Below are 70,663 nucleotides of genomic sequence, written 5' to 3' on the forward strand. Positions count from 1 at the left end.
TTATTATGAAACGCGAGTCCTCCGAATGGTTAGAGTCCTCTATCCGAGAGTGACTTAGGTATGTGATTTGCAATATGGAGTATTGACTTAGCCTTTCACTATTTTGCTTTCTTCAAACACTCTTTCTAGTGAATGAAGAAATTATTAAAAAGAGTATCTTACTTGCTTATTTTCGTGATTCTGGAAAACGAAACTTTTATATTCGTGATCAGTGATCCCCTATTTTTTCCGTTCGTGAACCGTGCCAGAGACCTCTCCCTGTACGACCCTCCTCACAGGAATGTGGATGTTTTCTGCATATAACTGTGCACAATGAAACCAACTCAAGAAAGCCACAGGTCAAAATTAGGTTTGCGTTTTCCGAACGCAAAAACATTACGGTAACGTAACGAAACCTACCCTTAGTCGCTTGCCAATGGCAGCTTGTAGCGATAATTATAACTTGCCATTTTCCGTAATTTTCCTAAACTTTAGGAAGGATTTCACCTATTTCCGCGCGAAAAGCAGGTGCGCCACAGTAACTGACAAATAACCTGAGAATACCTCTGTTGAAAACATCAGTAACATAGCGAAACCTACCCTTGTTCGTTTGCCAGTGGCGGTCCTTAGCCATAGCTTGCCATCTTCCGTAATTTTCTTGAACTTTTCGAAGGACTTCTCTCTCCATCTTATCACAGAATGTTACTGAGTGTGATATCAGTCGATGATGTTCTTGTATTCTGAGTTCCACGTGGATTAGTGCGATACAACACACAACAGACAACAGCAGGCCTGACACGGAACACAAGTGGTTCATTGTCTGTCTTCCCTTTGCCTGCTTCTCTTCTCTATTTTGCTGTTTCATCGTGTTAGATGCCACCAGGAAACTGCGAAATTGCACTGTTGATGGAAACGTGTTCTTTACGCTTTGATCTGTTCCTTCACCGTGGATTTATTCCGTTTGAAAATGTAGCACACTTCAGTGATGCTTTGAACGTGACTGAGAAACTAGTGTATCCTGAAGCTTAAAGTTAACCGACATGTGGTAAAAATAGAATGAATTGTCTGTGCTTGTTATGGCGATTCAGTATCACAGGAAGTTATTATTATCTTGCTTGGGTCAATCTGGGTCAATGTATTTGCCATTGCACGGGAGGGAAGTGGAGGTTTTAATGTTATCCGAAACAACAGTGAGCTAAAGTTGTTTTAAAGAACAGTTGAATGCGTTTAGACTTTTTTGTGGGCAGCAATTTTGAAAGAGAATTATTGTTACTGATTAATCTGCGAGAAGAACTAATTCAAGTTCATTGGCCTTTGGGGGATGTAGATTTCACGAATAGGTAATTTGATGCGAGAACTTTGTTAGCTGTTAGATCCTGTTAGCCGCCGGTTGTGACGTCGTTTGAACTTCCAGTCTCCTATCAAATAGGACGTTCACCCCCGAAATGTTCCCAGTTACAGATTTTTTTTTTAAACTTTCCATGCGGTAAGGTAAAGATCAACTTTTGCCATAAATGGGTTGGCGCGACACTCGTCTGACAGGAATTGAAATGAACTTTCGGACTGTGATATCCCGGGGTATGAAATACAAATCTCTATTATTCAGCTAATTCGAACCTAGCCGTAAACTTGAGAGTGGTAAGGTTGAAGTGTACGAGACTTGATCCCTCATGCATATGGGCCTTATTCGTAGGGTGATCACCTCATAAGTTAGCTAGTAGCAGTTTCCAGCAGTTTCCAGTATAATGGAACGCTGTCTTACGGTCACCTCGTTAATATGGTCACCTCGTTAACACGGCCACTTTTTTTTGGGGAAACGCCCATACATTTTCTTATAAGTAAGCCCCGTTAATGGGGCCATCCGGTAATACGGCCAACGGCCGCATTCTGAAATTCCAACCTGAATCATTGCGTTCGAGAGAACGCAGTTCTAATCTGGTAAGGCAGAAAAATTCGAGATTTGTGTATGTATATTTCTGTGGACACCAATTTGCCCTCCCCTCCCCCAAAAAAATCTTAAGGGGCGAATGACGTCATCTCCATGTTCGTCCATGTGCTTTCTTTTCGAGTGTTATGCAAAATTGCGGACTTTTGGGTGTCGGGGCAGCTTATTGCGGACTGTAGCGGATAAGTTGTTTATAGTAAAGTTCGAAGTCAGTGTTAATGGCATGTCTTCACGAAATGTGTACGACTTTTCGTACGAACGGAAAGCTGTAGATTGGCTGCGTGTTGTGTACCCTCTTCTCTTCGACCCGAAAACTAACGCTGCTTTCTGCTGAATAAATCAAAGGAGGAAATGTGTAGTTTCACTTCGCTGGCCTAGATTTCTGTGCACAAAATATGTAACATACACCCAACGAAAGTGTTTACATAGGAAAAGAGTCCAACTCCCACAGGATTGCTTTGGTACACCAACATGTCCTCAGTTTCATTGTTTCTGAAGTGAAAATGCCCCGTAGCTGTTCCCCCAAAGCCAAGGCGATTCAAGGTCGTGTTCGTAAACAAAATAATTATCCTAGTTTTGGTAATAGAAGCACGTCGTCTCGCTTACCGAAGAGAGGCCAATTTCAAGCCTACCTAACAGCTCAGGCACAAAATGCTGTCCCTAGAAGTTTAACTTTTTTAACTTACCAAACCTATCAAAACTCGAACACATTCTTTTGTCTACGTTTACTAATAGTCCAACATAATTTTACCCCGTTTATACGGCCACTCAAACCACTTACGTTCCTCTTTCCAGTGTTAATATTGTATGGACTGATCCATTTGAAGTTTCAATTATGTTTGCATTCCGCATGCGTATTAAAGAACAGTTGTTTGGATGTGCAATTGTGATATATCTGTTATGACGTCACTCGTGTAATTTAGACCAGTTTTAAATTTTATCCCCCCGTTGGTGACCGTCTAAGCGGGGTTCCACTGTTGTTATACTTTGAAGGATTACTACTGCCACTCTTTATCAAGTGATGTTACAATTATGGTATCAAACAAATGCTGAATCAGTGATCATTTCATCTTCATGGCAAAATAGGTTACTATAGCACGTCCCAACGTGTTAAAAACACCCTATATTGTTAGCTTTACAGTGGTTGTAATTCAAAAACGGCTCAGTGAGACCCGCTCTTAATTATCGATATGAGATAAGCATGTCAAGATACAACTTTTTTTATTGGAGAAGAAGGAAGAAAAGGGAGTTTTAAATTTTGCAAAATTTAAGGTGTTCTCGTAATCTCATAATGCCGTCATTTTGGTGTGCATTGCTTTCGTTGAGCTGTGGGACCGTTCCAATGTATTTTGCATGTTCAGTGTACTCAAGCATGTAGCGGGCATACAGGTTTTTTTTTTTCTGTGGAAATTTATTACCGAGTGAATGTAAGGCGGACGGTAGTGTGTGGATTGGCTAGTCAGGGATCAATGAAAGTTAACTTGTGTGGAGAGGTTTGCGGGTTATTTATGATATATCAGATATCAAGAAATGTAGTGGATCCGTTTCAGACTGAATGATAGCTAGACTTCGGAATGACTCGAATTATTCGTACAAATGGTTGACTGATTTTACTACACTGAGGAAACTGCATTATTAACTACTTATTAGCCGAGAATGATGTCTTTACGGGATCTCAAACCCGGACCTTACCGATTTTGACCCAGCGATAGCGAGGTCAATACGGTAAGGCCGAGGTTTGAGATTTTCCCTTAAAGACCGAACGTTCGAGGTTAATAAGTTGTTTATTATATGACTCTTTGCTTTGGTTTTGCGGGCCCGTAATCGGCCCGCGGACCTTACGGGAGAATAATGCCCTTGAATTAACCAATCAGAGCGTGCGTTATATTGACCACAAATACAAGACTTAAAATAAGTTCGGATAACGAAAAACGATTTACGGATAACCAACAGAGAGAATACTTTATGGTTTTTGTTTTACTGTATACGTAGTTTGATCCAGGCGTTCGGTCAGTCGAGGAGAAGCACGAAAACGGTGAGAGAAAGCAAACGTGTAGAGGGGTGTATCGAGCGGTGTTCTCTCGCTTTTCCGCGAAGCACTTTTCCACGAAGCACTTTTCACTCACTCTTTTCAGTCTGCATACGAGCCTAGCGGTCCATCTGGCCGTAGCTTATCCCGGTTTCTGTAGCATGAAGCGACTAGGAGTATTTCTACTCTCCCATGGATGGGATGCTAGTCCATCGCAGGGTTACCTCTAGCATTAAATAGTGGTGGAGAGAGGCACTGTGAGAGTAAAGTGTCTTGCCCAAGACCACGACACACAGCCACCCGAACTCGGACCGCTCAGTCCAGAGTCGAGCGCACTAGCCTTGAGGCCACCTTGCTCAGAACAGGCCACTGATTATATGGATTGCGAAATTGGTTTGACAATTCATGTCGTGGGTGTTTGAATTCACTGGTCAACCCAGGTATGTGCAAAACTACAAAGCTATAAATTGCTGCACCGACTGAAGTCTGAAATTCAACTAAATTACAAGCAGAACACCTCCTAATTTATTTCTTCATGTGTGATTGTGTAACCTACAGTTGTTTCCGAAGCTATAACTTCATGTTTATCACTAAGTGGTACAGACGTCTTACGCTTCCAAAGCTATAGCTACGAAGAGAAAACAACAATTCAGTCATTTAGTATCCTCGCTTGCCACCATGCTACTATTAAAAAAGTGGGTTTTGCGATCTATCGTACTCTTGAATTTCGAAAACAAAAAATAATCAAGATCCCTCCAAATAGTAAGGATGTCATAACTGCATTTTGTTATGAAAGGTATTGTTACCATTGATTGCTATTTTTAGAATACTAAAAGTATGTTTGAATGTTATGCTATGCCATAGCACTTAAGTTTTCCCAATGTGTGGTAGCCTTGCTCGCCGCTATCGCCTATATCTCCAAACCTGAGCTGTTTAACTGGTAGATGTGTCTTGTCAGTGAGGAAACCGCTGTCTTCACGCCATACATTGTCATTCTTGTCACAGTTGCAACCACGACTCGAGTCTGCACATGAGTTGGTCATCCCGCATGCGCACTTACCACTGCCAGGTGATGCCCCACCCCAATACGTCATTTTAGTAGAGTCAAGTGACACCCACCAGGCATAATTAGCGCTGCCACTGACGAACAATGAATTATAACACTCATACTTGATAAACTGCTCACAGTGCGAGGAAACTTTGGTGAGACTCGCCAGCTGAGACAGGCTCACTCCTCTGTAATGAATGCCACGTGAATAACAACCGACAGGTTCACATCCCTTCACGTGCGTTCTGCTCTCACTGTCGTGACTAATTGCCGTCACGCCAGTTCCATTCTTGTCACTCATGTCACAGTAAACTGTAAATGGTGCCACTCCTCCCGTGCCATCTGGATCAATGACGTAATTTCCGCTTACACTGCTGACGTGTTTTCTTATCACAGAACAGGAAGTCGCAGTCACTGGGGAATTGATTTTGACTTGAGCTTCTATTGCTCTTAGAGCATTAGTCACTATGCAGGTGTAAGATCCTTCGTGTGATTTCTTGATATTCGTAATCAACAGCGTCCCATTCTGTAGAACATTGGATTCTACAGGAAGTGAGGTCTTCCCATCCTTGGTCCAAGCGATTGTCGGTTTCAGGTCACTCTTAGCTACACACGGCAGATGGACACTAAAGCCGAACACAGGAGTCACCTCTTGAGGAGGACGGATTTCGAACCGCAAACGAGAAAATATCACGAGCTGAGCTGTGTCTGTTACTGGTCCCAGGATATTCTCCGCTTTACAGATGTATGTTCCACCGTCATTTTTAGCCACACCGTGGATTGTCAGGTTTCCATTGATCACTTCAGTTCTGTCTTCAGGCATATTACCAACGGACTTGGACCACGTGATACTAGGGAGCGGCTGACCAGTAGCAGTACAGGCGATACTGATGTTTTGTTTCTCTTCAGCCATCAATCGATTGGTTGACAACAAGAGTTTAGAAGCGACTGCCGAGAAAAACAATACATTACATTTGCTTGGGCAAACTTGGGGAGTGCACTGTATTGACTTTTCCTGAACGCATAGTTTATTATGAAAGCGATCATAAATGTTATTTCACTTTTCATTGATCTTATTAAACTGATCCAAGCGAGCATCTTGAGCAGGTGGGACCTGACTTAAGGTTACAGTAGACCTTCAGGTCGGCCATTTTTCTTCAAATTTGGATTTTTGGGTCAAAGTAGTGGTGGAAGAATAATCTCTAATTTCTGAAAATATTTTTGAAAAAGACTCAATATTGGCGGAGAAATGGCGGTTTTACGTTTTCGCCGGAAGTAAAAGTTTACCTCTTGATTGACAGCCCTATGGCGTGTATGCAATCAACGGAGACGATTTTCGAGGGAATTACCTATACGGATGTCACGAATTGACTACTCAGTTGATCAGAATTGTTGTTCTGACTACTAAGCATTTTTGGAATAAGGTTTAATTCTATTAAGTTATAAGTAAACATAGAACACGTTAAAAACATTGACCAGTTCGAAAAAGCGAAAACAGCGAAGAACGAATGAAAATACATCAATGAATGAAGAAGCGAAAGTTCGCCACGCGGATGAAGCTATAGCTTTTGTATAGGGCGAGCAAAAAAATCGAGGTAAGAGAAAAGAAAGGTTCTGTAAAAATTTGGGAACTTAACAGCAATAACAGAGATGTTAGAAATTCCGATTAATCCGATATCGACGAATCGTTGGACTCATTGAGATCCACTGAAATGTTATCCATGCACAGTTGACCATGCACAGTTGACCACGCACAGTTGCTCCGCCGCACTTTCTTTTATTTGTTTCCTTCGCCCAGCCACTCTAGCGGTCGTATCCTTTTTCGTCTTCCCCATTTTGCCAGAGTGAACAGCTTAAAGAAAAACCGAGCTACAGAAAAATTATCTCTCCGCTTTCGGCGCCTTGAGCGCATTGCGAAACACAAGGGTTTTTTGGAAATTCGCGCGTAAATTTCAACAGGAGGTTAACGTTAGTAAACTTTCCCTGCACTGATTGGCTCAGTTATCTGAGAACCTAGTTGAAGGCGTCTGTGGGCGAAGTTTGTTTGCGAAGCAGAAGATTTTTCTTAGCGCTGTTTTCTCGAATAAATGTTTTTGCTTGAAGCAGACACTTCAAAGGGTTTTAACTTAAAGGAAACTGGTTCAATTGTCCTCAAATTTGGACAGTAGCTAGTTTAACATATAAACTACAAAAACATGTCTACAAATTGTTAATTTCGAAATATTTTTTCTTCGAGAGCGATTGTACGATCACTCTACATTTTTTTAATCCTATATACTTCAAAAAAGTTCTGTAACTTTTTACTGCAATTGAATATGGCAAAACGCAGACACGTTTTGTAAGCGCTTTGGGCCCTGAAATCGCGGAAAAAATGAAATTGGCGAAAAACGAAATCCGCTTTGACTTGTAGCTTTCGAAAGGTTATTCGGGCGCTCGCATTTAGTGGTCGTGAAAAATTGGACAATTCATTTTATTTCAAAATTCTTCGTATAGTTTGATAGCCAGCTCTATAAGATTTAATTTGATATAGGGGTTTAGGTATCTACCGCTTAAACTGCACGCGCTAACTCGCGTGCACGTGAGACACCCCTGAAGGTATAAGGTAACCTTAAATTTCAGGAGATTAAGCCTTGTCTAAACTTTGTGAATAATATATTTTTACTACATACGTCATGATAATTATAAAATTATGTTTAGATTAAGTTATGTACCCCTGGGCTCACCGGTACAGCCAATAGATTCTAATGTATTTGCAAAGAACCTGTTTTTATGCTACAATCACGTAACTTACACTGAACAGTTAATTTCGCAGAGGCGTTCACGTGTCCCAACAAATTTTCAGCTCTGCAGCTGTAGACTCCGTCGTCTCCAGGTCTAACGTCCTTCACAATCAGAGTTCTACTGGAATCTACCACGTGACGTCCAACAGGAAGGGATGAATTCAACCTAGTCCACGTGACCTTTGGACTTGGATTACCATCGGCTGTACATTTTAAGATGGCTGTGTGACTTTCATTGACTGTCGTGTCACCAGGACCCTGCAGCAAAGATGGAGCCGAGCGGGACTGGCCCGGCTCACCTTTCATTCCAGGCGGACCCCTAGGTCCCACGGGACCGGGTTCTCCTGGCATTCCAACATCTCCCTTTATGCCCATCTGGCCTTGAACTCCTATTGGTCCATGTTTACCGGGAGGTCCGTCTAAACCGGGTCTCCCAGGGGCACCCGGTCTCCCTCGGGTTCCCGGTTTCCCCCTCCTTCCGGTGTTACCTTTCGGTCCCAATTGGCAGTTTGCGATCTTTAGCACAGACCTGATCTTGCAGAAGACCAAGTTCTTTTCTGATTATTACTTGTACTTCAGAGGCTGTTAGGGTTGCTTTCTGTTGTGAATCAACGGTTGAAGAGCGTTTCGTTCTTGAGATTGCATCCTGCTCAACTGGAATATAAAAGCCATTGATTAAAACATTTTCAATAATAAAGTGTATTATCGTTTGTCTCACGATGTAGTCACTTGAGATGTAGATCGCGACGTTTCGACTGCTTACTGCTAGTTTTCTTCAGGCGAAAAGGTCGACTGATTGCACGGTATCATTTATATCACAAAGGTCGGCTGTGATTGGTGCATTTCGTTCCTCCTATTGTTCCATTGTTCCCGCGAGTAGCTATTCCCTCAGTGGTCCGCTGTTGTACCGTTCTCCTGTTGTTGTGTATTTTGATCGGGGGCATCCATGCTTCAGGAATTTCAATTCCACTATCCCTGTTGATGTTATTAGGGTGAAGTCTTGTCGTGTCGGACTTAAAGACGGTGCGAATGCCTTGTTGTTCTAGGCAGCGAGACTCCTTGGTCATAAGGTAAAACGGGGTGGATTTAAATTCCGCGACGGCCTTTCTTCTTGAGGTTGTTCGTGCCTTTGTGATCTTCTGTAAAAAAGAGGAGGGATATACGTTAGAAACAAGTACAGATGACAGATGTTTCTTCTCTCCAGCGATTACAGATGGTTTGGTCACGAGACGTTTAGCCCGTTCGTACAGACACTTCACAATACCGCACTTTACTGACTGAGGGTGGTGTGAATCATGCTGTTATTCTCGATCTCCATGGCCAAACGGATTGATGGTTGTTGACTGTTTAGGTGTAGCAGGAAGACGCCAACTCTATCCCGATCCAGGATGGTGAAAGTATCATCTACGTAGCGTTTCCAGATCTTAGGCTCGCCTTTCTCGACACGTCGGTGTATAGAGAACCTGATGGCCGCCTTACCACCAGGAAACCAACACATACTGATCAGTACTACTCGCGGGAACAATGGAACAATAGGAGGAACGAAATGCACCAATCACAGCCGACCTTTGTGATATAAATGATACCGTGCAATCAGTCGACCTTTTCGCCTGAAGAAGACTAGCAGTAAGCAGTCGAAACGTCGCGATCTACATCTCAAGTGACTACATCGTGAGACAAACGATAATACACTTTATTATTGCACCTACCACGATGAATAACCACAACCTTTTCCTCGACATTAAAACATTTCTCTTTCCATTTAACTCGGTCTCTGAAATCACTTATGTTAGGGTATCGAAAAATGTCACTGAAAGGGAAATGTCACGCATTCCTGGGCAAAAATTAGGCGCACCACAGTAACTGACAAGTATATCTCTATCGAAACATCAGTAACGTTAATGAAACGTACCTTTGGTTGCTTGCCAGTGGCGACCCTTAACCATAACTTGCCATCTTCCGTAATTTTCTTGAACTTGTCGAAGGATTTCTGTCTCCATCTTATCACAGAATGTCACTGAGTGTGATATCAGTCGATGATGTTCTTGTATTCTGATTTCCACGTGAATTAGTGCGATACAACACACAACAGACAACAACAGACCTGACACAGAACACAAGTCGGTTATTGTCTGTCTTTTCTTCGCCTGCTTCTCTCCTCTATCTTGCTGTTTCATGGCAGCAACCGCAGGCAGAAACTTACGGGAAAGAAGTGCACGCTTTGAACTTAACTCTTTGAGCTGGTTGGAAAACAGTTCACTGTGGATTTACTGAATATAAAAGCGGTGATGCTCCGTATTTCGCTTACGATCTGGTGTAACCTGAATCTTAAAGTTAATCGATATGTGGTAAAAATAGAATGACTTGTCTGTGCTTGTCATGGCGATTCAGTACCACAGGAAGTTATTGTTATCTTACTGGGGACAATTTATTTGCAATAGTTCATGTGGGGAGGGTAGGGGAGTGGTGGAGTTTTTAAAATGTTATCCGAAACAACAATGAGCTAAAGTTGTTTAGTGAACAGTAACATGCGTCTAGTCAATTTCATGGGCAACAATTTTAAGAGAGCTATGGTTGCTGCTTAAACCGCGAGAAGAACTAAACAAGTTCATTGATCGTTTTGAGGTGTAGATTTCACGAGTGAGAGCTTTTTAATCCGTCAGCCAGCATTTGTGGCGTTACACTCGTCTACCAAGAATTCAATTGATCTTTCGTTCCGTGATATCCCCGGGTATGAATTTGAAATCTCGATGATTCAGCTAAATCGAACCTAACCGTAACCTGAGAGGTTGACGTACATGAGACTTGGTCCCTCATGGATATAGGCCTTACTCCTGTGGTAATCCGTCATAAGTAATTAGCTCCAGTGGTTATGGTTTGAGGGATTACTACTGCCACTCTTTATCAAGTGATGTTACAGTTTTGGTATGATACAATTGCCGAATCAGTGATCATTTCATCTTCATGGCAAAATAGGTTACCGTAGCCACGCCCCAACTTGTTAACAACACCCTTTTTATTGTCAGCTTTATAGTGGTTATAATTCAAAAACGGCTCAGTGAGACCCGCTCTTAATTATCGATATGTGATAAGCATGTCAAGATGCAACTTTTTTTATTGGAGGGGAAGGTAGAAAAGGGAGTTTTAAATTTTCCAAAATTTAAGGTGTTCTCGTAATCTCATAATGCCCTCATACTGGTGTGCATTGCTTTTGATGGGCTGTGGAACCGTTCCAATGTATTTTGTATGTTCAGTGTATTCAAGCATGTAGCTGGTATACAGGTTTTTTTTTGTGTGTGGATAATTTATTACCGAGTGAATGTAAAGCGGACGGTAGTGACTGGATTGGCTAGTCAGGGATCAATGAAAGTTAACTTGCGTGGTGAGGTTTGCGGGTTATTTATAATATATAACATATCAAGGAATGTAGTGGATCCGTTTCAGACTGAATGATAGCTAGACTTCGGAATGATTAGAATTATTCGTACAAATGGTTAACTGATTTTACAACACTGAGGTAACCGCATTATGAACTACATATTTACCGAGAATGATGTTTTTACGGGAAAATCTCGAACCTGGACCTTACCGATTTTACGGTATGGCCGAGGTTTGAGATTTTCCCGTAAAGACCGAGCGTTCGAGGTTAATAAGTTGTTTATTATATGCCATTTTGCTTCAGTTTTGTGGGCCCGTAATTGACCCATAGGCATTACGGGAGATTATTATATGGTTGTGTCTCACAAGGACTGGGAACCACGGAATTCACGAATTTGATAGGCTGAAATCGATATTGAAAGCGATCTAGATTTTCCCATCTAGACCGGCATCTAGACCGGTAATGTTTTGCGGTGAAAAAGTCGCAAACTTTAATGCAAAAATACTGGGTATTTTCCGCTAACAATATTTATTTATGGCAGTGCTAAATAGTGTTATAAGAAAAGAAAAGAAAAATAAAGAGAACGAGAACACTTCGGCAGATTTAAGGTTATTCTACTGAATTAGAGTCTGCACTGAGATTTTTGTGAAACTTTGCCTATTGATTGTTTATATTATAGGAACTTAAATTTTGAAATAAAAATGAGAGGTCCCCATGTTCGTTTAAGAGCAACAGCACCTTGTTTATACCCATATCAATTCTTATAATAACACCATGATTGTGGTCACGATTGCTTGCCAAATTCACGTTTTCGACGATTGTTGTTTGTTCTACACTGAGAATTGGTCCATATTTATTTTACACAGAGAAATTTATTGCTCAATTCAAAACAACAGAAAAAAATGATAGGTCACCGTACTCGTTTGTGAAAAAATGACGATTTACCTCTATGGCGAGGTCCAGCCGTAAAGAAAAAGCCGCCATTTTTTAATGCGCGCGCGCTAATCACGCCTTAAATTATGCGCAGTAGGGATGCGCAATGGAATACTGGGGAATGACCTTAAGTTCAGCTCATCGCCTTTCGCAAGCAAAATGTCGGTTACTTAACAAACCAGTTACATTAAATAAACAAGGACAATTCCCTCAGATTTCTATAAATGCTACCGTCGAAGCGTTTAAATTCACCAACATCTAACGCTGAGAGCACACAATAGCGGAGCGTACGGCGACTGAATGGAAAGAGGTCAAAGAGAAATCCAGCGGAAAGACGAGCTCACTTGGCAAAACGGTGGCGGATCTAGGGTGCCCGCCCCCCCCCCCCCCCCCCCCCTTATTCTGAGTGAAAAAGGAAGAAATGGCTGAAGGAAGAAAAGCCGGCAGGGCAAGTAAAACAAAATCGGGCCCCCACCTTAGCTCAAAGTCTGGATCCGCCACTGCAAAATGTCCGCTAGTACAAACCAGTTACATTAAATAACTTAAATTTCTCTCGCTTGTCATATAATAAACATCTTATTTACTGAGCTTACTCGGTCTGTATGGGAGAATCTTGACCTCGGTCGTGTTTCTGTACTCACGACCTCGGTCAATATTCTCCCATACAGACCTCCTGCTCGGTTAATAAGAGCTAAATAATGCCCTAGAATTAGCCAATCAGAGCGTGCGTTATATTCGCTACAAACACAAGACTCAAAATAAGTTCGGATAACGAAAAACGATTTACGGATAGTCAACAGAGAGGATACTTTATGGTTTTAGTTTTACTGGATATGTAGTCTGATCCAGGCGTTCGGTCAGTTGAGGTGCAGCGCGAAAACGGCGAGAGAAAAAGCAAAGGTGTGGTGGTGTGTATCGAGCGGTGTTCTCTCGCTTTTCCGCGAAGCACTTCTCACACATTTTTTCTCTCGCCGTTTTTCACGCTAAGTAGGTAAGGTTAAGTCTGCATACGAGCCTAGAAGCCCATCAGTCCGTAGCTTACCCCGGTTTCCGTAGCATGAAGCGACTAGGAGTACTTCTACTCCCCCCTGGATGGGATGCTAGTCCATCGCAGGGTCACCTCTAACATTAAACAGTGGTGGAGAGAGGCACTGTGAGAGTAGAGTGTCTTGCCCAAGACACAAGACACAGCCACCCGACCTCGGACCGCTCAATCCAGAGTCGAGCGCACTAGCCTTGAGGCAACCTCGCTTAGAACAGGCCACTGATTATATGGATTGCGAAATTGGTTTGACAATTCATGTCGCGGGTGTTTTAAATCACTGGTCAACCCAGGTATGTGCAAAACTACAAAGCTATAAATTGCTGCAATGACAGTGGTCTGAAACTCAACTAAATTACAAGCAGAACACCTCCTATTTTATTTTTTCATGTGTGATTGTGTAACCTACAGTTGTTTCCGAAGCTATAACTTCATGTTTATCACTAAGTGGTACAGACGTCTTACGCTTCCAAAGCTATAGCTACGAAGAGAAAACAACAATTCAGTCATTTAGTATCCTCGCTTGCCACCATGCTACTATTAAAAAAGTGGGTTTTGCGATCTATCGTACCCTTGAATTTCGAAAACAAAAAATAATCAAGATCCCTCCAAATAGTAAGGATGTCATAACTGCATTTTGTTATGAAAGGTATTGTTACCATTGATTGCTATTTTTAGAATACTAAAAGTATGTCTGAATGTTATGCTATGCCATAGCACTTAAGTTTTCCCAATGTGTGGTAGCCTTGCTCGCCGCTATCGCCTATATCTCCAAACCTGAGCTGTTTAACTGGTAGATGTGTCTTGTCAGTGAGGAAACCGCTGTCTTCACGCCATACATTGTCATTCTTGTCACAGTTGCAACCACGACTCGAGTCTGCACATGAGTTGGTCATCCCGCATGCGCACTTACCACTGCCAGGTGATGCCCCACCCCAATACGTCATTTTAGTAGAGTCAAGTGACACCCACCAGGCATAATTAGCGCTGCCACTGACGAACAATGAATTATAACACTCATACTTGATAAACTGCTCACAGTGCAAGGAAACTTTGGTGAGACTCGCCAGCTGAGACAGGCTCACTCCTCTGTAATGAATGTCACGTGAATAACAACCATTAGGCTCACATCCTTGCACGTGTGTTCTGCTTTCACTGTCGTGGCTGATTACTGTCACGCCAGCTCCATTCTTGTCACTCATGTCACAGTAGACTGTAAATGGTGGCGCTCCTCCCACACCATCTGGATCAATAACGTAATTTCCGCTCGCACTGCTGATATATTTTCTAATCACAGAACAAGAGGTGGCAACCGGAGAATTGATTTTAACTTTGATTTCTATTGTTCTCAAAGCATTAGTGGCTCTACAGGTGTAAGATCCTTCGTGTGATTTCTTTATATTCGTAATAAGCAGTGTTTCATTCTGTAGAACTCTGGACTCTACAGGAAGTGAAGACATACCATTCTTTGTCCAAGTAATTTTGGTTCTTAGGTCACTCTCGACTATACACGGCAGATGGACACTGGAACCAATCACAGGAGTCACCTGTTTAGGAGGACGGACTTTAAACCGCAAAGGAGGAAATATCGTGAGCTGAGCTGTGTCTGATGCCGATCCCAGAATATTCTCTGCTTCACAAATGTATACTCCACCGTCATTCTTAGTCACACTGTGGATTGTCAGGGTTCCATTCATCACTTCAGTTCTGTCTTCAGGCAAACTACCAACTGACTTAGACCACGTGATAGAAGGACGCGGCTGACCAGTAGCAGTGCAGGCGATGCGGATGTTTTGTCTCTCTTCAGCCATCAAGCGATTGGTTGACAACAAGAGCTTAGGAGCGACTGTCGAGAAAGAGGAATAATGTTGTATATCTATGGCCATACTTGGGGGAATATATCGCAATTTTAAATTAGCATTCTCTTATAGCGTTATTTATATCAACTATTCAGCTGACTTTTAAGTTCCCAACAGATCGACAACAAGAGTCATTTGGACAGCACAAATATACTTTTGGAGAACGCTTAAAAATCTCTCTCTTTCTTTGCTACGACTTGATAATTATAGAGTTGTGTCTGGATTATTTTATGTGCTCCCTGGCTAACAGGTCAGTCAAAAAGATATATGACAGTATAAAGAACCTGTTTTAATGCATCAATCAATGTTTTCGTCAGAAAATGTCTAATTTCTGTAACTTACACTGAACAGTTAATTTCGCCGAGGCGTTCACGTGTCCCAGCAAATTTTTAGCTCTACAGTTGTAAACTCCGTCGTCTCCAGGTCTAACGTCCTTAATAATCAGAGCGCCACTGGACTCGACCACGTGACGTCCAACAGGAAGGGACGAATTCAGCCTAGTCCACGTGACTTTGGGACTTGGATTACCATCCGCTGTACATTTTAACATGGCTGTATTCCTTTCATTGACTGTCGTGTCAACAGGACCCCACAGCAGAGATGGAGCCGAGAGGGACTGGCCCGGCTCGCCTTTCATTCCCGGCGGGCCTCTAGGTCCCACGGGACCGGGGTCTCCCGGCATTCCAACACCCCCCTTTATGCCCATCGGGCCTTGAGCTCCTGTTGGTCCATGTTTACCAGGAGGTCCGTTTAAACCGGGTCTCCCTGGGGGCCCCGGTCTCCCTCGGGTTCCTTGTTTCCCTCTCCTTCCGGTGTTACCTTTTGGTCCTGATCGGCATAGCGTATTATCTTTAGCACAGACTTGGTGTTGCAGAAGAGCAAGTTCTTGTTTGATTAGCACTTGAACTTCCAAGGCTGTTAGGGTTGATTTCTGTTGTGAATCAACGGGTGAAGAGCGTTTTGTTCTTGAGATGGCATCCTGTTCGCCTGAAGAATTAAAGTTATTTATTGAGACATTTCCCCTTCCTATTGGACTCGCTCTCTACAAACATACCATCAGCCTTGTTACTTCGTACGTAATTGTGTTATGAGAACTGAAAATTTTACTAAAGGGAAAGTCACGCATTATTTCTGGAGGGAGAGGCGCGCCACAGTAACCGATAAAGAGGGGGGACATGGGGATTTGCGGTGTTGATGTTTTTTTAATGCGGTGATGCGGTGAATAAAATCTCAACATGCGGTGTTGCGGTGATCTCAAACCCTACGGTGTGCGGTGTTTGTGTTTTTCACTCTGCGGTGTCCGGTGAAATGAAATTATTTGCGGTGCTAGGGGTTTTTGATTTACCTTTCTCAAACCTTAGCATGTAAACTTCGTTAATCCATGCTAATTTATGACAAACACATACCATTGAGGTTAATAATTTGTAGCAAAATTCAGACCATCACTGTCTAGTCAATCTTCAATATGCTTCGGCCGCCAATCCGAAGCTGTTTTCATTTATACGTAACTTGACAAGTAACTTGACCTCTACCACCCGGAGTTCAGTGTTTGGTAGACACGCGGAGGAGCGAGGACAGAAACAATCCTGGAAATTCTGGAAAAGCCAAGGCCGAATATAATGCATTAATGCATTTTCTTGACCTTCTATTTTTTCAAACGATTATCGATATCGAACGCAAACGCAGCTAGCTCCGGAAAGTAATACTTTCAGTCAAGATAGGACTTCAGTCAGTGGGTTTATACACCAAGAAAAGTGAGCGAAGTAAAAGAAGAGAGGGATCTGGGGTAAAGTCCATCTCTCGAGGCTCCTCTCTTTTTTCTTCGTCCGCTTCCTAGCTTCGTGCAAGGTTTCTTCAGAAGAGCAAGAAAACTGATTTACAGGCATCAGCAGTATCGACATATGCGCAATGTAAAGCGTTGTGATGTGCTTATTTTGTGGAAAATTGTCGAGGTATTAAAGTATTATTTTAGTGTAGATGAACGAATCATGGCGCTAAAAATACGTTTTGCGGTGACGGTGTTTCGTTGACTTTTCTTGCGGTGACGCGGTGTTCGTTAATTTTTTTTTTTTTTGCGGTGTTGCGGTGTTCAGAACACTCCCATGTCCCCCTCGACAAATTATCCGAGAAAGTATAACCGTAAAACAGTACAAAGTGACTTTCATTGGAATCATCAGCAGCAAACCTACCTTTGGCGGTCGTTTGCCAATGGCGACTTGTAGCCATAACTTGCCATTTTCCGTAATTATGTTCAACTTTTCGAAGGATTTCTCTCTCCATCTTATCACAGAATGTCACTGAGTGTGATATCAGTCGATGATGTTCTTGTATTCTGATTTCCACGTGAATTAGTGCGATGCAACACACAACAGACAACAATAGACCTGACACGGAACACAAGCGGTCCAGTGTCTGTCTTTTCTTCGCATGCTTCTCTTCTCTATTTTGTTGTTTCATCGTTGCAGCTGCCACCAGAAAACTGCGAAAATGCACTGATGTTGAAAACGTAATCTTTACTCTTTAATCTGCTCTGTCATTGTGGATTTTTTCCGTTTAAAGACGATGTAGTAGACTGAACTGATGTTTGGAATTTTACTGAGTGACTGAAGTAACGCGATATGTGGTAAAAATAGAATGACTTGTCTGTGCTTGTTGTGGCGATTCAGTATCACAGGAAGCTCTAATTATCTTAATTACTGGGGTCAATTTATTTTCCATAGCGTGGACGGGAAGGGGAGGGGAGGGGGTTCGAAACAATAATGAACCAAAGTGTGTTAAAGAACAGTAAATACGTTTCGACAATTTCACGGGCAACAATGTTAAGAGGGCTATGGTTACTTATTAATCTGCGAGATGATCTAATCAGAGTTCATTGATCAATTCGAGGTATAGATTTCACAAGTAATTGATGTGAGTACTTTGTAACCCGTGAGCTGCCTTTTGTTGCGCGACACTCGTCTGACAGTACAGTAATTCAATTGAACATGCAGTCTCTTATATCCTGGGGTATCAAATCGTCCTCTCTTGTCGAACCATATTCGTTCGATTAAATTCGAGTAAATCCAACAATCAATCGAAGATGAAAAAAAAAGAACAACAACAACAATAACAACAACAACAAACAACTCAGTTTTCTATTTGATAGTAATCACTCTGTCCGATCAAAAAAGACGCAGACAATCCAGTGAACCAATCAAAACTGTAAGCAAATACATGTAGTCAACGCGGAGCGCAGGAAAACGTGTGCGAGCAGGTCGCGATCGGTTTCTTCTGAATGGATGACGTGAATTTTTCATTCCCTATTATTACTCTCTCTACTCTCGAGTCATGGCACACTGCCATGACTAGTGAAGCGGACAATAATTCTAGATCACAACCAGGGCAGTATGTCAATCTCATTTTCCATACATTTGTCTGTAAATTTGGCTAGGTAGACGCCGTTCGCGGGAAACAAAATTACAGACAAATGTATCATGGAAAATGAGACAAATTAATTGAGCGTCTTCTAGCCAAGCTACATCCTTCAAATTTGGTAAATGCAATTTTCTACCTGGTATGTTAACGTTGCGATTCATAAATTGGGTGAAATTCAATTTTGGAAACAGTTAATTGCCATCGGATTCCCATACAAACACTGTAATTTTTTACCACTTTGCCTTCCCGTCGAGATAGTGTCGAAAACCGTGATAAGGTATATTCCATTGACTGCTGGACGTATATAAAAGGTTTTTTTTACATATACAGACGTTGAATTTAGCAAATTAATATTAGTTCTGTATAGTTCAGGAATTTAAAGACAGCTTTTATTCAGAGGTTTTACTTGGTCTTGAGTCGTAGAACGAAAATTACTCATATATAGTTGCTAATAAAACCAAGACGATAACCGACCAGTCAGACCAAACCAATATTTCTACTGGCCGAACGTACTGTGCACAAACTAGGGAGTTTAATTCAGGTCTTTACGATGCGAAAAAGCATCATGTTGAAGTCATGATCTCGTGTAAGTCTCATATTGAACGACGTGGACCGTACCATCACTTGCCTCCAACAGAATAGTGGGTACCAAGTTGGACTCCTCATGTTCATTTGCTGTTTTTGTCTTTTATTTTGGATATCAAAGGTCGACACCTGTCATATCTCATCTCCCGCATCACTGCTCAGTTCTGGAGGCGCTTTGATCTCTTTTATTCGTTGCGTAAGCACTCTCGTTCCCCGAGGCCGCGCTCCTTTTCGTCATCACCAAGAATCGCGACCTCTGGGAAGGTCCAATTTTCTGAGCATGCGCAGAGGAATCGTTTCATATTCTCAGCCAATCAGATTTATCAGACTTGACTCTGAACATGCGCAGAGTGACGGGAAGTCCGTGAATCGCGGACTTCCGGTGTTGGACCCTCCCAGAGGTCGCGATTCTTGGTGCTGACCAAACGAAGCGCGGCTTCTGGGGACAAGGATGTTTCGCAAGGTTCCCATTTTCGAGTTTTTAAATCCAACCTCTTTTCCTCCCTTCCTCTCCTATCCACAAACGGTGATGTTTCACCCATAATGCATTCTCAACACAAGGTTTAGGTTCGTAGAAGTAATTCTTGTGTAGCTTCGTGTAGTCAAACGTGTCATATTCACAATGCTCCGTGTAGTTAGCAACAGCAGGCACCGATTTAGAGCCATCTCCGCTGACCTCTCCCAGCTGGAGCATGCGCTTGGCGAATGCACGATGAATGCCCATGTATGCATCACAAACGTTCCTCGCCTGCCAATCAAACGAGTCAGGTACCACATGATTCAACCTTTCATCATGAAAATACAACCGACTCGAAATATTGTTGAGCCACATGGCGATCTGCTGGTCAGCGTGTGGATGGCACAGCATCATGCGCGCGTCTTGGTTCAGAAATTTGCCGACGACGTCACGTGAGAAAAGCATCCATGATTCGTCAATCCAGGAAGTGTTTGCTTCACAGTGGAAATTTCCCCAAATGAGATTCTCTTTTGGGCGCAGAGGCAGCTCGTTCAACAGTTTTTTAATGCACACGAAATAGTCGTCATCCACTCGAAGAAAGTGTTGGAAATCATAGTTTGCTGAAGCCCATTTCGCGTGGTACAAGAAGCGGAGTCCAAATTCCACGCCGCCTAGAAGTGGCTGGAATTCTAAGTCTCCGTACAGGGATTTTTCTTGCAAAAGAGTCTTCTGTACTTTCCTGTTGACGACTAGTCCGTCTGTATAGAAGTGACAAGCAACCTGCATGGATTAAACCACACAAGATTCATAAGTACTTTACTATTTTATGCTGTCCACACAGTTTAGGGTAAAGCTGCCCATAATCCTCTGTTGTGTACACTCGCTTACTGTCCCATGAAGAATTAACGAGAATTTTTTTCAAAGCTGATAAGTTAAACATGCTTCACTAACCTCTTTAATAGCATTGCAATGCTTCCACCAAGTCTGACGAATAGCGTCTCTTCTCTCCCACCTGACAGGCGCGCTAGATACAATTATCACAAGAGGAACACGTGCCTTGTTCTCACCTAAGTCCCGGATGTGACTTATAGGCAGCCCTACAGTGACGTCAGGTATTGGCCAGACCATTTCACCTTGGATTTCTCTGACGTTGATACGAAAAGGGAGCATGTCCGGTTGGTCCGGTGTGACAGGTTCTATGGGATGCTTCAAGTTTAGAAGCAGCATTAGCACTCCAGTCAGGAGGACGATAAGCTGGAGAAGTTTGAATCGTCGAGGCATGGCTGGGTTGTGTGTGACATCCAGAGGTCTTCTGGTCTTCTCTACCTTGTCCGTGATATAGTACGTCTAACACTAAACAAAAAAGCTAAATCAATAACACATTCGTTATTCCTTTCAGCATAGTTAAATTAAGAAAAAGGCAAGTTGTTCTTCAGCGTCAGTAACTCATGCACACTTGCTCGTTGCCAAGGAAACAGTTTTAAGATCCTCTGTAAGAGACCTTTTTAGCGTGGGCAGTTTGTCTTCCCACTCCCAGTACAGACCAGGGATATTCTTTAGAGAATTGGTCTTTTATCCGTATAAAAATTATTCATTCATATACACGCGACTATTTAAAAATCTAAGAAGCAAGAATTCTCAAGAGTATCATCACATGGTCTGAAATGAGGCAACAAAACGCCCTGGAGGCTAAAAAGGTTTATGGACATATGCAACTTTGGTTGACTAGGTATGACACAACAATACCCACAGCCGAGAGGTACGGTGGCTACTGGTGGATATTTACCAGTAGCGACCAACACTGAGGGGAATAATTATATTAGAAACAATATAATTGACTCAGAAGCCTGCAAAACTCTTTTGCAATTAGATTCGTGCGCAAAATGTGGAACAGTACAAGAACAGTCACATAAATCACCAAGTGATCAACAACAGAAATCGTAGTTTAGTGAAATTACGAAACAGTTAAGTGCACAGTGAGAAGAAGGTTCATTCACTTCAGTCTTCACATCTTTTGCTGGAAGTTGCTGCCCGGGGAATTCACACTAATTGCGAATTGTGGTCAGTGCCTTTTTGTTCTACATTTTTCAAATTTTTGAAGGCACTTGTTTTAAAGTTACTCCGTCAACTTTTCTTCAAAAGGAGTTTTAAAGTCTTCTTGATTTGAAACCATGCTGTAAGAAATTTTGTAATTTTCATTGTTTTGATTTCGCTATTAAACCTCTAAACAATAACAATTAAACACTTAAGCTGCTTTCTTCTGTTACGGTAGGAAACCAAGAAATAATTTGTTTACAATATTTGCCTCATTAGCGGAAGCGATACAGTTTCTGACTGAGCAACAAGAACATTTCCTCTGAATATTGAAAGGGCACAGCACGATAGCTGTCCCAAGGAATTTGAGCCCAATGTATTAAGTACTGTTGTGCGACGCGGGTTTAAAAACTGAAAATTTACAAAGAATGTATGAGCTGATTAGTGCCTTTGCCACCCAGACATTCTGCTGTTTTTGAAAGCCAGTTTCTCCTCGAATATTACACCTAAAGAGCCAAACATTTCACCAATTACTTATTTTTACCAGCTCTTTAAATGTTTGTAGTCATATTTGTGTCTGGCATGAAGCCTTTTCTGCGCAAATTTTTATGTAATAATGAGGAAAAATGTAAACAATGACGTCACCAACGATTCTTCAATAGCAAATACTATCCCGAGTTCGAGTAGCCAATCAGAATGCATGAGAAACAGACTAAAAACTGATATCTGAAAACATGATCAAATTATAAACAAGAGCTACGGTATAACAAGATTGGCCGATTTCCAACGTAAAATCTTCACATTTTAGAAACTGGCCAACATTAAGTTTTGTTCCGATGGCAGAGCAAGCCCTCAAAGTGCCCAATTTCCTTAATCTTCGCCTGCAGAAATTTAAGTTGATTTATAGTTTGCGGTTTTCCTTCGATCTGCAGTCTCTTTCAATCAGAAGCTATTTCAAAACGAAATAGTGTTTGGATTTCCCAGTGGTTATGGTGTTACACATTTTTAATCCCGAAACTACTTATTTTTACAATGTAGCACGTAATCAAAACATCGGGTAATCTTCAAATCAAAGCTAGCCTGAGTATCAGACTTTTTCCCCTCCACTTCTCTCCTCCCCTCCCCTGAGGAAAGCCTTAAACTCAGGCAAATCTAAATCCGAAAATCAAGTTGATAATCATTTAAGTGTTTCAAAATATGATTGCTCTCAACCAAGCTAAGATTATCTCGAAGATTTCGGTAACAAAGCGCACGTTTTTTTGTTTCAGTTTTTAACAGACAAAACGAGGTAATGATGTTCCCTTCCTTTAAAATGTTCTCGTCTTGTTTAATTTTCTACAAGGCATATTTTTGTTTTATCTAATCTCATCTGTTTTGTTTTGGTTTGTGCCCTGTCTGCCTTATTCGTCACATCGCGTTTGAAGCGGCGCCTGCCAATCCTTTTAGCTTTGACCTACCTGTTAATCTTTAGATCATAACGTCTAACTGCTCCACTACTATTGACCTGAACATCACCAGTCTTCTCTTAAAATAGACTGGTTAAAATGAAAGTTTTCCTGACCTGTCTCTCTTGAAACAATAAAATGCGATAAATGCAATTTGTTTTGGTACCTGTTATGTGGGCTTTCAAGTTATAAAGCCAATACAGCGACCTGTTGCTAGCCGGTGCCAATCGGTGATGCATGTCAACTCGCGTTGTTCTTAGGGGGAAGACACAGGGACAGTTGTGCAAGTGTTTGTCTCATCCATCCTACTCTCTTTCCCTCCCCTCCCCCCCCCCCCCCCCTTTTCGTCCTTTCTTCTCTTTAACACGGAACATTAGTTCTCCAAATCCCAGAGTTGAAACGCCGTCTGGAAATGAAATCACAAATGCATTCGTAGCCCTCGGGCTGTCATCGTTGTCTTCTTCTGATTACCATGACGATTCGACTTAACGCCCTCCTTTGAATAAGCGCCCTCTGCTATGATATTGAAAAGCATTGACATAGTATGGAAGATTAAACAAGTGATCTATGTGGTCTGCTTTCTCATGTGAACGTATCACTGAGCATATTGTTTTGGAATATGAAGCAACTGCCGTGACGAATACGTGAGCCCCAAATAAATCTTAAAGTCCTTGAATTAAGTATCTGTTGTTCACTAAAGTACGATATTGTTCTAGACAAGAACAATCGGACAAAGTGGCGCTAAGTTCCACTTCCCAGGATCCGACGCGCCTTACAACTTTTATGCTCCATAGCTGCGTGATTTGTACTTATAGAGGGAAATGGGAACGAGTCTCCTTTGAACTAGAGTTTTAAATTCCGGTTCTCAAGACTTGATCAGCAAAAGTTAAAAAGAATAAGTCAAAAAAAAAAAAGTCAAAAAAGTAAAAGGTAAAAAAAAAAGTCAAAGACAATTACATGGTAATCCTGTGTTCAATGAGCATCCACGACTTTGTTTTTTTACTTTATTAAACCTAATAACAAAGCAGGGTTGGAACTGTTGCGAGCGTGGCCATGTTCTTCGGTGGATTAAAACATCAGAGACATCCATCAACTGGAACTCAAGTTTCATTCTTACACGACGAAAACTTCTACATCACAACATGGACTCTTGTAAAAACTCAATATGGTGCAATGCATAGCCTCAACTTGGTGTTGAGCTTACAACTACACAGGGAGCCCTCACATCCGTTTAGAATATGGATAAAAGATCAACCTTTGTCGCGCGTGTTTTGTGTTTTGTGGCAGTCATTTTGAATTTTTAATACGCGGTCTACTAGTGCGAGGTCTAGATCCGTAATTTAAGAAGTCTGGGACGGGCGGGAAAATTCGCAAATTCTTGGAGGAGCCGATCGCCTGGCTGATTTCAAGCCGAAAAGGACTAGGTACGAGTCTGTAAATTATGGGATTAGCAACTATTGATCCACATAGTCAGAAAGAGCACACCGAGATTCACAAAATCCTTAAGTTTAGTGTTAGTCAGGCTAGTTTTGACTGAGATACAGCCATTTAAAAACGCCAAAATTACACAGAAATATTTGGTCATCCGGACAGGGAGTCCGGATGGCCAAACATTTTCCTCTAACTTTTGATGTTTTCAAATGGTTGTATATATCTTGCTTACTATTGGGTCTATTTGCACCAAGCTTGGGGATTTCGTAACGCTTGGTGTGCACTTTATGACTATGTGGCTCAATACTTGCTAATCCCATAATTTGTAGACTCGTACCTAGTCCTTTTCGGCTTGAAATGAGGTAATGAAGATGTGAAAAAGAGACCGGAAGTCGAAACGCTTGTCTAAAGTGCTGCAACATGGCGGACCAATGGCCTCCTCTTGAAAAGACGATTGTTATAAATATTTTGGAAAATGATTTACCTGTCGTCGCTGCAACGGAAGTGATATGTGAAAGTATCAACATTGAGTCGACACGGAATGGTGAGTACAAAAGTTGAATTAAGCCTTAATATTTTAATGCAGATGGTGTACGTGTCATTCACGCAGTGAAAAATGTTTCTCGACTTAAACCAGGCTGGTTGAAAACTACAATGAATCGGAAGAGAAAAATTATGCGCCCTGTGCGGACTTGTGCGAAATATGTTCGGTGAATGGTTGGCAGGCGAAAGAAAACTGCCCGGATTTGAAGCCAGTAAATGCGAGCACATTTGGTCGTGTAATTGAAAAGGTCTTCCCAAATGTCACGAAAACCAAACGAAGAACTGAACGAGGGATCCCCTTGTCTGCGATTCTTGCCCAACTGACAGAAGTTTTCCATCTTGGTCCTTTTTTTACTCTCAGCTACAGTTACCCCGAATGGTGAAAATCAAGTGCCGGTGCGAAACTGGAGTAGAATTCAGTAAAGTTGTTCCTTCACTATGTAATGAGGGTCAACTGAAGTAAAACCAAAACTAAAAACAAAGTAATTGCCTGATTACTTTCGGCACTCAACTGAAAGCTGCTCTGAATAATTAATTAAATAATTAAATACATAATCAGATTTATTATACAACTGAGAAAATTATTTCATTGTGGTTGGCTGAGAGTAAGCCAATTTATCCTTAATTTTTAATTTGCACTGAAGTGCAAATTAATGTGTACACCTTCAAAATTTTCTCAGTTATAATACATTAGTAATCGTATGAAAGCTCAAGCAATTAAGTAATTAAATAACACTACTTGTGATATTTGGGAATTTTTTCAAATTGCTTTGGTAATGCGATTACCTATACTAATAAATAAATAAATAAACAAATAAATACAATTGAACCTGCGGTTGCAACCACCTCTCGTAAGCGACCACCTCTCCTCAGCAACCAGTTTTCCAAAATGCCAAAAATTTCCCAGTCAAATCGCTATATTTGGAACCTCTTGTAAGCAACCACCTCTCGAAAGTGACCGCGCCCATTTTTAGAGCTAAAAGTTTGAAATTTCCTTTTGTTTTTAACCTCCCGTAAGCGATCACTTAACAGATAATAGAGCATAAATTGGATAATAAGGTGTTGTAACATTATTGCATTCCTGAGTAGTACAAGAGATGGAAATTTTTCAATGGGAAGAAGTGGATTTTTTTCTTGAAATTGGCTTTTCACATGAAAAACATTTAAAACACGAGGTAAATCTCTGCAGTTACCATATGCTAATGAGGCAAAATTTTGACTCGATATGGTCTGAGCTATCTTAAGTGACCATCTCCCGTAAGCAACCACCTAGGCTTGACATTTTGGGTGGTCACTTACGGGTGGTTCAATTGTATCTTAATTGAACACTTTCCAAATGGGGCTTTAGTTTTCAGGAAATATTTCAATTTGCTAATTCAAATTAAACCAGTAGCCAGGAATTCTGAAACCCTGAACATGCATATTACAAGAGTTCCAAATAATGTGTTTGAAATATAGCATTCTGCATTGAGTATATACCAAGAGGATTTTAAAAGTCATAAGTCATGTGACAGAAATGGATAGTTTGCCAATTTCATAGTAATTTGATTTTAAACCATGATTTATGAGTGTCGTAAAACCAAAACCAAACCATAGTAATTGCCTGATTACTTTTAACACTCAATTGAAAACCGTTCTAAAGTTCTAGTGAAGTTGTAAATTGTACTACCAAAAGTATTTCAAAATGTGATTTATTTTTAATCATAATCATACTCTGTTGTCATTAGGAATAACTAACATTGAGAAGAGCTCCGAAAATGAGACATCAAGAAATTTGTTACTGCATGGAAAGTCAGTGTACTGGTCTCATCTCAAAGAAGCCATGGGGACCAGAATAACCCATCCCTTAAATTATCCATGAGAAACTGAAATATGAAGGGATCACTTCACATTGGGTGATACAAAATGAATGTAAAATCACTTCACTGTAAGTGTGCTGAATAATAAAATGTTGGAAATGTTACTTCAGGATAGGTCCCAACTGGCTCAGATATCATTACTGATACACATATTATTACTAATAAATGTAGTTGAATTGTCCAAACTTGTATCCTAATTGACTAACAAGGTGAGCTAAAGAGATTAAACTCAATTTTATGCCCTTTCATTTTCATAATATTCACACTATTTCTTTCCTTTGGGTGGTTGAGGGGATGACTAATTAATATGACTGAGCAAATTGATTTGCTTTTATATTTGAGATTTTACAGTGATCAGAAACTGTGGCATCTAAAGATTACTCTGTGGTCAAATTCTCCTGAGGTAATGATATCAAAGCTTTGCAACTCCAACAAGCATCCAATTACTACACACCTTTTGTCTACAAGGTCACACTTTATATAACCACAGAAAATAATTTTAATTAGAGTTAAATATTTTTTTGGATCGAAAAACTCTTATTGAACTTAAGATAACTGTTTGTGAATTTGCAAAATATTTGTCATCATGAAAACTTTAAAGTAGAATGCATTCCCCTACACATTTTCATTGATGAAATATAGTTCAATAGCAATGGTGAGAATACTTTGGCTTGATGTTTTCTCTAATAGGCATGTTAGAGCGATCGCAGCAAACACAAAAAGAGTCACTGACACACCTATTTCTTTATTTATTTTTCAACTGTGGAACTCCTGCAAATGACCAGATTTTAGTTACAAATTTCACACGTCCACTGCTGTATGCAAGTGGGATGCAAGCACCACAGATGAAAGGTTCATTGAAAACAGGAGAGTTCTGAAGTGGATTGAAGATTGGGAGGTTAAGAAGTCAGTAGAAGAGGAGACCTAAGTGCATCAGACAGAAACAAATTAATTTTTTCTGGCAAGCTCTTATTTGATTTGAAGTCCATTATTATTGGCTTTGAACAGATTTGCAGCATTTCATTTCAGTTGAACCCCTGTTGCATCCATCATTAAGTCAATGTTTGTAAACAGTGACCTAGAAGAATACATTTTTGGCCAGGTTAGGGGAGGCAACGGAGAAAAATAGCAACCCTTAACCTACTGTCAGTATGGAACCACCATCAACAGAATTCGTTTGGGACAGACATGCTCCACTTCCAAGTCTAACACTGATAAAACTTAAAGCTTCTCATTTTCCAAACCAAAAAGGAATAAAACGGGTTTTATGCAAAATAGCGGTAGATTTATTTTTTGTGATAAATGCATTTCTGTACATTTGCTCTTTTTTTTACCTACTTCGCGAAAATTTGAAAGGCTCCGTGGAACCGCCGGTCATTTTAAAACGATCAACATTTTCATCCGTCATCCTCGGCAGTTGAAGTCGCTAAAACAAGAAGCTGAATGAAAATGTTTGAGTTAAACAATTCTGCACCAAATGTGTATTGCAAAAAAAGAGAAGCTCTGATAGTTGAGCGAGTTTCACGCATCATGACATTGCATGAAAATGTTTGGTCATTGCGAAAACCGACAGACTGGCATAAGATTTCTCGTTTGCTTGCGCTGTTTAATTATCTGTTTTCAGAGCCCAAATTCAGCCAGAAAACTTTTGATCAATCAAACTTCAATAACGTATACTTAAGCTTACAGCAAAGCAAGAAATAATAAACAATTAAAAACTACGCGCTGTTTTTCAGCATAGACACATTAGGACCATGACAATTTACAGAGCTCTCCGTTGAAATTCGGCAATAATACGAATTTCGTGTATTGGCATATTTTTACCGCCCATATAATTAAACATAAGTATTTTTCTGAAACAAAGAAACCCAGCCAAGGGAGATAAAACACGCAAACACACAACATACCTCTTTAGGTTCGTGGCAGTCACCAATATTCCTACAAATGAATGGATTGTTCTTGCGTTATTTCTGAAAACCTTCGCTGCACGTCCAGTGGTGCTTGTTACACTAACTGATTTCTTTGTGCGCTCAGAAATTTGCTTTAGGAGACAGGATTTCCCACTACCGGCGGCCCCAGCAATAATAGTATTGTGGCGAGCGAAAACGACATCCAGCACTTGCCTTTGACAGTCGAAGTCAAACCACCGGAAGCAAACGAACATCAACTTAATTTTCAAGCTGTTTGTGAATCGCATGACCGAAAAGGTCGCCAATTAACGAGAACCTCGTCGTCTCAAATCACAAAATTACCTTAGGATTAACATTAGCAAAATCTTCTACTATACTTACCTGATACTGTCAGGAGAAAAAAAATTCTTAACATAACGCGGCATAACAGTCTTAAAATTTCTGAATCGCAGTCTAAGCCTCGATCCGGCGTAGGCTCGCTTGCACGCGAGGATCTGCCTTCGCGCGCCGCTATCATGCTGACGCGTACCGCTTGTAGTTTGCTCCGCGCAACCGTTTCATTCCCTTAGTCCTTCGTCTCCCTGCTTTTTCCTTTTCCCTTCTCCACTGGCTTCGGCCAGTGTGACTATGCAAAGGGCCTCGCTATGGCGTCGGTTTCCATAACAACCGTCCAAGCACCTGTTACATAATCAGCTTATGTAGTTCTATTTATTCTGTCACCTTTCAGGCATAGTCGTAATGCAGAGTGTTTGATGATTAGTATGCATTGTCCCGCAAGCCCAAATATATGCAGAGACGCTTCTGGAACTTTCTAAGATTTACATAAGTATAAAAACTTGTAAGTTTAGCCCGGCATTTCATTCATTATTAGTGTGTGTGTTCAAACAATAAAACTTTTGCCAACCGGAGTAGTTAACATGTAAGAAGGATACCCTCTTTACCTGGGAGAGCTCGCAGCAAGCAGCATTTGAGGCTATTAAGCAGGAGATTACGAGCGCACCAGTGTTGGCATACTTTGATCAGTCCAAAGCTAGCACTATTCAGTCAGACGCATCCAAGAAAGGCTTAGGAGCAGTCCTACTCCGAGATGGTAAGCCTGTGATCTACGTATCAAGAATCCTCACCGAGACAGAACAATGTTACTCGAACATTGAACGAGAGCTGCTCAGTGTCGTATTTGCCCTTGAAAGATTTCATCATTGTGTGTATGGATACACAGCGACGGTGCAAACAGATCACAAGCCATTGGTCAGCGTGTCGAAGAAATCCATAGTGTCTAACTCACCACGCCTTCAGAGGCTATTGCTGAGACTATCCCAGTATGATGTGAGCATTGAATACCTGAAAGGAAAGGATAATGTCGTAGCTGACGCACTATCCAGAGTGTCTCCTCAGCCAACACCTAAAGAAGGAGAAGACGAGGAAGAATTCATCCCAGTTCACATGCTCACAGAGGAAATCCCGCCGATTCTACGAGAATTGGAGTTTTCAGACGCGCAACTGCAGAAGACACTACTTCCGGCTTACTGATGCAAGTGGTAATAAATGGTTGGCCTGAATTAAAGAAAGATTGCCACCCACTTCTTGTAGACTACTGGACATACAGAGAAGAGATCAGCGCAGAGAATGGTCTATTGTTCAAAGGCCATAGACTCATAGTTCCTGAGAAACTGCGTAGCAGAGTCCTCCAAACTATCCACGAAGGTCATTTTGGTTTTGAGAAGATGCAGCTGAGAGCCCGAGAAGCAGTATTCTGGCCAGGAATAACCTCAGATTTACTACAGACCGCCCAGAGCTGTGAAGTGTGCCAGACGTTCTCGAGGAGCCAACGACGTGAAACACTCTGGCCCCATGAAGTTCCTCAAGGACCTTGGGAGAAGTTACGAATTGATTTCTTCGAGTTTCAGTCTACCACCTATCTCCTGATAGCGGACTATTACAGTAGGTTTCCTGTGGTCAGAAAAGTACGCTGCACTACCGCAAGCGCTACCACCGCGATTCTGAAGCAGGTGTTTAGCGAATATGGAGTACCTCAAACCGTTATCACAGACAATGGCCCCCCCATTCTCGTCAAAGGAATTTGCAGCCTTTGCAAACCAGTACCGGTTCGACCACATCACGTCCAGCCCTCGTTACCCGCAGAGTAATGGTTTCATTGAACGTATGGTGCAGACGGTCAAGTAGTGCATGAGAAAGTGTGCAGCCGCAGGACATGATCCAAACTTAGCTATGTTGATCTACAGAGACACACCCCTTACTACCAGCATACCGTCACCTGCAGAGCTATTGAATGGACGAAAGTACAGAGCATTACTTCCAACCAGATCCCCTATCCAGAATCCCCATTGTCAGGTTGTCCGAGAGCAAATGGTGAAAGACAAGGACAAAATGTGCGAGCACTACAACAAGACTGCAAGGGATCTACCTTCACTGCCACAGAATCAGAGAGTGTACGTACAAGTTCACCCCCAGTGTAACCAATGGATCCCAGCAACCGTTACCAAAACGCCAGTAGCGTCTCAACCGAGATCGTACAGTGTCGAAACTACTAATGGAGCCCAGTTAGTGAGAAATCGTCGCTTCATTCGTCCAGCTCAAGAGACTGTTCCGATACCTGCCGAGAGTGTAAAGCGTGACGACAGCACTAGCAGTGAACGACTAAGACGTGTGATTACAAGACCTAAAAGACTTATAGAGACAATTTAATTAGTTTCAGCATTTCAGTTAAGGCCTTAAGCTATTTTCGATTAGAGGGGAGATGTTACATAATCAGCTTATGTAGTTCTATTTATTCTGTCACCTTTCAGGCATAGTCGTAATGCAGAGTGTTTGATAATTAGTATGCATTGTCCTGCAAGCCCAAATATATGCAGAGACGCTTCTGGAACTTTCTAAGATTTACATAAGTATAAAAACTTGTAAGTTTAGCCCGGCATTTCATTCATTATTAGCGTGTGTGTTCAAGCAATAAAACTTTTGCCAACCGGAGTAGTTAACAGCACCGATCCCTCAGTCGCGTCCCCGCCATCGCTTCGTGCGTAGCGGAACAAACATAAACGAAATGAGAACTCTTTCGGCCTTGTGGCAGCATTCTATTTCCCGGAATAAAATCATCAAACTTCGGGAATTAATACTCACCAATCAGAACAAGCGACACTATCACTTCCGCTTCGATTCTGTCAATCAACTAACTTTTCGCCTTTCTGACTTCCGTGGCCCCCAAGTGGCAGAGACAGTGCGAAAGCGGGTAGTTTAAAACAACGCCACAAAATATCGCAGACCTTCTGGATGTTTGGGCTAAATGAGCTTAGACATATTAAGCTTAATGCTTCTTCTTCTTCCCACAGAGTAATTTTCGGCAAATTACAAAGTAAATTTCCCTCGAACTAATGCGAAATTCGGAACGTCATGATCAGTTTTATCCCTTGTCACTTTCTTAGAGCTCCGAGCGGGCGTCGGTTCCAGACCTCGCACTAGCAGACCGCGCGCGTAATTAAAATTCAAAACGGCTCCGCCACAAACACAACACGCGCGATAAAGGTAGGTTGATCTTTTATTCATATTCTAAACAAATGTGAGGGCTCCCTGTGCAACTACTTCCGGTCTTCATGAAAGACTTCCGGTTTACGTAAGTTGAGATTGTATCTTAACAGGAACGTTTAAAACTTGTCTAAAAGATATCTATTTAAATCATCATTCAATACTTCCCTATGAATGGATATTTTACACAAAAATGCAAAATGTTTGAAAAGTTTCGTCATATTATGATCTTGATAGCGTTCTTCAGGCACATCCATTCAAACCTTTAACTTCATTACTGGTAATTACTCTCAACTAAATAAAGTGCAGTTAATTTTGTATTAAATCCCCATCAAATTATGTCCATTTGTCATCGACTGTCAGACTTATCTACGAAAAATAATTTAGCGAATGTGTTTACTTTCATATATTTTCCTCCAAGCAAACGAAATTCCAATTAAAAAAATACTTCTTTAAAAATACACCGACGATTTCCTCCATAGCGAAGCAGGATGTCGTTTTGTCCTCTCTGCTCTCGGCTTGACGCTATGTTTTCTGATCACGCGGTCTTCACGTTCTTTGGCTGTTAGAGCCAAGGTGCTACTCACGTGCTCAGGACTCGTCGAATGGCTTGGCTGCGGGCTCTCCGTGCCTCCACGCGCATGCGCTGGAGTGTTTCTGAAGTCGAAATTCTCCAAGCTGTTGTCCAGGAGAGTGGTGCCAGGCACATCAACGCATGCGCGCACAAGCTCTGGGTTTTCAATCAGTGTTTTAACAATCTCTGAGGGTTTCGGTCTCAGAGCTGGGTTTTGATGCCAACACTTCCGAAGTAAAGAGGCCCTATGAAAAACAAAACAAAACAAAATAAAACAACACAATTGTTTAAATCCTAAGGGTAAATTTCTTGAAGTTGCAACTTTCGTTCCTTTTGGATTTGGCAGCTTTTTTATCTATCGCAACTCGCGGCGGTCGTTACTTTTGAGTATAGGGAATATTTATACCATATGTTGGCCGATCTGTCTTTCTGCAACCATGTCAAATAAACATCGTCTTTACTATTTTTGAAAGTCCATGGGAGGGAATAGAGAATTTGAACTTCAACCCTACCCATCCCTTAATGATATTTAATAAAGGGTCAGTGTCTCGGCTGATGTGCCGTGGTGTATGGCCGAAAGCGTGCTATAAAATTGCTTTATTATCTTGAAACAGAACAAAAGATGCCAAAAGTGTAGAAGGGAAGAAATTCAGCTAAACAACAAAATATATGTATATAACTACCAAAATACTCAAAATTTCACCGGAGAGGTTGTTTTGACTTGTTGGCTTTATGTCTCAAATCAAGTTTGATGAACTGTATAAACTTCTAGCAGACTGAACATCACAGAATAGCACTCAGGATTCGACAGTTTTTACTGTAACGAGAGATTACACTGTTATGGAAAATGAAGGATCCCTTCAGGGAACTGAAAGATCTTTGTAATTAAGGAACTGAAGTATCCCTGAAATAACCTAAAAGATCCTTGCAGGGACCTGAAGGATCCATGCAAGAACTGAAGGATCTCTTGTCAGGACCTCAAGGATCTTTGCAGGGACATAGCAGGGACTTGAAAGATCTTTGAAAGATCCTGCAAGATCTTTGACGAAATGATGACGATTTGTATTATCCTCATCAATATCCACAAAAGATGCAAATACAGATCTTGAAAGATCCATGTTTAAGGATCCTGTCAACGTTTTTCATCAAGGAATACCATAACAACTCACAAATAACACGACCCACTTACATTTCCAAGCTCGACTGATGCGGTATTTCTAACGTACAGCCCTGCTCAACCTTCTCCAGGATCTGGGCATTAGACATTCCTTGATAAGGAAAGCCTCCGATCGTAGACAGCTCCCAGAGTGTGACGCCATACGACCAAACGTCAGTACACGGAGTGAATAAGCCCTCTCTAATGGACTCTGGTGACATCCATCTAACGGGCAACATTGCTGATAAGCAGAGGAATGGGAAAGATTCAGTAGCGTGTAAGTCATAGTTAAGTTGCATAACTGTATGGACAACCATTCTCTTACAATTCTTGTGTATTTTAGCTAATCAGAATACTCCTGAGCCTGTTATCAGGCGTACACAGTCTCGACTTTGTCTAGTCTCCAAATTGCTCGGTCAGTGAATGGCCCGTGGCTTTTAATCACTGGCTGACGAAACTGAAAACAAGGATGTGTGATTCTAACGTATGATCCGGACCGTCACGTGTATTAGAGAGTACAGTACAATGCTGTTGTAGCCACGTGGTGTTCCGTTGACGTTGTATGCGAGTGCATTGGGGTATTTCATTGTTTGAGGTACCAATTCACATATAGCTAGTAACGTTGGAAGCTCCTTTTATTTTATTTTGGTTTTCTTGAAGTCAGACCAATCTATAACAGTAACTCCTAACCTTTTCGTTGAAACCTGTAGTAATCATTTTGTTGTAGAGTCCGTGCCAGTCCAAAATCTCCAATCTTGATTGCGTTTCCAAAGCCCACCATGCAGTTTCGTAAAGCGAGATCCCTGAAAAACAATGCATGGTGGAAAAGCAAGGTAAAGTCTGCATACGAGCCAAGTGGCCCGTCAGGACGGAACATGAAGCGATAAGGAATATTTCTACTTCTCCCTGGATGGAATGCTAGTCCATCCCAGGGTCACCCCTAAATTCACCAGTACCCCTTTATACACCTGGGTGGGGAGAGGCTCTGAGAGTAAAGTGTCTTGCCCAAGAACACAACACAATGTTCCCGGCCTCGAACCCGGACCGCTCTCTATCCGGAGACGAGCGCACTAACCATGAGGCCACCGCGTCTCCACATGGTAGGAAAGGCGTCATCATTTTTCTTAGGGTACTTAGGCAAAGAGAAATGCAAGAAAAACGGCCGATTAAACATAAGCACTGATAATGACTTGAATTCTTTGCATAAAGAAACGCCTGATCTTCGTAAACTGCGAAGTGGTTGAATCTGGAAGAAACGAGTGGCCAGCGAGCGAGAAAACGAGGAAAACAAGTCATCTAAAGTCGTCTTTATCGCTCTTAACCCGTTTTAACGTGTCTTAGCCTAGCAAGTAAAAAACATCTCACCTGTGAACAAATTTCATATCTGTAATGTACTGAAGCCCGCGAGCTATGTCCAGCGCCATACTCGTCAGCCTTCGAGGTGTGACATCATCTGCCTACGAAAATGAGGTTAAGGCGCATGTCAGTACGGAAGTGTGTGTTAATAACTTTAAGTGATTAAAGGTTCTGATGAAACTAAACCAAAAAAATTGTGGCCAATGACAAACGCAGCTATTGGACGAGTGAACCAATCAGAACTCTAAATGCAGTCGGTAAAACCAAGTCGCGCTTGGTGTGGGTTTTGTTCCTGATTGCTTAAAAACACAATAGCATACCGCATTTCGTCTTACCTTACCTTACCTCACATTACCATTGGTGGATGCATGCAGTTTTTTACCATGCAATTACAGTATTTGACGATTACACGACCAAAGCAAAAGACAGTTGCCGAGATATATATCCAGGTACTTCTGAATGGGTTTGTGCTAGGGTGCTTCCAAGCCTCAATAGGGTATCAAAGGTAAGCTTCAAGTTCGAATTTAATGGGAAATTATTATATTTCCTTTTTGTCCTTCATTTTAGGCTTAAGCTTACCTCTGGAGACCCCTGCTGATCCACTAAGCGACGTCGTGCTAGGAGAAAGCTCTTCAAGTCACCTGGAAAAACAAAAAGTGCGAGTCTGAACCCCGGGGCTATTCAACAAAGTTTTCTACGAGGAGGTTCTGCCCCGAGATCCAAACCCTTGCTGTTGTAGATTCCATTTTTGACAGAAAAGGTAACCTTGTTATGTACCTCCGATAGAAAATGGTAACCCTATTACACACCTGTGGAGGTGCGGTGGCCTAACTCGTCTGCAGACGCACACATTGCATTAATTTTTGACACCCTTGGACGAGCGGCGTCACCCTAATATGCTGTGATTCGTCAGCCGTTAGTTGCGTCTGTTCGAGACATTTGAAACGCCTTTCAAATACCTACCCCTCTCAGTAATTCAGCTCGAAAAATCCCTACTCTTTCATATACGTACCTCCAGCCTAAAATACGTACCCCTTTCGGGCGGACTCCGCACCCCGTGTACAGTTTACTGTAGGGGTACGCCCAAGGGGACTTGAACCAACAGAACGTTAACATTTAGCTCTTGTTAACCGAACAGCAGGTCTGTATGGGAGAATCTTGACCGACGTCGTGAGTATAGACCGAACGTAGTGAGGTCTGTACCCACGACCGAGGTCAAGATTCTCCCTTACAGACCGACTAAGCTGTTTATTATATGGCAAACAAGAAAAATTTAATTCGTGTAATGTAACTGGTTTGAACTAGCTGACATTATGATTAAGAACGGCGATGAGCTGAACTTGAAACTGCCAAAGTTTGCAGTTTGCTCGTTGTCTTTACTTTTTTTCTCATCAGGTTTTTTGACACTTCCAGTAATATTTTTAGAAGATAGATAGAAGAAATTAAAATTGTCAATATCCTTGTATTTTAGTTTGCAACTTTTTCACTGCAAAACATTACCGGTCTAGATGCCCGTCTAGATGGGAAAATCTAGACCGCGGTCAATATCGATTACAGCCAATCAAATTCATGAATTTGGCAGTCCCCAGTCCTTGTGAGACACAGCCATATAATAAACACACGTCAAAATCAGGATGGTTTAGGTAGATTCGTACCGTGAATCATAAGTTCCATAATAATATATACTGGTTCGCCTGTGGTGCATACCCCAAGGAGTTTAACAAGATTGGGATGAGATAACAGCTTCATTTTATCTGCTTCACTAAGAAATTCTACCTGAGAAGAGAAAAAAAAGATAAATGAGTGAGAAAATGTATAGGTAGATGGAATCCAGTCTTCGCCTAGAAATGAGTTGCAATTTTCGTGAGATCGAGGGTTAGACAAGCTGCCACACTCATCTTTTGGGTGCGTGTAAAAGAACAGTTGTAAAATCTTTGAATATATTTGTAGTGAAGCAGTTCGAACTATGATCCCAGATAAGCTTCAACTTTGATTTAAATTTTATTTAGGTAACGATCTGTCTTATTTTCTTTCTGCCCTTCATTTTAGGTTAGACTTAAGCGCAACTCAAACTGTGACTTACACGCTTCTTATCAACCTGAATAAAACCTGGGATAACATTGAATCCTATGATCGGCTTTTGAACAACGGAAAATTATACATTTACTCTCACTTCTTTTAAAAGAAACGCCAACCTTATCTTCAATTGTTGCTCCAACTCTGAGAGTTTTGACAGCTACTGGGACCGAGACGGCAGATCCCATGAGTCCCAGGCCTTCACCGCCAAACACTGCTCCAAAGGCTCCCTCGCCCAGCTTTCTGTTTAAAATGAGTTTTTCTCTCGGTATTTCCCACTCATCCAAGGTGAATATGGAGCCTGTGAAGTTAGAATCTAGCAGACCGAGCTCACGCAGACGATTTTTAGTGTTGCGGTACTTTGAAGAATATCTGATGAAAAGAAAAATGGTCACCATGTTAAAATGTCAACAACAACAACAACAACCATTTATTTGTACTCACAATTTATAAAATAATTACAATAAACGTTAAATTAGTATAGAGTACTGCCTGCCCAAAATAACCAAAAGGGCAAAAAGAATGGGCAGACATTAAGTTACATAGATTATTTATACAGTTATCGGACGGTAACACACTTACACACACACTCACAAATATAAAGATACAAACAGAATGGAAACTTACAGCGGAACAGAATATATCCTTATGAATTAATTAAAATAATTGTAATGTTTAAATAAATATGAATCAAGTGAATGTATCACGTGAGGACGACCTTGAGATTTGATTGGCTGATTTGTTTGTTTTGGTTTAAGGTTATCACTATTCTGGGCCACGTTTGTATGATTAGTTTTGCATAGCTTCCTACCAGTTCTCTCTTTAAAAGTTGTCTACCCTTGGTTTAGGCAGCCTCACACGTTTTGTCTAGTCACATTCCAAAGATTTCTCTCCAAATTACGGATGTTTGTAACGGGAAATTGTTTAGGTCCATTTCATGATCAGTCGGTGTGCGCCACAGCTGGGCAAAGCATGCAGCTGTGTAAATTGGTGTGAGATCTCATCATGCTTCTACACTTAAGGCGGGACTTAACCTAAAATTCTGAAAGAAATTCGAAGTTTTGTTTTTTGCGGAACCGTTGAATCTTAAGGTATTGAAGTTTTATTTTGACAAGTACTTTTACTGAAAGTTTAAAGCTCGTTTTCTCAAAACGAGTTATTTTCGCCTTCTAGAAAAGATATCTTGAGAAGGATTTATTCAATTGAGCCAAAATTTTCAGGATTTGTTGTTCTGAGTACGTTCTGTGGGATAAGCACAGAACTTTTCCATTCAGTGCATTTGTCTTCTTTTGTAAAATGTAAAAATTATTCCTTTTGATCAGTTCTTGTAGGAGTTATCTTTTCTCAAGTAAGCCCTGGCATTCCCCAGCAGGTGGCAGATTTAATCAGCCGGTGTCAGGTTACAATATAGTTATAGGGTAAACAAATATTTTTTTCATAATCTTTGCTCTTTGAGCTTTTTTAAAATGCCATGGTCTGGAGTTAACTCTTAGCCACGAGAAAATGTTTGAAACATGGTGTGTTTTTAGGTTGTCCCACCTTAAGGGTAAACTACTCTGACTGTTGATCAATGTCTCCGTATTAATATTAGGCTTATTTAGCAAGAGAACGGGAACGTCACTTGACGACGGCGCGCGCAGTACAATACCCAAATACGGTCAGATGACGACTGCAGGGCGCGCGGAATAACCTGGATTCTGTTCTAATTTGACCATATTTGGGTATTTGTACCGCGCGCGCCGTCGTCAAGTGACGTTCCCGTTCTCTTGCTAAATCAGCCCAATATGTATTGATAGTAGCTGTTCTAGGTTTCACAACGAGAATCGTGAATTTGGTCTCATTCAAGAGGGACTAGACAAATGGATCCACGGGTCAATTTCGTGGTACCTTTCTTGGAATGAACTTTGCATCTATCTAGACACAGTAACTTCGAGTTATCAACACTGGTAGCGCTAACTCCGATCTACACCAGTCCCTCGTGGGCTTGTATTTATCATCTTTGATCTTTTCTAGAATACCATAGTGTCCACATGTAGAGCTAATTTGATTTGAAATTTGTCTTATTTTTTTAGCCACCTTCATATTCTTAACAATGAACCTCACCTTCCTTTCAGAATCCACACCACAAATATCAGGACTATGGACACAGATGCCAATGCTTTAAGTTAAGAAAAAAAGTTTGGGTAAGTGGTTATTGTTATAAAAAGTGTGTGAATATATAGAGATGCTATTGGGACATAAGTATCCAATGCAATCCTGTATTTTGTCGACACGAAGAAATGTGAATGTGAAGCAAAGAGTACTGGCGCAGCGTACAGTACAAAAGCACTCAAACTGTATCGAGCTTGAGAGCGGATTTGTCGAAAAGTAATTGGTTTTGCATTACTATTCTAGCAAAAGATTGATTTAAAAAAAAACTTGGGTCACTGTTTCATCCAATCAGAAATAAAACCAAAACCATTCGCAACTGGCTCGTACACGTTTTCCTGCGCTTCGCGTCAGCTACGTGTATTTACTTCGAGTTTTGATTGGTTCTCTGGATTGTCTTTGTCGTTTGTGATTGGCTAGAGTGATTACTTTGGTTTTTGGTTTCACGAAACTCAATTGAAAACAACTCTAATATGCTTGTACTTACCGATAACAACAGCAACAATGATAGCCACGTTACAAGAAACATCCAAAGCTCTTCTCAAATTTTCTACTCCACATATCGCCTTCGGGTCAGGTTCTTTGGGAGTATAAAGAAAGGGAAACAATTTAGATTCTCTCTTACTGCTAGTCATGAAGTACATGATAAGTCAAATCCTCCTCTATACCACTATCTGGATTTGTTCTCGGTAGTCCAGAGTTCAACTCCTTGACCACGTTGCGTAAATAGCCAACTGGTCTGCCTCCCATTATAGTTGGGATTTTTAGTACTTCATGTCCTATTTGCAATATTTGTTTATTTATTTACAGTATGCCCAATTAACTCAACATTGCTAAATAAAGTTATTTATTTTATTTTATTTCCATTTTTTAACGTAATCGAAAACAAAATAGCTAAGCCTTACCAGGCAAAAGATCACGTGGTACCCCTTCTGTGGCCCACGTGATTTTGTCGGGATCCCACTCCAGACCTCCTGCGTATGTTTCATTTTGTTCGTGGGCATGAACAAACTGACCAATAGCCACGGAGTGTGAGGCGAACTTCTGTTTGATGAGAATATTGGACAAACGATCTCCGTTCTTGAAGTGAACTCGTCCAGAGACTCCCAGGAAGTCAACTTCCTGAATGCGCTGACGGAACATCCTGCGAATATATATGACATCAGTGTTTTGAGAATATAAAACGCTCAATTCGCTTTTTGCCTTTACGCCGTGAATGTCTCTTTACCAGCTCAAGGGCTTAAATTTTGGCCAAAATATTACTAAGGGCCAGGTCGTACTAGAGCCAGTTTTGTACTTGTTTGTATAAGTAAGAAAACTGTCAACAATTTGCGTAAAACAAGTGCTACCCCCGGTTTCAAAAACTTGCTAAATTTTTTTCGGATTGTCAAGTTTCTGCCAATCTTCAAAGATATCGGAGTGCTGCCTCAGAGGCTTCCAAATTTTGGCAAAGTAAACAAGTTTGTTTTTCTAACTATTAAACTGTCATAACGTTGAAAATGTAATAGCGTTGAAATTGGCAAAGAAACTTGTGAAACCTGAGTGAGGACTGTCTCAGCCAAACACGTTTTAACCAAAATCAGTTGGCAAACTCTCCTTCTCTCTCCACACGAATTGAATGGCGTTTTCTCGCGTTCTTATTGGTTGCTAACAGTATTTGGATCAAGGACGGTTGGTTCTATTAGAACTTTGACTTCACTTTATTTTACACTTACATTTTGAAATTACAATATTAGCATAAAAGAGAAAAAAAGATACATATATAACAATTAAAGGTGGCAGTGGTATATAGTGGTATATTTCCATTGTTTTCATCCCCCTAGGAAGCAACGTGTTTATTCCATCAAGTGTGACAAAACAACTTCTACATACGTTGAGGTGGTATTGGAGTGAATTGAATCTAAAGCTGAGGAGTCATTCGTGAGTAGCTGGTCCAATGCTAAAGCGTACGTCCATATAGCGTCATGCGCAAAAGAGGCGTAATCTGACCATTCCTTACTCTGAGAAAAGAAGAAAGTAAACCATTTCAGTTTTCTCTACTAGAGGGCAGCGTTGTCGTGATAATAGGGAACTTAAGCATTGACAACGACGACGACGCCAAGGACATCTCATAGTAAAAAACGATTTTTTGTTTTACCTTTGAATTTCTTTTCTGTGAAGTGAAGTGAAAGACTTTATTTAATTTTCTAGTTACTAGATCTGTACAGTACGTCTATTGGTCTCAGAACTTACTAAAGCTAAATATGTAACGCCAGCGTTCGCTTTGAAACGAAGGTACAAAAAAATTAGCCGCCGTAATTCGCGTTCTCCAAGATATGCAGAACTTAATCATTTCACGTTGTTGTTGTGCAGAGGACGGCAAAGAAATGAACAAAGATTTATAACGGACGCAAGTAAACAGCTCTTGTTTTGCTCATTAAATATAAACTTTTTGTTTGGTGGCGTTCTCGTTGTCGTTGCCGTCGTACGTGGTTTGCTTAAGCTTTCTAAGCAATGACGACGGCGACGCCAAGGACATCGCCTATTAAAAATGATTTTTTTTTACCTTCGAGTTTCGTTATTATCGATATCTGTCCAGTACACCGATCTCTGTGTCGTTGGGGTCGGACTAGGCCCTAGGCCCTAGTCCCTAGTCCGTCGGGCTCGGACTGGGGAGATTAGACGCAGACTCACCTCCTTTTTTACAGTTGACAGGTAAATCTCCTTCCACTCCTGGACAGTTCCTCCTCCCAAGACGCTTTGTCCGTCATCTCCGAAGAAAGGAGATGACAGAGTGAAGTAGCCTTGCTCGGCGAACGACTTCAGTTCAGCGGTGGAACAAGGAACGGTTTCCGGTGCCGCGTGCTTGTTGCTATTATAGAAATCCACATTCCACCAATCAGCGTCAAGCCAGTCCAGTAAGAACCACACGTAACCTTTATCAGGGGTAAGTTCCTACAATGTATGTAACATCAGTTCATTGCAGTTTAAGAGTTGAGTTCGTCTTTATAGATAATGAACACTTGGGTCTCTGGTGATTTTTCAGCGGCATTAAATACAACGTTTTTAATTGTGGATATTATGACGATGCGACATCGAATCTGACCAGTGTAAGAATAAATGCTGGTGCATTAAATTACTTATTCCTTCGGGAACCAATTTTAAAACACATTTAATAACGAGGAATAAAACACAAATAGCGGTGATAAACATATTAAACTTACGCATTTTAATAACTTGACGTTTCGTATGCTACGCGACATACATTTTCAAAAGTGGAATAAAGACCGTTACAATTTTTGAAAACTATAAATGAAATGTAAGTAAGCCGGCTCTTAATGTAAACGTCAGCAGTGAGAAGCTGATACGTTATTAATAAGCTTAGGCTTTTATTGTTTTACTGTTAAGAAACAGATGTTTCTTAATCTCGTTTCCAGACCCCTTATTTACATTTCATCTATAGTTTTCAAAAATTGTAACGGTCTTTATTCCACTTTTGAAAATGTATGTTGCATAGCATACGAAACGTCAAGTTATTAAAATGCGTAAGTTTAATATGTTTATCACCGCTATTTGTGTTTTATTCCTCGTTAAACTACGATGGCCCAAGAACAAAAGCCTTTATGATACATTTAATAACATTACATCTTACAAATGAATGTTGTATTAACTAAACTCTCCTCTTCAATTATCCTAACGATCTTTAAACCCAAACAAGCATCTTTCGCACAAAAAAGACACACAACTAAGAACCACACATGTAAATAATCATACCTCTTTGTAAGCTTGGCAAGTGACTGCCCTGGTGGCTGCTGGGTAAGCATCCAGAATAATCACTGTCACTTTACTCTCTGCTACACTATTGACGTACGTTTTAGCATCCAGGTCCCCATCGGACGGCATCTCACGTGACAGCACTTGCATTCCATGTTTAGTCAGAAATTCGGTGCGAGATCTGACTGTGTTAACTGGGTACTTTGCTTCGCGCAAAATCGCGCAGTGTTTCCATTTAAACGCGCGAAAGACCGACAAATATGCTAACTTAAACTCGTCGATGCTCGGATTCGTTCGGAAAAACAGCGGAAATCGCGTCCTATCAGACAGCGACACGTCATCAGCTCCGTAACCCATTAGAATCGTGTTGTGGAATCGCGACACTTCGGCGATTGGAAGTGTGGCTTTGCTGCATGCAGGACCTACAATACCAATTACCTTTTGTGACTCTTCACGATTAAGATATCTCACATAAGCTGGAATAACGAGTTCCCTTCTACACTGAGTTGGAGCAACGAGCAACTCAAGCCTGCAACGATTCAAAATATTTATATCTTTGTTAATCTCCTTTACAGCCAATTGGGCTCCGACTTCAACTCCAGGACTTGACCAAATTGCTTTGGGTTCCACGAGGCTTGGAAACATCCCTCCAATTAGCACAGTTCTCTTGACGCTAGTTTCTGCTTGTATCCATGGCAACCAAACGTCACGTGACTTATTTAGCCAATGGCAGACGGAATCGTTTATCGACGTATTGTTTCGAGTTATGTTGATTTGTTGAAGTATATCAGCGATGTGTTCTCTTGTAAGAGTGATGGCCCTTACCAGTCCGTAGATATCTTTGTAGCGGTTCTGTATTTCTTTCCACACAAACTTACGCAGATCGTACATGGGAAAATCGCACCCTCTACAGGTTTCACTCGTGAGATTTTTCATCATATCATTCCAAGGAAAACTGAAAATGGAATTATAACACCTGATAAGTAATTTGAAAATCATTTCAAATGCACATGTTGTAGAAACTTTACTTATATGAACGACATTCTGAAAGAGCCAGACTGAAAGGTAGACAAAAAAGTAGCTTGCCACACTCTACTTTTGTCGATACCGTGGAAAACAACTGGTTTGCGCGCAAACTGTACAGACGACATTATACCCAGTAGAACAGTTCTATTGTCTGGTCGCCTCCTTTTCAACAACGCCTAAAAATATCATGAAGACGAACTATATTAATTGCATAGAGGGATTGGTAACGACCTTCATAATTACCTGCAGTCAGGGAAGGTAATCCTCCTGAACTTGTCCGAAGTTGTTAAAGGGTCTGGGTCCCAGGCGTAAAATAGCAATGGTTTCCCCTTTGCTTCGTTCTCTAAAACCTTGGCGTCCAGGCTCTTCCCGAGCCATGTCATAGACACGTTCAAATGAAGACTTGTAATCTGGCCCTCGACCAAAACCTCGCTGGCGTTATCTGTTAGATAGGGTTGAAAAAGATCAACTGAGACTGAATAATGCTTGAAATGTTCGAGATTGAATAGAGGGAACAAAGAAGCGCTTGCATAACAAGATTAATGCAAAATCGTATGTTGAGAAAAATACATGTCCTTAGCATGGTGCTGTTTGCTATGTTAGCGCCAAAATTCCCTAATATCCAAAAAAAAAGTTATTTTGTGGTATTTTTTTTTACAAATATCATTAGTTTTCACTTCAGCACTCCTTTCAGAATTCTTCATTTTGAATTAACTTTTTCACTCAAAAACATAAAAAAAGAACAAGCGCGAAAAAGCCGGGGTTCTGAGAGAGTTGAGAAACTGTGTACGCTAATTGGAACTCTCGTTAATCTCCAAAACACTTTGTCTTACGAAACAAAGTTCTTTACCTTTGACAGGGTTTCTTTGAATGTTGATAGTTGTATAACTGAATATCATAAGATCTTCCCATCAATATTCTAGTTCAGTCCCCCCTAACCAGAACTCAGAGCAGAAAGGTCGAGAGAAACAGGGCCCGATGAAGAGAAAAGCTAGGAAAACAAACATAAGAAACGGAAGAATACTCTCTGAATAAATACCTTTATGTCCAGCCAGCAAAGCAACACATCTCGCTCCGGTATGGTTTTGTTGAGAACACTGCGGAGGGTTAAACTCGTGTTCTATGCAGGCTTGACACGTGACCAATTTCGAGGCAAGGGACAGTTGCTGCAGTACTACAGGCAACTGTAAGGCTCTCCAGTGGTCAGCGGGCTGATGATGAACAGTCCACACACGGTCTGCAAAATCAGCGGTTGTATACCAACCTTGTCTGAGAAAAAAAACTGCGTACGTGAGTTGGTCTAAAATAGATTACTTAGAAGTAGGCCGATAATTTGACTGATTTGTAATTTGGTTTAAATTCTTTCGAGAGATGAATTCGAAGTTCCTCTGCCTTGTTTCACTTCCCCAAAGTAAATAGACATAATGTAGCTTAGCTCCCGTAGGGCAAGGGAGGGCGCTTATTAGGGGCGGGGCGCTCAATAGTTTTTGAACATGTCCATCTGAACATGGTATCCTGCAATGCCAGTGACAATACTTTAATGAAAAACAACAGAGACTTAAACTCAGGAAACTGTACTAGTAGAGGCTCTGATAACTGTACTATACTCAGTTGAGAAGGAAGACTTGACAATTCGTTCGTCTAATCAGTCTGTTTGACGTCTTGAATATTACTTTTCCATATGGGGTAATTTATTGGAAGGGGGCGCTTAAAACCGCGGCTCTTATCAGAAAGGGCGCGCTTAGTCTCATGCACAAGTGCCAGTTTCTTTTCACATAGATGCTGGCTGATTTCAAAACCCTGATCTCTTCTCCCTTGAACATTAAATATGTCCTTGGAAACAAAACCTATGATCCCAAAGAAAGATTGAATTTCAAAATTCTCAGTGATACTAACGAATTTTAGTAGCTCAAACAAACATGATACAAGAGGTTGATGTGAAATCTTTTTATTTACTTTAGGTCTTCTACGCGTTAAAACGGAAGGCTGAATTCATCAAGTGCTTGTCTCAAACCCACCTTCCCGTGATTCCTAATGATCCGGCGTCCACCATCTTTTGACTCTTCACAGGCTCTTCACGGTCAAATGGTACCCAGACCTCTGTGTCAATCATGACTTGAGGAACACCAGGAGTTCTGTTCATAGTATAAGACAGGTATGTTAAACAAAGCTTTAGCGAAATATATTCTGGTCCGTCCTGTTCACTGAGTTCAAATTTACCTTAACTATTCTGGCCACGAAACAGTCGTAGTAGCGTAATCGTCAGGAAATATGTCTTCGCTATACGATAATGAAGACGGATATCTGAATCGACCATGCAATAATTGGCATGGCTCATGAAGGTCTGTGTTGTGATTGGCTGTTGAAGTGCTGTACGTTCTTCGATCTACCCGTAATTGGCGAAAGATGCACTGCATTCGTAATTCTAATTCGCTTCTGATTTGCTGCAAAGATCGGGTAAACCATAGTCTAACACTACAGCGGAATATCCTCCAGTTCCTTTGCAAAAGAACAGAACACACTCAAAACTGGGCAGCTTATTACCTGTCGTTCCCACAACCCATAGTGACGTCACCACAGCTGCTCAATGGATCATGGGAGCACGGCACCAGCCTCACATTATCGTAACCCAGGCCCTCCTCTATCAATATCCTGGTAAGCTCCGCAGAGGCATGATGGGAAACGCGGTGACCATAAGAGATGGTCAGCGGGATCTCCTCTCCTTGAAAGGTGAATTCCTTTCGATGAAGTGGACCTGATAAAATAAATAAATAAATAAATAAATAAATAAATAAATAAATAAATAAGTAAATAAATAAATAAATAAGAAAGCTTCATGTATGGCCCAAGTAAAAATAAATTGCAACAAATCACAAATCCTTCTACGTCTCAATACTCGCATATAAAAAAAAAAAATCGGTTTTCATCAAAGTCACTCACACTTGGCGTATTGAATGACATACAGTTCGCAGGAAAGTCAAACCCTAGGATTAAAAAATAGCCCATTCTGGACTTGTCTGCTGTAAAAAGTGCAGCTACGGGTCGACAAAAGACAATCGATCTTTTCAATGTTTAAGGTCCAGCTTGGAAATTGTTAGAAGGTTCAGGAATCATTTTGCACGTAGCAGAGGGGCCGAACATGGCACGGCTTAGCTCTAAGTTTCCGCGTTCTTAGGACATTTGATATAGAGTCATTAAAAGATTTTCAAAAAAAAACTTAATCCCCTTCTAATGCTTCCGTTTTGAGTGTTGATTGGCGATGAGATTTGCCAGGCGAACCCTGGTTTTATCGAGTGCTTTGAGCATTCGTGGAGCAATACGACAATGACCAAAAATGGGTACACACAACGTATACTCAGTATTCCACCTGCACAAGCACAGAAGTGGTTTCTTGTTTATCCTTCGGTACAACACTCGGCAGTATTTGCAGCGTGAGTGCTTTTGTTTAGGCAGTAACCCACGATCACTTAAAAAAAAAAAAAACGCCTGATCGCATCAGAATTGTGGGTTACGGCAGCGGAGACTCGCGCGAATTCACTGACTGTCGCGTTATTTCCTGCACGCCAGCGGACCTCAGAGCAGGTGTGAATTTAAGTAATCTCACGCGCGTAAAATAAAGTAGAGCGAATTTATGGAGGACTTATGTTTGGGAAAAAAGTTAATTGTGCTTCAATGAGTCCGTAGACAAGCCCTCCGTACATTTGCTCTATTTTATTTTACGCACGTAAAACCATAATAATTTACACCGTTAACGTGCTCTGCGTGAAACTTCGCGAAACATCACTGGGCATTGAGATCTCCAGCTGCTGTTTATGTTGATATTACTCCTATAACCACGGTTTCCTGTATTCTATTTTAGTTAGTGATTTCTACGTTATCAGTAATACTGTAATCATGTTTCGGAACGATTGCCAATATCCACTAAAGATTATATAAACCCCTCGCTCGTACATCTACGCAATATCATCTTTTTCTTTCAAAGGTCGGACCGCGGAGTCGAAACAGTTTGTCAGTATATATATTCAGCTGATCAGAAACGCCGCCTTCGAGTATATTACAGAACAACGTTGAATAATTGTAAAGCGCAGACCTGCATACGATGCAATAGGGAAAAGGCACGGCGCGCGTAAGTGATAGAATACATTTATCTTGAAGAGTTCTAAGAATTCGCGTGATTTCATTTACAATGCAAACGCCGTAAACGAGAGAGTTTCATAATTTATTGTTATATTTAGTGAAGGATGCCGGCGTTAATTCGCTACGATACAAAATTTATTAGATAACGCAAAACTGATCTCTGGATGTGAATTTGCAATCCAAATTTTGACTGAATAGTCCTCGTTCGTGGAAGCCACCTAACTCCACTGAACCAAATTGCGTTGTTACATGCTGTAATCATTTACAATTCGTAAGGATCCATAAACGTTACACAGTAAAGTTTTCCTTTATGCGAAGTGAAATGTTATTACTTAAAATACACAAATCGTCACTTACCTGGCAAGTTGGTAAGGCATTTTCCGGTTGAAACGAGTCTGATTTGGAACCAAGTAGTGATAAAGAAACACATGAATAACGTTGGTAGACGAAACAACATTTTCATCACGCTGCAGTGCGGATTTGGTTGAAATCGCGCCAAGTAGGCTCCCTGCTGTACCGTAACGAAACCAATCTAACATTGGCAAACATCAATTAAGCAACATCAAGTCTGTAGATCATACGTCCAATTTGAATTCATTGATGAAAGGAAATGGTGCAATATGGATTGAAGTTGTAGTCCTTGAAATTCCGGCCCTGATTCTAAGGGAAGAAGTGTTTGACAGTTCGTACGACCCCTCAGGGCAATGAGTTCGATTCCAGTTCAAACGACCGTAACATCCGTCGGTGCGTTAAATTTACATTTTACTAAACCATAAACAACTGCATTCTTTTTCCCCTTTGTTCTTCTCAATAGAAACGAGATCAATTGAAACTTAGAGAGTGTAAATGAGCTTACGACCTCTTGCCCAAAACACAGCAATTACCCACTTGCCGCCTATAAGTTTATATTCTCTCAAAACCAACATGCAAATTGCCAACAGGTTGATGGAAAGCTTTTCTCTTTTGTAATGTTTGCTCCATTATTAAAACTCCGCGATTGGTTTTATTATGCATATCAGAATACGCTATTTTTATGCATACCGTAATTTTTCTTTATGAAAAAAAAAGACACTAGCTCCCTCATACGTGTTACAATAAAATCTCGATTTTCTGTATTTTTTTCTAGATAATGTAAAAACGGCAAATGGTTTGGCAGAAGTGATAGAATAGCGTCAATAACTGCGCCGTTTATATTAGAATGGAAAAGACAAATATCTCGCTTTATTGCAAGTAGTTAAGCATCAGCTTGAGCCGCTGAATTTATTTTTCGCTGTATTTTTTGTCGGCCAAAAGAGGCCTTTTCTGTGCACTTAAGGCTAATGCAAAGAAAAAATTATCAATAGTGTCGCAACAGGAAGTTCAAATGGAAAAAAGAAAAAAATCACTGCAGTTTCTTCTTCGTTGAGTGCTGTGTGAAAAGTTAGACACCTAAGTGTCAAAAATCAATTTTATTTCAAAATGCGTTCGCAATAAGTTTGCCTTGGGCCGACAAATGTCGCTAATGGTTTAGCAATAAAGGCAAATTATTACTGGTTCTTTTACATATTGACATGTGATGTGCAAATGTTTCCAACAAGGTCACAGCCGGGACTCATTTTATGGACTTAATTTCATTTTGATCATTTTTGGGGGTCGAATAGGGCGGCTTGAAGACGGCAGAGATCTTATTTCTTTGAACAGGTGCGATGGTGACGTTTAAAATCAGTTGCTTTACGAGCTGTGTTTCAGGCCCTCATACTTGTCAAGGATTTGGCTACTGAATAAGCACCCAAAACAAACCATATTAACTTAGTCCAGTCTCTCATTTTTCCTTTACATTTGCGTGTCCTTCATTCTGTTCTACCGTATAATCTCAACCGACTGAGATCCTAAATTGTTTTCAAAGCCATTTGCATGTAACTTTGGCGTACGGACATAGTATCTTTTATTTACTCCCAACAAGGAGCGATCCGAATTGATTTCTTCGCTCAGAAATTTTCTTGCAAATGTATGGGAAGACTTCCTATGCCTTGGAAGAAGCTTAGGCTACACATGAGCGACCTTCGAATTCAACGAAATGTCGAATACTGTGAAAATCGATCTGACAAGTGGATTTAATTTGATTAGGCAATCATGTTAAGAGAGCAGACCAAATCATCTGCTTAGGCTGTTCACAGTCCCCTATTTTTCCGTAAGATCGTAGATGTCGATCGTTGAGTCGATGGGCGGCCATCTGCTAGGCACGCATTGATTTGTTCTTTTAATGTTGGGTCACATTTTTTTCATATTTGGAGGGGGGCGGGGGGATTCTTATCGCTGAGTGTCATGATGGTTTACCAGAGCGTGGCCGCTTGAGTTTTTGATTGAACAGACACTCTTTGCCAAAAAGAATATTTAATTAGAGCAACAAAACAACTCATGAAGGAGGTCTTACTGAAATCCATTGTCTATCTCACTCGGTGGGAAACTCTACATTTCAGAAGAGATTTGTGGGATGCAGCTGGCAGGAATTCAGTTTCGCCGCGGTTTGTGAAGTACTTCGTGGCTTTGTGGGCCCCCAGCTTTGTTCCCATGCCGTCAGTCTTTTCTGTCTTTATCTTCCCCAGCAATCATTGATTTCCCACGGGTTGTATGTTTGAATTCAAGGGTGCATAGCTGACACTGGTGTTTTTTTCGTGACAAACACAGCTTTCTATAGACCTCTATATAACTGTGTGAATCAGATTGCGAGCTCAGTTGAGATTTCTATCGCGTGATAGTTCAAGAGGGTCAACTATCACACACAGTCTGAATCGAGAGCGAATAATCTAATTGTTTCAGTACAAATCTACTAGTCATTCGAACCTTTTACTAAATCCTCTGTACAGACACTTTAAAAGCGCAAAGAAGCGGCCTCCGGTCCGTTTTGTGAACAGCCGCACACTGCCAGAATACTCACTATCTACATGGTACAACACGTACACGTACACCAGAACAGACTGTGAGTAGCGTCAGCCAATAAGAAAACGGCATTCGTGATGGAGCGCTAGTAGATTTATACTTAAAACTGTTAACTCGCTACCTCGCTGCCATGCAGGCGCGGGTGTATTTCGTCGGAAAAGGGCGGGAAAACGTGGATTGCGGGACTGGATGATAAGGAATCGAAACAACTCCACACTCACAAAGCCGCGCCATCAGGAACGTACGCCTGAAGACAAGGTTGGACAACTGCACGGTGTAAACACAGTTCACGATAGCTGAGACTTGCTACAAGTGGGATCCACCAATATTACTGAGGACGCTCGGCAACAAGTTGCGGGAGGTGACGAGAATCTAATTTTTATTGGCTGATTCCAATTTGTGACTCCTTCCTAGCTACTCTTTTAACAAATGTAAACGAACTTTAAAACCTAATCGTTAGGCATGTGTCGGAAGACAGGACCACTGCACTGGCTTTGGAGGATTAAACATCTTTACCTAGCACTAACCTAAACGCTCTCATGCGACTCCAGCAAATGATTAGCAAAGCACTTGATACATCGAGTAGAACATTCAGCCTTTAAGAACTTACGCCGAAACAGGAAGTTCAGTGGGGGGCCTAAACAAGGTCAGTGGACAAACCAAAACATGACCACCGATGGCAGCTATTATTGTTAAAAAACTAAACCTCCGAGACAAAACGAGTAAGGAAACTAAGGACCTTGACAAGATACGGGTGGGCTAACCTTGAGCCGCAAACTATAACAAGATCGACACTTGATGAACTAAAACTAAAAATTAAGTAGCACAAATTAATTTAGCTTCTCAAGAGCGAGCAACTCGCAAAAGCGAGCGACGAAGCCATCAACTTTCGCTCAAGTGCTAAAAAGAAGACGAACTTTTCGAAACTTTAAGAACATTTTTAGTTGATGCAGTTTTCTTTAGAAGTAAATTTTCCTGACAAGATTAATTGGGTGTCAGAGTTTAAATTCTACTATACTCCTGGTTGTTAAATAAGATGAGGAGGCGGTCAGTGTAAACCCAGACGTGCATACGGTGGGTAAAATTTAGACTGCAGACCAGGGGTAAAATGTAGAGTACAAACTGCAGACTTTTGAACTGAATCGTGTTACCATCTCCATCATTGCCGGAGAGTTAACCGTAAACAGGTTAACCGGAGTGTTATTTAAGCTTACCTGAGTGATAATCAGGCTAACCGACCGGAGTGTTATTTAGGCTAACCTAAGTGATATTCAGGCTAAACAGAGTGTTATTAGGGTAACCTGAGTAATATTCAGGCTAACCGGAGTGTTGTTAGGGTAACCTGAGTGATATTCAGGCTAACCAGAGTGTTATTAGGGTAACCTGAGTGATATTCAGGTTAACCGGAGTGTTATTTAGGCTAAACTGAGTGATATCCACTAACCGGAATGTTATTAACGCTAACCTAAGTGACATTCAGGCTAACCGGAGTGCATATCTTCGCCTGAAAAAATCCTGTTTACGGTCAGCAGTCGATAGTGGAAATAACACGATATATATATATGCATTATCATTAAGTCTAGTTAACAATTAGACCCGTAGCCCACAAGGGCTACGGGTCAATAGCTATTGACCCGTGGCCCTTGAGGGCGAAGGGTCTAATTGTTTTAGTATCACTCAACTGGTCGGACAGAAAAGGCAATAATAAAGTTAGCAAATGCAAGTTAAAGAAATGTTTATTTGGGAATAAAACGAAAGAAAGCGTCACGCTCGATTGCGCCAATTTCGCTACTCGAGGACTATTACTAATAGTCCTCTAGTAGCGTAGCCAATCAAAATGCAGGATTTGCATTAGTCCACTAGTTGGGTGATACTAATATCGATTAGTAGAATTCTATTAGTTCATCTATTTATACTTATAATGCAAATGCTGCCATTTAATTATTGGAATTATCATGCAATTTCCACTAGTGTGCGGTGGATAAAGGTCTTCTACAAAATGGCGAAGTTTCTCGTTTCTCCGAAGTTTCGTGCGAATATTTAAAATATAATACTAAAAATATTAATTTCAAGTAAGACTAAAGGATCAGTAACTTTAAAACCTCACGCTTCGCTGTAAAGGTTTGCATTGGCGCTTTTCTAAGTACCGAGCTTTCTAATTGGTTTAAAAAACCGTGCACAAATTCAGCTCTAACCAATTAGGTCAAAGAAAATTGTGGAAATGTGGAAATTTTCATCGAGCCAGGAGCAAAGTCAAACGAAAAGCGACTTTCCTAGAGTGGTTTGAATTTGATTTTCGTAAAATTAGCTTAAGTAATCATTCTGACCAGTCACAAAGGATGCAGACGAGATCCAGTATACCATCGGCTCTAAGCAAGAGAATAATCTCTTGCTCTAAGCAAATACAGGTCAACGATGCAAAACGCGGGAAAACGGCGTGTGCGAACGAGCCATGATTGGCTTTGGTTTTACTTTGAGTTTTGCACTTTTTAAAAATTGAAATACGTTTAGCCTGCGTGCAGACTTTTGACCCACTTTTACTATGTGCTTTGTTTCATAGTAGAAGTTTGCGTAGGCTTAAGGTGGTATGGTACCCTAAAATGGACCAAAAAGTTTGTTTAAATATGGTGAAGAAAGATCAATTGTGCGCTATTGCACTCAAGAAGAGAAATTAAATTTTTGACAGTTTTATTCAAAATGGTTGCTATGGAAACCAGCCACAGCCTTTTGAGGTAGTGTTTTACAGTATTGACGCCAACACTTCCCGCTCTTTTACAAAACAAGATTTGACTGTCAAAGAAGCATATCGTGTAAGCGTATCTGTGCAATGAGCGTAGGTTTTGACAGTCTCTTATTTTCAGTGCTTTTTACAGGCTTTATTTGGAAATAAACTTATTCTATACCACACCCAGTGGACAAATCATCCCATGTCACGTGACAGACGTTAAAATGTTACGATTTTTTTGGTTTATATCATCACGACACTATTGGTCTTTGATGAGCCCAAGTTTCAGAAATTCTACTTAAAAACCTTGCAAAGTAGAAATGTTGGCGCGAAGTCAGTCGGTACAAAAGTAAACATTTGAGAAAAATGCACTTTAAGTTTCTTACGCGAAGTATTAAGCATTTAACAACCACAAATAGCGGGGGGGGGGCAGATTGGATCTCGGGGGAGGGGGTGCAATGGTTGTTCTATTTTGTAAAAAGTTATCGCAGTTGTGGGAAATATTCCTTTTCATAAGGGAAATGAATGAGCCTGTGATGGCAATTCGAGGCAAAGCTTTTCACAACTAATTATACCAATCGAGTTGTGCATGTCTTTAAAGTATTTCTAAATAGTTTCGTTCACATATGTAAAAACTTAACTATATTTTTGGCCACTTTCTTATAGTAAACAGTCGTTGCTATGGCCGTTGCTACGTGAATAAACTTATACCACTCTGTACTTTCCTTAAATTTCACACTCATCTAGAAAAAAATTCGGAAAGATCATTTCAGAATGTTTTTGACAAGTCCTCAAGGGTCTTAAGTCTGGTATTTCCAAGAAATTGAATCTTTCATGAACATCGCCATATTTTAGGGTACCATACCCCCTTAATTCCGCCGCTCACTCAAGTCCGGTCTAAAGCACAGCGAACAGCCTCTGGTAATCAAGCATAAAGTTTTGCACCCATGTAGAGAATCTCTCTCCTCCGCAGAGGACCGAAATGTTCGTTACAAAAAGACCCCTTTGAGTCGAAGCTGTGTGATTGATTTCTTGGTCAGTTTCGTCTTGCCTTACCTTCGCGCGCGTCTCGCCCCCAGGATTTCACGCGGCCATTTTTTCTAAACCAGCGCCAATCTCGTTCCCAGAGCCCACGTGTCTTTTGGTCAGCGTCAAGACATGGAGCGCTGACCAAAAGACACGTGGGCTCTGGAAACGAGATTGAACCAACGCAGTTTTAAGTTCAGAGTTATGGCGGTGCGTGACATACCCCTCCGATCACGTTAGTGATTTTTTAGCCTTTTTAGGAGGTGTTAAGAAAAGTGCTTGTGTAAATGTTTGTTGGTTCAATTCAGATAATTAGTCGCTTAGATAGCCAAAGTAAGTTCCAGATGTTCACGCTATTTTCCGGCCGCCATGTTGGTGGAACACAGAGCTCCACCATCATGGCGACTCCATACTGGGCTCTGTAAATTTGCGCAAAACATTTCGACGAATATCTGAGGGTTGCGCAGAGACCCAAAACTTAGAGAAGTGTCATCTGATCTTTACCTATCTCCTGTAACATCAGATTTTCTTGACTTTACCCACTGAATAGTTTTCGATTTATTTTTTCGTTGCGTGACATTGAAAACCACCTATATAGCCTAATTTGGCGTATTAAATCCCGTTCCTGAAATCGTATATTTTCGTTTCTCACCCAGTACCTAAGCTTCTCAATAATCTTATAATATCGTGACTGTCATAGCTCACGCCCCCCTACAGCCCCTCCCTTGCGTGACTTCTTGTGTGACAAGGATTAAGCCAAGCCATCTCACTGAACGCATATCCCACTTCGTTGACTACCACCTTCAACCTTTAGTTCATAAACTGCCGTCCTTTGTTAAAGACACTAACGACTTCCTTAACAAACTCCTTAACATCGGTAATTTACCCGCTAATTCCTTACTAGTTACACCTGATGTTTCATCATTATATACTAATATCCCACATAATCAAGGTATTAATGCTTGTGAGCATTTTTTACGTACTTCCTGTCATAATACCATTCTTACTGGCACACTCTGTGACCTCATTTGCATGATTCGCACCATGAATAATTTCTCTTTTAATGATAAGCACTATCTTCAAATCCATGGCACCGCCATGGGTACTAAAGTGGCCCCCTCTAATGCTAACCTTTTTCTAGGTTATTTCGAAGCCAACGCTTTGGAAAATGCCCCATTTCAACCCCACACTTGGCTGCGATATATCGATGATATTTTTATGATCTGGACGGAAGGTCCAGACAAACTAAAAATTTTCATCGATTATCTTAACAACATTCACTCCACCATTAAATTCACCAGTTCACACTCTTCTACTAACGTACCTTTTCTAGTGACGTTAGTGTCTCTTTGACTAACGACGGTAGTATATCTACTGACCTCTACACTAAACCTACAGACAAACACCAACATCTACTCTATTCATCTTGTCATCCCTTACTTACTAAAAAAGCCATTCCTTTCAGTCTAGCACTGCGCTTGCGACGTATCTGTTCTACCCACGCCACGTTTAATACTCGCGCGGCTCAACTTACCACTTACCTCCTAAACGAGGTTATTACCATAATTTCGTCACCAAACAAATACGACGAGCCGCCGACATGCCCCGCAGACTCTCTTTACAAACCAAAGACGTCAACAAACCTAAACGTATACCATTTATAACTACCTTCAATCCATCACTTCCTCACATCCCTAACATCATCAAAAAACATTACAATTTGTTGCTCTCTTCTAACCGCTGCAAAAACGTTTTTCAGCATTTGCCTGTTGTAGCCTTCAGACGCTCACTTAACCTTCGTGACTTACTAGTTACAGCTAAACTCTCTTCTAATTCTTCTAATCTCCAACTCCCTTCTGGTTCTTTCCGTTGTGGCAAAAACTGTGCTACTTGTCCCTACATTTCTGACGGACTTACTACATATACCTTCTTTTCTACCGGGGAAACGCGCCCCATAAAATCTAACCTGACCTGTGACACTAAAAACCTCATCCACGCGATTCAATTTAACCGCTGTAATTTACAATACATAGGAGAGACGAAACGACGATTAAAAGACCGATTCAATGAACACCGCCGTACCATAGATAGACTACGAGTAGTCCCTCTTTCGCTTAGTCCGTCGTTGCGTGACGCGAAAGAAAACCGCGAGACAAAAATGGCCGCGCGAAACCCTGGAGGCGAGGAGCGCGCGACACGCGCACTCCTCGCCCCCAGGATTTCGCGCGGTCATTTTTCTCTCGCGGTTTTCTTTCGCGTTACGCACGACGGACTAAGCGAAAGAGGGACTACTCGTAGTCTATACCATAGATAATCCTAACAACAAATCTAAACCTACTACAGCGGCCGAACATTTCCTGTCCTCTCCTAACCACAATGCTAACGACATGCAATTAATCCCCATCGAAAAAATCTTTTCGAACCGAGACTCTATCCGTAAGGCCAGGGAAACTTTTTTTAATTCAAAAAGGCAGAACAATTGATCCTGATGCTCTGAACATCCGCGAAGAAATATATTAATCGTTTCCATTTAATAACATACAATTGTTTTATTATGTTCTTTCATCATGTTATTTTATTTTACCGTAGGCTTATCTTTAATTTACACTGTCAATTACTTTTACGTATTTCCGGTATTACGTAAATATCGGCTACATAAAAACACGTCCCAATGTAAAATTTTCATTGTACCTGGAGAAGGCTGGTTTGGCCAGCCGAAATATAGTACACCTTCAAAAAATCATCCTACGTACGCGTCGGGTTTTGCTTTTGCATTCTTCAAGGATTAAACGCCGAAAAGTCCGCGATCGGAATTTAATTTTGGGTGTGCAAATGCTGCCATTTATGAAGACTTTGAGAATAAAATAGAAGTATGAATTGATTTTTAACTCGCACGTAGCTGTTTAAAAGAGGTGATAAAGAAAGTAAACGGAAAATTTCATCTCACGTGCAGCTTTTCTCAGTCTCCTTGAATGACCTCCAGCACAGCTTCAACACGTGCTCAGGAGAGCGAGACTACCAATCAGCAGGAAGCCGGCATCTGACCGGGTAAAGACTATGGGCTGGTAACAAAGTTACATACAGAAGAGAAACTCACTAAGTCTTGGCTTTTGCGGTCCCAAATTCTAGCATGGAAAAGAAAAGGCAATTTACTTGGGAAGAACTTAGTCTTCTGAACAAGGAAGACAATGCTCACGTGGCGGTTCGAGGAAAGGTAAGGCTTGAGTTTAGAATTTACGCGCCAGTTTTGATCGGCAGCGATCATGATCCATGTTGTTGACCTTATTTATTTTTCTTTTTTAGGTGTACGATGTTAGTAAATTCCTCAACCGTCATCCAGGTGGTAAAGATATGCTGCTGATGGGTGCAGGGAGAGACGTGACGATTGTGTTCGAGACGTACCACGCTTTTAGTGATTCAGTACAAAAGTAAGCTTAGTTTCAAGTCTAAAGACTTGAACTCGTCGAAGAGTAAATTTTGTATTTTGACCTCCCTGACGGTGATCAGCTTACCTGTCCGTATGTGAAGCATTTTTACAAATAGTTTAATCATAGTTATGCAATTATTTATCTGTTTGAGAGCTAAAACGTGGGATTCTAAAAGGCCATCAGAGCCCAAAAATACAATTATAGCAAGTAATAAAGAAAGGCTGAAAAGAGGGTTACATAATGACATCGTCTGAGTTACGTGTATGAACAAGATACTGCAGTTCTCAGGGTATTTTTGCAGGAATGTACGTTTAATACTTAAATCTATTTTATAAGCAAGTAAAGTTGTGTGGATAAGTCTAAATAGCTTGGCGAAAATTTAAACTACAAAATTGAAATCAAAAGATTAGTCAAAACTAATGATCTTTGAGTCATCTTTTCATTCTGCACTAGTTTCCATGGTTCATTATTCTATCATTCACATTTATCCCATGTGACCACACACTCTTGCACATGCATGCATGCTGTCAGTCAGTCAGTCAGTCAATCATGGTAGGCAGTCAGCTGGCCTCCCAGGTAATTACCTGCGAGCAGGCACACATTTCCTCAGATACTCATAGTGCTAGAATGCTGCCTTTGCTCGCTGACTTGTCCAAGCAACTTTGCCACTCACAAGAATTATCTTGCTTGCAGGCTGACATTGAATCTGCTAGTCAGAAAGTTAACTTCAGAAGTGAGAGACAGACAGACAGACAGACAGACAGACAGACAGACAGACAGATAGTCATTGCTTATCTGTGTTTCAGATAGTCATTGCTTAGCTAGGGTCTCAGTTATTCAGAAAATAGCAGCAACATTATTGAGCTGGCCTATGAAACAAGCTCATGCTGGTGCAATGAAAATATAATTGTCCACTCCAGCCAATGAAATCAAGACTATTGTTAAATTGCTCTCTACATTGAGGTGAGATGCTTTTAGGTTAGGTGAGAATGAAAGGGTCAGGAAAGCAGAAGGACTACAGGCTTATATGAATTTCTAACTTGTGATCCATAAGAAATGTAGGAATAATAATTTTGTTAGCCCAGCCTCTGTATAAAGTCCCTCTTCTCTTTCTCATTCCCCTTTCCTCTCCTTTGTGTCACTCTCAGCCCTCCCCACCCCAATCTTTTTTCTCCCTCTCCTGCTCCCTCCTTTTCCACCTTTCCAGGTCTTTCCCTTCTTTCTTCTCTCTATCACCCCACCTTCCCCCTCTCTCTTTCTATCTGCTCTCTGTTACCTACCCCCTCTCCCTCATCTGTCGTCATCTTTCCACCCCTCCCTCACCCAACAGCCTCCTTTCCATCCAGCCTTCTACTGCTCTTCCCCCTTTTCCCATTTCATTCTTCCTCCTGCCACTCCAGCTCTCCTCTGCTGTGCTTCCCCTTTCACTTTTAAATGTATGAGTTGTGGTACCCTTATGTTCAAGGGGTCATGACAAGAGCTTTACAACAGCCCTGCCTTCTATTTATGCCTCTCTCTCTAGCCAGAAAAATGAACTGTGTAATGTACATGTAGCTAGTGGACACCACATTCTGTCACTGTGCCAACCAATTAACCCCATCGTTGATCTAATGTTCTGCAGGAAGAACAAGTTCATATAAGTCTTCTATGCTCACGAAGGATGGTAGCTATAAACCTTTAACACACAACTGTACCTTTTGTCTCGATTAGGGTCTTGGAAAAGTATTATGTTGGAGAGCTGATCTCAGACGAGTTACCTACATTTCCGGAACGTGGGTAAGTTAATGGCACTATGTTTAATTTCCATCTTACTGTCAATAATCTCTTTCTCTATGAGGTCATCAATTAAGGTTAGGCAGCTACTTAATAGATATGGTATAACAGTTTTTCAATTAACAAATTAATCACTAAAGGAATTCAAGACTCAGTAACACAATACTGTCAGATTGGCAGGTATATTGGTTAGCAAATGGCTCAGCCTTTGGCTGTGAGTGCACCTTTTGATGTTACCCAGTGTGACCAAAAAAGAAAAGCTTTTGGATAGAAAAATCATGAATCTACAAGTATCTCGCTTAGCTGGCCGGAGGCTTTCCATTCACTAGAAACTGGCATCTAGTGAGTGCAGAACAGGGAGGAGGTAGATTGAGGAGGTTGGGTGGGAAAAAGTGGTATGTGTGCACATACATGTGTTCGAGAGGGTTTATAAATTGATTATCACATTTATTCTTCTTAGAAACTGAATTTATTTGATAATTTGCTTACAGAGACGTCATTGTGAGTAACAGTTGTAATACAGAAAGAACAGTAAAATTTGTTCTACATAATGCACTAAAAGAGGTAAAAGTTTGTACATGTACATTTTGTTTGTACAAGGCCAATAACCAGAAAAATTGCAGACTATAAAACCAAACATTTTCAACTTATTGTCATCATGAGGGTTGATGATAACAATAAGTTAAAAACTTAGTTTTTAGCCTTGTATATTAATATAAAAAATTAGATTAAATTTGTCAGATTACTAACAAATTGCTAATTTTCTTTACCTGCAGCCTCTTTTATCAAACAGTAAGAGACAGGGTCAAAAAATATTTCAAGGAAACTGATCAGGTACAAATGAGAGTGATAAGCATGCAGTAAACAAGAAACTTTGCAAAGTCTTGTCATTTACAAATAATTTTGTAGTTTCATTAATCCTGTTTGAAAATTGTATGTTATTAAAACCTGCAACTTCCGTAACAATATTGTGTTCAGTTTTGTGTATGATGTAAAATTATAGGTTAAGGTGGCTCAAAACAGTTTCCAGCAGTTAAATTTGGATGGGTCATTATAACCTCTCTTTATCACTGAATGCTACAATCATGGTATCAAAAAATTGCCCAATCATTGGTGAACATGTTGTTATCATATTCGTGACACAATAGGTTACCATAGCAATGGTCTGGGTTTAAACCAATATAAAATTGTGTGCCATGAAAAGTACAGAGCCCATGTGGCCTTGAACAAAACAAGAATGGGGCTATTTAAAATACTAGCCATACAAAATGCACGATATAGTTAAACCAGAAGTTGTTGCAACATGCATGCGTGAAAGGCTATTGTGAATATTGTTTAAACTAGACAAGAAAGACTTCTATAATGTTCTAACACATAACAGTTCTATTGCGTTACGTTTAACAATAGTAAGCTAGTGATTGTGCGTAAATAGTGTCACGCTCCATTAACTGTGCTTTAACAATTGACTTTAAAGCTTTACTAAAGCTGTAATTAGGGGTGTTTTCAGCATGTCATACTGTTGCCATGGTAACTTATTGTGTCACAAAAATGATAAACACACTTTCACCAATGATTGGGCAGTTTTTTGATACCATGATTGTAGCATTTAGTGATAAAGAGTAGTTATAAACGACGCATCACAATCTAAGTGCTAGAAACTGTTTTCAGCCGCCTTAAATAGAAATGCATGTATGCCAAACATATTAAGAGTCCCTGTCCATAAAAATGGAAAATAACTCGGCAAGGGTCGAAAATTCGATTTCGCTCATATTTTCATGGTAGATAGGCTAGGGCATGACAAAAACTACTGGATAGTTTTTTTGGCAAAATATCCTTTTATTTCAAAGAAATATGCAAATTACCAACTTCCGTTAAAATCGTCATTTGACGCACCATTTTATTAAGCAAGTTTGAGAGCCTCGCATGCAAAACCACATCATTCTTCTGTCTTTAAAACACTCAAATATCTTTGTCCAATGTTTAAATGTGTACTGGGTTGGTTTTAGGGAATGTTGAGTTGTCTTTTTGGGTGCAAAATAATTAAATTTCGAAGACAGGTATTTCATTCACTTAAAAGTACTTCGTGAATATAATTGATTTTCACCATGTACAAAACCTTTAAATGGATTAAGCTTCTGGTGGTTGAATCGCAGAAGGATGATCTACAGATTCCTGTAAAAATTTCTGTGGGCAAATGATTGTGAGCGACAGGAGAGCTTTTCAAAGTATGTCAAAAATGCAAATATTTGACCATCCGTCGTCAAATTTCAATTTACGGGTTAGACGTATATTTTAGCATGGGCCACATGACTTGACCAATGTTAAGTTGAAATAGACACAGAGCTGATAATTTCGAGATGTTCTAACCTCATTTGCTGTAAAAGGCAGGTCCAAAGCCGATTTGACGTGTTTCTCTCACCATTCGTTGCACCTAAAGCAGAAGTTTGCTTTTGTTTACATAACGTCCAATGTACATCGCCAACTGTCAACTTATTTAATGGTCGAATACCATGAATCTGTGACCCTCTTTCGACACATATAATTACCACTGCATCTAAGTCAAAAACGGGTGAGTCATTTGTAGATAGTTGCTTGCTTTGCACTACACCAAAATATTACGTTCGATCATCATGGTTTGATGGCTTGAATCCTTGCTTGCAGCGGTTCCTTTTTTGTCACGCAATACTGTCATCCCATTTTAGGGGGTGGGGGTAGGACAATTTCTATCCTAATACATAAGGCTCCGTAAAGCTGGGAACCACTGGGAGCACACAATCGTGTTGAGTAGGAAGAGATTAAATTAAGAAATGAGAAGAATGAATAGTTTACCATTGCCCCTGTTGATATCTTTTACTCGACCACCGCTACCTACATGGCCTACGTAATACTGTAACGCTAAACTCATACCTAGGTCTTTTCGCGCTGGCTGTGCAATTATTTTTGATTTACATGTAATACAGTGGGCTACCCCTGGGGAAATGGGTGGTGACCGCTTACTATGGGGCTAGCCGCTTAAATAGAGGTGTACCCTGAATATTTAATTTTTCACTATCGGGTTATAAATTTCTTGGTGAACGTGGAGTCAATTCAAGACAATCATGATAGACGTGTATTTGAATTATCACTCGTCATGCACCTTCAATTTCGGACCCTTATCTACCATCGCCCTTTCCAAAACAAAGTGTTTAAATTTTGGGTGGCCGCTGAATTGTCTTTACCCCTATGATAGGGGTAAAGACAATAGTGAAACCCTTATTGGAACGACTAAATGGTGGCCGTGGAGGTAACCGGTCAATAGGTATTTTATTTACAATATTTTACTGACAATAATTTTGGACTGTATTGACAACAGTCCTCTATTTTCTGTTACAAACATACCGATGCCTCGCCACTGGGCAAACAAAATACGCCAAATAAAATGGCATGGCCAGGGCTATTTACTTGTGTAGTTACTAATTAAATGTAGTCTGTTTTTCACATGAATTAGACACGTTGTGATTTCCTATTTTCATTTCAGCTAGTTCTTGCTTCATTGATCTATAATTTGTTTCATGGCGATTTTTTTAAAATTCTAGTGAGTACTGGCACTAGCTTTATCAGCTGTTGTCTGAAACATCAAAACGTACAACAAACGTGATTTGGACCGAGGCCACGTACACTATAGAATACGATTATATAGATATACACATATTATTATATATAGGAACAAACAGATGAACAATGATTAAATTGTTTCATTTATCCTGAGAGTGCTCTATACAAAATGGATCAAAATATGCAGCATATGCCGTGACAGCATTGCGTGACGAACAAATAACGGCTGTAAGATTGTGCTGCGCCGACACGCTTATCAGCAATGGTCAGCAATCAATCAAACACATTATTTTGGCGCAGTGCAAAGCAAGCAACTATCTACAAATGACTCAGCCATTTTAGATGCAGTGATGTTCATATGCGTAGAAAGATGGTCACAGATCCATGGTATTCGACGAATAATAGGTTGACAGTTGGCGATGTACATCGGACGTTAACCTTGTGTAAACAAAAGCAAACTTCTGCTCTATGTACGACGAATGGTGAGAGATCGACTAGAAACACGTCAAATCGGCTTTGGACCTGCCTTTTGCAACAAATAAGGTTAGAACATTTCAAAATTATCAGCTCTGTGTCTATTTCAACTTATTATAGGTCAAGTCATGTGGCCCATGCTAAAATATACGTCTAACCCGTAAATTGAAATTTGACAACGGATGGTCAAATATTTGCATTTTTGACGTACTTTGAAAAGCTCTCGCGTCGCTCACAATCATTTGCCCACAGAAATTTTTACAGGAATCTGTAGATCATCCTTCTGCGATTCAACCACCAGAAGCTTAATCCATTTGAAGGTTTTGCACATGGTGAAAATCAATTATATTCACGAAGTACTTTTAAGTGAATGAAATACCTGTCTTCGAAATTTAATTATTTTGCACCCAAAAAGACAACTCAACATCCCCTAAAACCAACCCAGTACACATTTAAACATTGGACAAAAATATTTGAGTGTTTTAAAGACGGAAGAATGATGTGGTTTTGCATGCGAGGCTCTCAAACTTGCTTAATAAAATGGTGCGTCAAATGACGATTTTAACGGAAGTTGGTAATTTGCATATTTCTTTGAAATAAAAGGATATTTTGCCAAAAAAAACTATCCAGTAGTTTTTGTCATGCCCTAGCCTATCTACCACAAGAATATGAGCGAAATTGAATTTTCGACCCTTGCCGCGAAATTAAGAATTTGTCTGATTTTTACAGGCAGGCACTCTTAAATAACTTTTATGATATCACTTCTTCTCGCCACTTTCACCCCCTCCCCTAAAGAACCAAGATGACAATCTTACCATTTGCTCACTCAGAATAATCCTTTGCCCTGGCCTTCCCACTATTTTTCCTTGAGTATCCCCCTGGTTATGTACGAGAGGAATTGTACAATAGCTAAATTATGGTTTTGTTATTAGAACCCCAAGTTTTCAGCATGGATGTGGCTACGCTACATCGGAATTCCAACAGTGTTACTTCTTCTTTGGAGTGCTCAGGTTAGTGTAATGCAGTGATTGCAATGATCAGTGAACCCCCAAAGAAACTTTATAGGCATGCAATAGCCCTTTTCATGGTTACCTTTGCTCATTTGCATTACAATAAAATCTAGCATGTGTGTGAGGCAATTTCGGGCTATTTTGTAGTTTTAGCCCGAAATTGCCTCACATCCGCGTTGGATTACATTGTAATGCAAATGAGAAAAATTAACTGTGAAAAGGGCTATTGTGAGTCACTTTTGGTGAAGTTGGAATCCTCAAAAAAGTATTGCATTGCGTTTATCATAAGCCTGCAATGTGTTTTGAACCATATAAATTACTGTTAATATAGAGTGGAACCTCACAAGTATGGTCACCAATGGGCCAATAATATTTGGCCATGTTAACAGGGTGGCCGTATTAACAGGGTACGTTCATATTTCGAGACTGGTCCAAATCGAGTAACATCTTAACAGAAGCTAACAGAGATATCACAATTGCACTTCTAAACAATTGTTCTTTAATAAGTGTCTGGAATGCAGATAATTTTTAAAAATTGAAACTTCAATTACTTCATACAATATTAACAGATGAACATAACTGGTTTGAGTGGCCATATAAATGGGGTGTAATTATAGAGGATTATACAGGTTTGAGATTTCAGAATGTGGCCATTGACTGTATTAATGGGGTGGCTGCATTAAAAGGGTTTTCTTATAAGAAAATGTATCCATGGGCATTTCAGCAGGACAAAAAAAAGTGGCCATAACAGGGCTGTCATTAACCCTTGTTCTCCACACCCATAGCAAATTTGTTACTTTGTGGGTAAATTCTTTCAGTAATGGGCAGTTTCACCTGTAGCGTCAAGGGAAAATCAAGCATACTCAGCCATAAGAGGTGTTACAGGTTACAGCCCTTAATGACAGCCCTGTATAATAATGAGGTGACAGTATCAAAGAGGTGACTGTAAGGAGGGGTTCCACTGTAATACGATAGGCCTGCAATACACACAAAGGGTTGTTTGTTGAACTAATCATTTGTAATTTTGTAATTCTGACATAACCATTGCTATCAATGCTTAACACTATACTGAAGTACAATTTAGTATTTGATGTTGTTCTCTGAATTGTTCTCTGCAGATGTTCTGGTTGGCCGATAATTTCTTTTTGTCTTGCATTGCTGCGGCTTTTATGGGATGGATGTGTGCTATGATTGGACTAGTAAACAATCATGATTCCAGGTAAGGATTATGTCGTCATGGTAATTTAAGTCTCCCCCTTGGGTGTACCTACCAGAAAGACCTCGGCTGATAAATCTCAAGACATTTTTCCTGACGCGTGAATTCTAAACTTTATTATTATAGTGATGGGAAGTTTAAGTTGTTGTAAACCCATTAATTTTGTGATGTAACTATTTAGATTAGGAGTGCAGCAAGTCTCAAATGACTTATATGAACTTAGCAAAAAAAAATTTGCATTGCACCAGACTAGCTACAGAAAAGGTAATGAAACTATGCATTTGAAGAAAAAAGGCAAGCACTGGCTTGAGAGAGCAAATTACACATGCAGCAGTGGCAAATGGTCCTTTAGCATATGCATCTCACAGAATTGTTGTCAAATTTCAAAGTCTGGCTAGCTGAGACTTTTGGATTGCTATCTTTGAGTCTCAATTATTTTTTTTGCAAAGCTGAGGAAGTCTCAATCTAGCTTGGTGAGGCACTGCCTTCACAAGTCATGGATTAACCATTCACCACCCTTCAAATTACATAAGACACTTCTAACCTCTTTTGGTGGACAAAGGCCTGTTCAGTTTATATGATTGTAGTAATACTTTCTGTTGTTTTGAACTTTAAGCCACTGTGCTGTGACCAGTCATCCTATATTGTGGAGAGTAGTTGGTCATATACATGACTTCTTAAATGGTGCATCATTCTATATCTGGATTTATCAGGTTAGTGTTAATTTGCCACTAAGGCTCAATTTGTTTTTAGTTTGGTTCATTTAAGAGTTCCCATACACTGCATATGGCTGCATACACTGTACATCAATAGAAGGTTTCCATTTTCAATCAGCTTTATGTGACAGTCTAACTTCTTCATTGTATTATCCAGACTCATTATCAGAATGACTTCTAAGATAATGGGTAGCATATAGATTGTCTCTGTCCATAATTATAAAGTAATATGTTATTAGTAGGAATATTGTTTGAAATGGTTAAAGGGGCAATTTGCATACAAGAAAGGAGAATTTTTGTAAAATGCATGTTAGTATTAATATCCTCCTAATGTCACATGTTCTTCCAGGCTGTTTTAGTGTTGTCTTATTTGTTTTAACTCACAAGAAGTTTAATTAGGGGTACGATTAGTGTGTTATTTGGAGTGGACATTTTGTTGGTTTATACACTGTAGTGGAAAATTTCATCAAGATCTCAGAATTTTTCTTGTAAACTTGACGTTTGACGCAATTGAATAAAAACCAAATCAGTTTTAAACAAAATCTGCAGGCACATGCATTACCTCTGGTTTTCAAGGCTCAGGTTTTAGTGGAGTTATAACTGACCCTAGGATCACGTAACCATGTTGATGTAATTTTTTAAAACAGTTTATAACATATATAGGACCCTGCGCGTGCTCTGATTGGTCAAAAACCAATGTTTTATCAGAATATAAAACATAGAACAAGTGTGTTTTACTGTTTTTCATGACATTACCTCTAGTCAACATTTTTTTAGAGATAGCGAAAAACAAGAAATTTGTGATGGCGTTCTCAGCGAAGCAACAGAAAGTTTTGAAGAGGAGGTTAACTTAACAAATAAAGAAGAAGAAGAAAAACAGTCGAGAAGTCGCGTTTTGTCAAGCTACATGTATCGAAGAACGTGTAAATCTATATTGATTTATCACTTTATTGGCTCGTGTTTTCTACATTTCCCTCGTGTTCTCAAATGCCCGTCGTGTTTTAACACAGTGTAATACACGGCGTAGGCTTCTTGATTTGTTAATTAAATCATAACATTAATTATGTTGGTATCATTAGCATGCATTTGGTCATCATCCGTACACCAACATTGACGGCTTGGATCCTGATATCGTCACAACTGAGGATGTAAGTACAAAGAAAATAAATTAGTAAAACTGTTTCCTATTTACAAACAAACAAGCTAAAACTATACGCATCAATGCTGCTTTCAACTTGTGATATTCTTCCTACAAACGGTTGTAATAATTACATACATATTGTTTGAGAATAATAAAAATTAACTGAAATTAAAAAAAAAAAGAACTTTATAGACATGTATAATTTTTATTCGATATGCTTAAATTTTGCAGTTATTTGCTTGTATCAGTTTTATATCCAGAGTTTTCTTGTGGCTGTTTCATTAGCTAAACAATAATTTATTGACATTCCTTTCTGTATCAATTGTTTGTCAGCATCCGGATATAAGACGGATAAAGTGGAATCAACAGTGGGTGCCTCGATATCTATATCAACATGTCTATGTGCCCCTTGTTTACTGTTTGGTAAGTTACGGGAATTAATGCAGTCCCTTTGACCTCTAGAAATTAAAAGTGCTTTAAGATGTAATGGGTATTTCCCAAAATTAATGTCTGTTGGCCTTGATTTACATGTATGACAAGTTGCCTAATAATTATTACCAAATAATGACTTTGTAATTATTGGCCAAATTGATAAACCTGATGGTCTTCAATGGTTTTCAAGAATTACATGTACATGTCAATGCTAACATTGAATTACTTGTTTAAGCAATTATTTCTTCCCTCTTTCTGATAGTTTCCATTTGTTTCTCATTTTCTAAAGCTTGGACTGAAGACTAGAATTCAGGATGTAACAATAATGTTCCTTATAAAGAAAAATGGTGAGTTGACTTCATTCAGTTATTACTGAGCATAATTATAAACTACTAGTTCTGTGTACACACCATCCTGGATGTTTCACTGTATATGTATCTACCTGTTGTAACTAAACGGTGTTGTGGAGATTTGTGCATCCACCAGGATTGCATGTGTTCTTGGGCCAAAAGGCGTAAAATGTTGCTTTGACAAAATGAGAGATACTTTAAGTACCCTGATTTTTCCATCTCTTCAATTAAATCAAAACTAACATGAGTTAGGCAATGACTTATCACTGAAAACTAAAGCATATTCCCCTCTCACTTTATTTTCCAGCCATCTCTAAGATTATTTTGCACAATGTTTTGTACATGTAGGTCAAATAAATATTTCGTCAGCATCTCAGTTTGAAACAGGAGATGTTACGAGTAGTAAAACACAGTCTTCCTCTTTCAGGTGTTATTCGTGTAAATCCTCCTTCCAGGTCACAGTTGACTGTGTTTCTTGGTGGCAAGCTGTTCTTCTTATTTTACAGAGTAGTTCTCCCATGTCTTTTGCTCTCAGTATGGAAAATGGTGAGTTAAATGTTCATGCCGGCTAATGCACTATTTAATTTATTTAGCATTTAGCCACTTACATGTGCACTTATGGTAGCTTCAAAGAAGTTCACAAATGAATGAATTTGACCCATAAGTTTTGCCTTTGTATATCACATGAGCGCTGATTTCAAAATACAGCACTTACAATAGGATTTCATGTAGGTGAAGTCCTGCCCTGGCATAGCACCCATCAGAAAACCATAAGGGGGCCTGCATTACAACAGTACTGCTAATATTATAGCTGGTGATTGAGTTACGGCAGACTACCTGCCATAGCTTGGAGGAGTGTAGAGTCTCACTAAAAGCACTGAAACATTAAATTAAACAAGATTTTTTTTTTTTTATTCCTTTAGGTTGTGCTCTTTATTATTGCAGACATTGTTGCCAGTTACTGGCTGGCTTTGACCTTCCAGGCATCTCATGTTGTGAGTGAGGTTAGTGTAATGAATTTTTTAAAACAGATTTATTCTAGATACTATGTCAAACATCCAGTCCTTGAAGTGATCAAAAGCCTAACTAAACTTGATGTAAGTAATATTTAGAGTTCACACAACCTTTTGTAACCTTTGGTTACCTTTTTTTACTTTAAATCTTGCAGGTAGATTGGGTGGATCCTGAGAAAGATGGAAAGATGACACAAGATTGGTAATTAAGTGCAATGTTTAATGCAATTTTTTAATTTTTAATTTAAATCAGCTTGGTTGCACATAACTGAGCATTGCAATATCGCTTTTTGGTACCATTGCAAAAAAGGAGGGCGGGAATTAAATACACTGTAACAAAAAAGATGGAGAGGGGGAAGAGTGAATATTGTAGTTACATAGTATTAGGTACATTATGCAGCCTAGCCT

At 40.4% G+C, this 70,663-nt stretch overlaps 6 protein-coding genes and 1 long non-coding RNA gene across 7 annotated transcripts in view; 2 read left to right on the forward strand and 5 right to left on the reverse strand.

Moving 5' to 3' along the window:
- LOC149106212 (uncharacterized) overlaps positions 1-1,050 on the reverse strand; it is a 13,603-nt gene extending 12,553 nt beyond the window's left edge. Inside the window, exon 1 of the mRNA XM_089297724.1 lies at positions 580-1,050. Coding sequence (XP_089153850.1) covers positions 580-844 — 265 coding nt within the window. The 5' untranslated portion in view covers positions 845-1,050. The remainder of the gene's footprint in view (positions 1-579) is intronic.
- A 3,405-nt stretch (positions 1,051-4,455) lies between these two features.
- On the reverse strand, positions 4,456-10,134 carry LOC110065297 (peroxidasin homolog). The gene is made up of 3 exons (XM_020772425.2): positions 9,694-10,134; positions 7,793-8,435; positions 4,456-5,949 (listed from the first exon to the last, which is right to left on the reverse strand). The coding sequence occupies exons 2-3, from the start codon at positions 8,154-8,156 to the stop codon at positions 4,802-4,804; spliced, it is 1,512 nt and encodes a 503-aa protein (XP_020628084.2). The 5' UTR covers positions 8,157-8,435; positions 9,694-10,134; the 3' UTR covers positions 4,456-4,801.
- Positions 10,135-13,490: 3,356 nt separating this feature from the next.
- Positions 13,491-17,619, reverse strand: LOC110060959 (uncharacterized). The gene is made up of 3 exons (XM_089297721.1): positions 17,184-17,619; positions 15,337-15,981; positions 13,491-14,981 (listed from the first exon to the last, which is right to left on the reverse strand). Exons 1-3 carry the CDS (start codon positions 17,449-17,451, stop codon positions 13,837-13,839), a joined length of 2,058 nt encoding a protein of 685 aa, XP_089153847.1. The 5' UTR covers positions 17,452-17,619; the 3' UTR covers positions 13,491-13,836.
- Positions 17,620-18,124: 505 nt separating this feature from the next.
- On the reverse strand, positions 18,125-23,213 carry LOC110060933 (beta-1,3-galactosyltransferase 6-like). The gene is made up of 3 exons (XM_020767743.2): positions 22,942-23,213; positions 20,402-20,803; positions 18,125-20,230 (listed from the first exon to the last, which is right to left on the reverse strand). Exons 2-3 carry the CDS (start codon positions 20,729-20,731, stop codon positions 19,475-19,477), a joined length of 1,086 nt encoding a protein of 361 aa, XP_020623402.1. The 5' UTR covers positions 20,732-20,803; positions 22,942-23,213; the 3' UTR covers positions 18,125-19,474.
- Positions 23,214-24,733: 1,520 nt separating this feature from the next.
- Positions 24,734-26,869, forward strand: LOC149106213 (uncharacterized). The gene is made up of 2 exons (XR_016209683.1): positions 24,734-24,904; positions 26,631-26,869. It is a non-coding gene; the product is annotated as an uncharacterized LOC149106213 (long non-coding RNA).
- Positions 26,870-32,207: 5,338 nt separating this feature from the next.
- Positions 32,208-49,364, reverse strand: LOC110060285 (uncharacterized). The gene is made up of 18 exons (XM_089297703.1): positions 48,796-49,364; positions 46,846-47,056; positions 46,320-46,436; positions 45,341-45,570; positions 44,545-44,743; positions 43,276-44,230; positions 42,196-42,456; positions 41,395-41,522; positions 40,428-40,666; positions 40,010-40,102; positions 39,478-39,532; positions 37,494-37,746; positions 36,954-37,074; positions 35,878-35,939; positions 35,308-35,399; positions 34,633-34,745; positions 33,976-34,183; positions 32,208-33,031 (listed from the first exon to the last, which is right to left on the reverse strand). The coding sequence occupies exons 1-18, from the start codon at positions 48,899-48,901 to the stop codon at positions 32,665-32,667; spliced, it is 3,810 nt and encodes a 1,269-aa protein (XP_089153829.1). The 5' UTR covers positions 48,902-49,364; the 3' UTR covers positions 32,208-32,664.
- An 8,460-nt stretch (positions 49,365-57,824) lies between these two features.
- Positions 57,825-70,663, forward strand: part of LOC110062864 (uncharacterized) — a 16,107-nt gene continuing 3,268 nt past the window's right edge. The window contains exons 1-14 of the mRNA XM_089297735.1: positions 57,825-57,978; positions 58,062-58,322; positions 58,412-58,536; positions 60,247-60,312; positions 61,086-61,143; positions 65,310-65,387; positions 66,506-66,606; positions 67,220-67,316; positions 68,399-68,467; positions 68,794-68,883; positions 69,182-69,239; positions 69,670-69,788; positions 70,166-70,246; positions 70,411-70,457. Of these exons, the coding sequence (XP_089153861.1) occupies positions 58,239-58,322; positions 58,412-58,536; positions 60,247-60,312; positions 61,086-61,143; positions 65,310-65,387; positions 66,506-66,606; positions 67,220-67,316; positions 68,399-68,467; positions 68,794-68,883; positions 69,182-69,239; positions 69,670-69,788; positions 70,166-70,246; positions 70,411-70,457 (1,073 nt within the window). The 5' untranslated portion in view covers positions 57,825-57,978; positions 58,062-58,238. The remainder of the gene's footprint in view (positions 57,979-58,061; positions 58,323-58,411; positions 58,537-60,246; positions 60,313-61,085; positions 61,144-65,309; positions 65,388-66,505; positions 66,607-67,219; positions 67,317-68,398; positions 68,468-68,793; positions 68,884-69,181; positions 69,240-69,669; positions 69,789-70,165; positions 70,247-70,410; positions 70,458-70,663) is intronic.

This window comes from Orbicella faveolata, unplaced genomic scaffold (genome assembly GCF_042242905.1).
Source record: "Orbicella faveolata isolate gen_17 unplaced genomic scaffold, um_ofav_v1 contig_3, whole genome shotgun sequence".
NCBI classification, from domain to species: Eukaryota; Metazoa; Cnidaria; class Anthozoa; order Scleractinia; family Merulinidae; genus Orbicella; species Orbicella faveolata.

Excerpts from the sequence above, each read along its gene's own strand:
- LOC110065297 (XM_020772425.2), bottom strand. The coding sequence starts at position 8,156 with ATGGGCATAAAGGGAGATGTTGGAATGCCAGGAGAACCCGGTCCCGTG. Across the intron at positions 5,950-7,792 it reads TGCGAAATTAACTGTTCAGT|TCGCTTCTAAACTCTTGTTG; the intron begins GTAAGTTACGTG and ends TTTTCTCGGCAG.
- LOC110060959 (XM_089297721.1), bottom strand. The coding sequence starts at position 17,451 with ATGAAACAACAAAATAGAGAAGAGAAGCATGCGAAGAAAAGACAGACA. Across the intron at positions 15,982-17,183 it reads TTGGCAAACGACCGCCAAAG|GCGAACAGGATGCCATCTCA; the intron begins GTAGGTTTGCTG and ends TTAATTCTTCAG. Across the intron at positions 14,982-15,336 it reads GGCGAAATTAACTGTTCAGT|TCGCTCCTAAGCTCTTGTTG; the intron begins GTAAGTTACAGA and ends CTTTCTCGACAG.
- LOC110060933 (XM_020767743.2), bottom strand. The coding sequence starts at position 20,731 with ATGCCTCGACGATTCAAACTTCTCCAGCTTATCGTCCTCCTGACTGGA. Across the intron at positions 20,231-20,401 it reads ATTGCAATGCTATTAAAGAG|GTTGCTTGTCACTTCTATAC; the intron begins GTTAGTGAAGCA and ends TAATCCATGCAG.
- LOC110060285 (XM_089297703.1), bottom strand. The coding sequence starts at position 48,901 with ATGAAAATGTTGTTTCGTCTACCAACGTTATTCATGTGTTTCTTTATC. Across the intron at positions 35,940-36,953 it reads TATGGAACTTATGATTCACG|GTGACTTGAAGAGCTTTCTC; the intron begins GTACGAATCTAC and ends TTGTTTTTCCAG. Across the intron at positions 34,746-35,307 it reads GATATGAAATTTGTTCACAG|GGATCTCGCTTTACGAAACT; the intron begins GTGAGATGTTTT and ends ATTGTTTTTCAG.